The 72,089-nt window shown below is 49.1% G+C and overlaps 1 long non-coding RNA gene across 1 annotated transcript; it reads left to right on the top strand.

Moving 5' to 3' along the window:
• The first annotated feature begins 49,861 nt into the window (after positions 1 to 49,861).
• On the top strand, positions 49,862 to 53,707 carry LOC127664875 (uncharacterized). The gene is made up of 4 exons (XR_007973266.1): positions 49,862 to 49,978; positions 50,273 to 50,369; positions 52,259 to 52,390; positions 53,272 to 53,707. It is a non-coding gene; the product is annotated as an uncharacterized LOC127664875 (long non-coding RNA).
• The last annotated feature ends 18,382 nt before the right edge of the window (positions 53,708 to 72,089 follow it).

The following is a 72,089-nucleotide window of genomic DNA, read 5'->3' as shown; positions in this document are numbered from 1 at the left end:
GAGATACTCTCCTCATGTTGGTCCAGGTAGCAGACAACAGGGACATCTCTGCCCAAGAGCCTGCTCACCCTGTCTGACTGGTTCTTCCCAAGGAGGCCACAATCAGGAATCTCGATGCTCGATGTTTTCCTCACTCCTGCCTCCTGACCTTTCCCTGGGGCCTCCAGTGGGGTTCTGCATGGCGTGGCCTCCTGCCACGGAGGACCTGTGAGGAGTCACTTTTCCCTTCACAAGCATCCTGTCCTCCACTTCAGGCTTCTCTGTATAGGAGTGACTGCATTCTGGATACTTTAGAAACATGCACTAGAATAATATCCATCCACAAAAAGAAAGAGAGCTTTGGCACACAGCCGACAGGGAAGAACCTTGAGAATGCAGGTGAGGCACAATGGACAGAGAGAACAGGGCGGATGTCGTACAAGGACAACGGGTGCTACCGAGCAATGGTATGAAGATCCAGCTACCGACATACCAGTGACTCGGAGGAGCAGCCAGTCTCAAAGACTACACAATTCAGAGTGCAGCTAGCTGTCCTCACGCCACTGAATGCATCAGGAATGGAGAACACACAGAGTTTGTAACTTTCCAGAAGCTGTAGCTTTTAACCTCACCCCCTGGAGATGCTGAGAACACTTCCATCAGCCGTGCCCAGCCAAGCTTCGGGAAACAAGGCCTGTTTACAATGAAGTGCCACCTATCTCACATAACTTGGTGAATGTGGGGTGCTGTGGGGTACCTTACCTGTTCCCGGGCAGCGATGGAACGGTTTGGGAGATACCGTCTATACCACAGCCTGGCATATCACCCCCAAATCGCAGGGCATGTGGCTAATGAGAGAAAAGACCCAAATTCAAAATACCCAAGTGCTGTTTCCACCGAATTACGTTGTGGTCATAGAGCAGGAAAATCTCAGCAGTGAGCCGTGGTAGGTCAGCGGCTACATTCTCAGAAGAGTGAGTCGGAGGATGGCAGAGTTGCATTGAGTATGTGGGTGTGAAGGTGTAGCTCTGGGGAGTTATCTGGAGGACTGGGCATGAAATGTCTCTACGACATGTGGCAAGACTTCATTCTATTTTACAATAGACTTTACAACGCAAAGAGCTGGAGTTATTGCTTTTACTGTATATTAGTGGAGAAAAATAAAGAAAACCAAGTAAAATAACTGCACTTATTTGATGGGACTGTCTAAAAAAAAAAAAAAAAAAAAAAAAAAAAGAACCTTTCTCCCGAGAAAAGAGCAGAAGGGAATTAATTCCACCTGGCTCCATTCCACGAAGTTTTAAAAGTAGCTAAATTCATAGACAGAAAGGGGCGTGGTTTGTAGGGTGTGTGGGGGAGGGGAGCCAGTGTTTAATAGGGCCTTGGCTTCAGTTTGGGAAACAGCGTTCTAGGGATGGCTGTCACAGCAATGACCGCGGATATGCTTAGAGTCATTGGTCTGTGTATTTAGAAATGGTTAGGAGTTGGGAGTGGGGTGCAGACAGGGCTCAGTTGGTACGCTGCTTGCTTCATGAGCTTAAAGATCTGAGTTCAGATCCTAGCGTGCTCCTAAAACAGAGGGCACAGTGGTAAACATCTACACTCGGAGCACTGGGGAGACGGGCAGAGGGGGATCCTGGAGTGTACAGATCAGCTCCTTCTGTTGAACTGGTAAACCCCGAGTGGGGAGTGGGAGATTGTGTCTCCAAAAATAGTGAGGTCTCTACCCACATGTGCCACATGTACACACCCACATGAACGTGCACATACATAAACCATAACATAGTATATAAAATAGTATCTATGCATACATAAACCATAGCATAGTATATGCCATGTATATTTTACCTCAGTATAAAGAATCAGCGAGGCTGCTGGCCAAGGTGACCCTCAGCTCACTGTGTGGGAGGTCCTCTCTTATGTGGCCCACACCCAGCAGGTGCCTGAGCTAAGTTGTTCTGAACGGGGACACAGCGTTCTTGGTCAGGTGTGAACCTGGGTCACCCGGGTCTTCATGGTTCCCAGCAGTCACAGGCTGCAGGGAGCTGGCCTAGCCGTGCTGCCAACGGGAGGCCACCTTCTGACCCATCACCCAAATGCAGCTTTGGCAAGCAGCTCTGAATAGGTGCGGTCCTTTGAGCACTGTCGGGTCCCTGAGGAAGTTTCCCAGCTGTTTCAGGCCTAGGGGGCCCGGGCACCCCTCCTCTGGGTTGGTAGGTTATTCTGTTCTTTCTGCAACTACGTGTGTGCCCATTGGAGGTGAGTCAGTCTGTGTGTTGGTCTACACTGCAGCTGCTTGAGTTTCTTCTGTGTCTTCTGTTTGCACCCATCTGGTGGCATTGCTACCTTACCTGCCTAGCCCAGGGGCACCACTCATGAGGAGAGTTCTCAGGCAGACAGGACTCTCAGTTGGAGAAGGCTCGGTAGCCTGCAACCAGCCTGAGCTTTGATGCAGAACAGGAGAAGCCGTACTTTGGTTTTTATACTAGGCTCCTGACTGGATCCCAATGAAACCACAGCCCAATCCCCAAACAGTGCACTACGAAGCTAGCTGCCAACCCAGCCCAGGCCTGAGGAGGCCGTGGACACACGCCGCTCTCTGTCAGGGATTATGGTGGTCTTCTACCCTCCCCAGTCTTGCAGATTTTATTTGAAAGGCCTGAGTCTCCACTTTCAACTCCTTCCTCAGCTCTGTGATAAAAAGCAAACAGAATCAGCTCTTACAGTTTCGCCAGGATCTGAGGCCTGCACCGCCCACAAAGGCAGGCAGGCAGGCAGGCAGGCCAGCCATCAAAGAGCCTGAGCTCAGGTGTGTGGCCTGAGCCCAAGGTGCAGGTGGGAAGGAGATTGTGTGTCCCAGCTCTGGCTCTGGCATCTCTCAGGGCCCATGTCACCAGGCCTGTGGCCACTGCCTGGCTGTGCCTGGCCTTCTGGCAGACCTGTCTTGAGTCCCAGCAAACCCTGCAGACAGCCTGATACCTGCAGACAACATCTTAATTGCCCTGTAAGACAGTTTGGCTGCTGAGCCCCTTCTGTGGGCAAGCAGAGTTTGAACTTCAAAGAGTTTTGTAATGTTTACAGCAGCCCTAGGAGCGACAGGATAATTTTGGTGTCGTTGGAGAGGAGGCTTGGCAGGGCTCCTAACTCTGCTCTGGTCTACAAGCCCCAGGGGCACCCTGGTCTGTGGGACTCACCCAATGAAGCCCTCTTCCCAACCTGGGAAGGCCGCCAACTCTGCTCCATGGCGCCTGACTCCAGTTCTACCACAAGGCTGGGCCAGGGCGTGGGCTGGAGACCCAGCTGAGTTCCCCGCTCCCCAGAGACCTTGGAGGAGGCAAGCCACACACAGGTATGTCTGGAGAGGCGTAGGCTGATTTTGGGGCTCACCCCAGGAAGAAAAACTGCTTGTGTGTTTTATGTTTTCACCTTCCAAAGCAGTCCTTTGAGATGTCATAAGATAACTCACTCACAAGCCAGGAGACAGTAATCCTGGAGTCAGACCCTGCTGGGCTTTGGGTAAGGGCAGCGCGCCGCATAAGCATCTTCAGATCCAGTTTCTCTACCTCAGCAGCGAGGCTGGCTTTTGGTGGCTTACTACCTCTCTCTGGGAGGAGGCATGCCCGTGACATGCCTGTCCCTGATCCCTGTGGGACCAGGGAGCACTGAGCGCCCTCTGCCTGGTGGGCTTGCAGCTCCTGCAAACAGAAGCTCCTGACTGGAGTTTGTGGAATGCAGAGAGGCCTGGGCGGAGCTACTGCAGTCCAGGGGAGCCGTGGGGAGCAGCTGCCACAAAGCAGACCAGGGCTGGACCTTCCTCAGCTATGGCAGGAATGTCAGCGCGTACTCTTTGGGGCAGGAAGGCTGAGGCAGTCATTTTTAGCAGCTGTGTGGCCCAGCCCTTCCTTTGCCAATACGAGGATGGGCTGGGTGGCTCCAGGCCACAGCTCTGGAATGTGACAGGTCACACTGTGCTTTGTGGTGGTGGCAGGGGACAAAGTATGAAGAAGCCAGGAGGCAGAGGGAGAGCATGCACCCAGAGGACCCGCCCTGCCCTGGTAATGCTCTTATCAGCACCCTCCAGCTGTGCAGAAGCTTGCCCCTCTGCCCCCTCCCCCGTCGTGGACACAGCCCCTCATGCCTGCCCTGCAGGCCTCTTGCCTTCAAGAACTCTCAGAATGCGTTGAAAAGCACTCAGTGTGGGGTTGTTGTACAAGGCAAGGCCTTAAAGTATCCTGAGGAATACTTGCTGTCCCCATGGTCACTCTGCTGGCAAGCTGCCAGCCTCCTTAAGGGTCCTTTAGACTAAAACAGGCTTTAGAGACAAGCAGGCTGAGTTCACCTCCAACAGGAATAGGATTTTACTGGTTTGCTGGTGGTTGTTTGAGGAGGGTATGGAGACAATGACCTTGGGGAGGGTGGGTCTCTGTAACGTGCAGGCCTTCAGCACTGAGAGTCCAAGTTTCCAGCAAAGGAGTAAAAGACGGGGGTGGGGGGGGGTGGGGGGGGGTCCAGGTGGCAGGGTTAAATATTGGAGCCACAGGCTGCCTTAGGCTTCAGCAGAAAGCTGACACACAGGAGGTAACAGCAGGGCCTGCTCCTGCTGCTGGAGGGGACAGAGGGCCGCCTGACAATTTGCTCAGAGCCTGCAGGAGCCTCCTTCTCCTTCCTCACCTTTCCTACCTGGGTCAGAGTGGCTTTTCTAGGTCACTTTCACGACTGCCTTCCTTGCAGCTGGCCCCACAATGAGGAGGAAGTCTCCAAGCTGGAGCAGCTGCTGCCAGGGCACTGCTGCACACCCTGGTGGTAGGACAAATCCGCATCGAGATCAGCATACAAAGGAAGCTCTTCCCCCACCTGGTGTCAGGCAACAAATGGAGCACACTCTGACAGTTTGCAGAAAAAGAATGGAAGTCCTTTCTCATCCGGGCATCGCCCACAAAGAAAGAGGCTGGGTAATGTCCTAGAAAGGGTCTGGTGCCTGTGGCCCAGGCTTCACCTTTGGTTCACTGACTCACTCTTACCCTACTCTTAGGGGTGCCTTCCCTTTCTTAGCAAGCTATCTCTCTACTTCTTATTTTATGTTTAAAATGATGCCTGTCTGTGGTTATGAACATGAGTGTAGGTACCATGGAGGCCAGAAGAGGGCGACAGATTCCCTGAAGCTGGAGTCATCTGACGGGGGTGCTAGAAGTCAGACTCTGGTTCTCTGTAAAGACCACAAGTACTCTTAACCGCTGAGCCGTCCCTAGTCACTCTTAACTACAAAGTCATCTCTCTGTCCTTGGTCCAATTTATTGTCTGCAGTCACAGGCACAGGAACCTAATATGTCGATAGGTGCACTGGAACCTCCCTTCCCCCAGTGGGTGCTCTGGGACTCTGAGCCTCATCTACAATACCCACACATCCACTGTGGGCCTTGTCCATCTGGTATGTGTGTGTGTGGTCTGTGTGTGGTGTGGTGTCTGTATGTGTGTGGTGTGGTGTGTGTGTGTATGTGCATGTGTGTGTGTGTGTGTGTTGTATGTGGTGTATGTGTGTGGTGTGTGTGTGGTGTGGTATGTGTATGTGTGTGGTATATGTGTTTGGTGTGTGTGTGGTGTGGTGTGTGTGTGTGTGTGTGTACAGACAAACAGATAACCAAACGAGGAGGGTAGGGAATTATGGGAAGTAGAGACTTAGAGAGTCAATATCTGGTGTAGTGATGGTGAGTACTGTATCTTACTGAAGGCCCGAGAACCAGGACACTGAAGTCCAAAGACAGAAATGGGGGCTCAGGTCAAGCACAGCACCTCTCCCCTAGTCCTTCTCCTCCACCAGGGTGGTCAGCACCTGCAGTGTTGAGGACAGATCTTTCCTGGTTTATTGATTCCAGCGCCCATCTCTCCAGCAATGTCTTTCCACATGTCCCTTACATCAGGGCATCTGTCAGCTCAAACAAGCTGACGCAGCATCAACCTTTCCCTCACTCGTTCCTCTGAGCCCTCAGTGGTCTGAAGCGCCAGGGGTTACCAGCTGGCCTACTTCCTGTCTGGTTTCTCCTTTATCAGTGGTTCTCAAGCAGCCTAATGCCATGATGCTCTAATACAGCTCCTCGTGGTGTGGTGACCCCTAGCCATAAAACTATTTTCATCGGCTACTTTATAACTGTAATTTTGCTACTGTTATAAATCGTAATATAAATGCTGCTATGCAGGATATCTGGTATGTGACCCACAGAGGGGTTGTGACCCACGGGTTGAGGACTGCTTATCTCTGTAGATGAGAACAAGTAGCTTCTCCAGGCCCCTTGTGCCATGATGGTCCTGTCACCAAGACTTCCCCACCACAAGGGGCTGTATCCCTTTAAATCATGAGCCAAACAGAATCATTTTTCTGCTAAGTTGACTTTCACAGACATTTGATCATGGCCACGAGAAAACCAGTTAAAATGTGAGTCCACAGAAAGGGAAGCTCATGAGTCAGGATTAATCAGGAATTTTATAGCAAGAGGTCACTGAAGCAAGGGTCAAGCTCATGACCATTTGAGTTCATCCTCAAATTGCATTGCAGGAGTCATGGACTGTCATGGGATCATTAGAATGCCCACAGACACCCTCTGCTTCATCACAGAGTGCTTGAGGACTGGTGTCCTACCACGGCTCCCGTACCTCTGCAGGAGTGTCTCTGGTATTCTGTGCACACGTTGCAGGCCTCTGCCCCGCCTCTTCTTTTATGTACTGTTCTGCACCATGCTGGGTCCTCCGGGGCCAGGGCTGTGACCTGCAGGCACCACCCCTTAAAGCACCCCATTGTAAAAACATTTCGAGGTCAATCACTATATGCTGAACTGTCCTGGAATCAGCAGGGCGTGGTGTCCCTGGACCATTTCCAGGGTGGCTTCCTGGGAATTCCTTCTTGCTCTCCTAGTGTGTTCTAGGAGATGACGCAGTTACCTTGTTCCTGAGGCTAACTTAGCATTCAGAGTCTGTGCTAGGACAGAAGTCCAAAGGCCTTCAGGAAAGGTCTGGGAGGTTAATGCTGGGTGGCTGGTGGAAGAAGGGAGGAGGATGGGGGAGGCTTTATCAGCTTTGTTTGGGACACAAGGCTTCGGGTGTTCATGTGGAAATGTAAAAGACAGACAGTGAGACTATGAGCCATTGAAGAATGGGTGGAACCTTCTCCAAGGTGTGTGTGTGTATGTGTGTGTATTTGCATGTGTATGTGTATGTGTGTATGTATTTGCATGTGTGTGTGCTCAGTAGAGCCCACAGAGTGTTTGTGTCTGTGTCCATGGACTCTGTCCCAGGAAGAGGCATGTGAACATGCACATATACATACTTCTTGTGTGTATTCACCCACATCCTGTAAATAGCACATACAACACACACACACACACACACACACAGCCCTATGGGCACATACACATGCCCTGTTGGCATGCATGCATGTACACACACCCACCCCCACCCCCCCACACACACACATTCACAAACATACACACACATACACACATACACACATACACATACATACACAGCCCTATGGGCACATGCACATACCCTGTTGGCATGCATGCATGTACACACACACACACCCTGTGGGCATGTACTTCTTGTTTTTCATTTAGCCTTGATGGAAGTCTGTCCAAGCCATTCCTTGACTCTTAACAACAGTATGACTGAGCAGCATCCTGTATACAAGTAGACAGAATCTCACACCGTTGCCTTGTTGGAGGACACATGGGATTCAAGGCTGGTGGTCAGGTTTTAAGCCTGTAACCTTCCATCACCTAGCCCATGTCCCTGGTGCCCCATTGGCTTGCATGCTAAAGATAAGGCTGGGGCTGGGGAAGTAGATGGGACAAAACAGCACTATCTATCTGAGTGACTTCAGAGCCCACGGAATGCTGAGCCACACACAGGCCAGCTCTACTCTGGCTGTCTGAGGGAGGAGCCTGCATGGCACCTGCCATTTGGCCATGTGGTGAAGGTGGCTGAAGCCCAGTTGTCAAGCAGCTGCTGTTGAGGGAGGTCTCTTGTAAGAGGGTGGGCACCAGATGTGGCTTATGGAGTCAGGAGAGACTGGTCCTCCACAGCAACTCCATTATTTCCTTTGGTTGACTGCAGCTGCTTCCCCCACAGCTGGGCTGCTGACACCGAGGGGGGGCTGCGGGACCCCTGGTGTAATGTACTTTGTATTGAAAAATTGTCTGGAGCTGTTTGAACTCATTGAAAGGCTGGCTAGGAAAGCCAGGTCACCTCCCACCCTCATTTTTGTCTCGGTGCCCTCCAAGACCTCCTATCTGGGAGTGAGATGCCCCCCTGTGCTCCCTCTGGGAGTGAGATGCTCTGTGACAGGGAAGAGAGAGAAGCGAAGCCACCCAAGGGTAGAATCATAGGTCTTTAAACCCAGTTGAAAGGTGAACCATTTCCAACAGAGGCTACTACTGTAACTGCGTGATACAAAAGTGTCTTCAGTCTGAAGGAAACTGGAGGTTAGCTGTGGGAAGCTCAGCCACAGAGAGACAGAAAGATCAATCAGGGATGCTAGCTGACTGCCTCAACTTCCCCATGCTTTGAATACCTGGTTAAATGATGTCATCTCTATTTGTTGCTATTTGTTCTTTTATTTGGAAGATTCATCTTGGGGGACACTCCACTCTGGCTGGCACTCTTTCTACTGGGAACTCCAGCAAACTGCCTAAGCTGGCCTTCCCTGCTTGATTTCTGCTGGATGCTTTGAGCATGTGATTTGATGATGTTCAATTTGCATCATCTGTCTGTCTGTCTGTCTATCCATCCACCCATCCATGCATCCATGCATCCATCCATCCATCCATCTATCCATCCATCTTATCTTATCCTATATTATCCTATCTTATCTATCTAATCCATCTATGTGTCTATGTATCTATGTATCTATGTATCTATGTATCTATCTATCTATCTATCTATCTATCAATCATCTGCTGCCTATTCTTTTGCTTTGGTTTGCTAAATATTTAATAAATTAGCATTTAAAACCCAATCTCCAGACCCTACAGAAAATATACAAGTCTTTTTTTTGTTTTTCCTTTTATTTTTTTTATTTTTTTATTCGATATATTCTTTATTTACATTTCAAAAGATTTTCCCTTTTCAGAATCCCCCCTCCCCGAAAGTCCCATAAGCCCTCTTCCCTCCCCCTGTTCCCCAAACAACCCCTTCCCACTTCCCTGTCCTGGTATTCCCCTACACTGCTACACTGAGCCTTTCTAGGACCAGAGGCTTCTCCTTCTTTCTTCTTGGGCATCATTTGATATATGAATTGTTTCTTGGGTATTCTAAGCTTCTGGGCTAATATTTGCTTATCAGTGAGTGCATACCATGTGTTCTTAGGCAAGTGGGTGGAACTGGAGAATGTCATCCTGAATGAGGTGACCCAATCACAAAAGAACACACATGGTATATACATGCCTTTGAAATCGAAAGCAGCAGATCTTTAAGAGACCCTGGGCAGGCTCTGAGCTGGAGGGGCCCTCTGTGCTAGAAAGCCAGACAGGATCCAACCAATTTGTCTTAGTCAGGGTTTCTATTCCTGCACAACCTCATGACCAAGAAGCAAGTTGGGGAGGAAAGGGTTTATTCAGCTTACACTTTCCACACTGCTGTTCAGCACTAAAGGAATTCAGGACTGGAACTCAAGCAGGTCAGGAAGCAGGAGCTGATGCAGAGGCCATGGAGGGATGTTTCTTACTGGCTTGCTTCCCCTGGCTTGCTCAACTTGCTTTCTTATAGAACCCAAGAGCACCAGCCCAGGGATGGTACCACCCACAAGGGGCCCTTCCCACTTGATCACTAATTGAGAAAATGCCCCACAGCTGGATTTCATGGAGGCATTTCCCCAACTGAAGCTCCTTTCTCTGTGATAACTCCAGCCTGTGTCAAGTTGACACACACAACCAGCCAGTACAATTGATCCCTTGTCAACTTGACACACAAACACATCACTATTAAGCCTCAACCCTTACTTTCTTATTCCTCCCCAAGATCTAAATTACTTTAAAAGTCCCACAGTCTTTACATATTAAAAGTTCAATCCCTTTAAAATATCCAGTATGTTTTAAAATTCAAAGTCTTTTAAAAATTCAAAGTCTCTTAACTGTGGGCTCCACTAAAATGCCTTCTTACTTCAAGAGGGAAAAATATCAGGGCACAGTCACAATCAAAAGCAAAATCAAACTCCAGCCATCCAATGTCTGGGATCCTCTCACGATCTTCTGGGCTCCTCCCAGGGCTTGGGTCACTTCTCCAGCCCTGCCGTTTGTAGCACATGGCTTGTCTTCTAGGCTCCAGCTGCCTGTACTCCACTGCTGCTGCTGTTCTTGGTGGTCATCTCATGGCACTGGCAACTCCAAAACACTGCTGTCTTCTGCTGTAACTAGGCTTCACCAATAGCCTCTCATAGGCTTTCTTCATGGTACAAAGCCTCAGCTCCTTTGCATGCTCTAGGGAGCTGGGGACAGTACTCTGACTAGCAGTCCACTGGGCTTCCTATTTTCTGTTTACCTGAATGGTGGATACTTAGCTTCTTGGGTATAACACATTTGGTTTGTATTGCTAATGCCTGGTTTAAGCCTGAATTTCCTCACAAATATTCACAAGATTGTTGCAACACCAAAGTAGGGAGGACTGACACCCAAGGCCTATTGTTACCTGAAAAACCTCTCACCGAGCCTGAGGATGCTGTGCCCCTGCTGAGGACGTGAACTACTGGTAATTTAAGGTGTCAGTGAGCTTCCTGGACACCTAGGAAGACACAAATAAGGACCCAGGTTCTTCAGACCAGACACTTTGATACTACACAGCAGAGCAGCTCCTCTTTGGTCTTTGTGTCTGGGGCCTGGGCTGGGGTGTCTGAGTTCTCAGTCACTAGTCATTCTGATAGGTCAGTGGGCTGTGGCTGGGAGTTTAGTCCTTTCCCATGCCTGTGACTTGGGTTTCCTCACAACTTGGCAGCTGGGTTTCCTGGGGCTCCTCAAATAAGTTACTAGGTGGTGACCCCATGGCCACCCCTTCTGTCGTACTGTCCTTGCACATACTGTCTAGATTCAAGGTTGGGGGGGCACATGGTCTCTTAGTGGGTCAACTGTCAGTTACACTGTAAGGCCATGTGTGGGCAGGATGTACATCCATGTAGAGAAAAGACTTGAAAAGTAAGTGGGCCCCAGTGTGAGGTGAAGAGCCTCACAAGGAGACCAGAGCAGGGAGAGGAAGCCCAATCAGAGGAGGCAGTATGACAGACATCACATGTGTCATTCTTGGAGGCTGCAGACTTGGCTACCCCTACTGAGATCTGTGTTCCAAGGGGATCCTGCCAGGCCCTGGGTTCTCTGTACATGTGGGATCAAAAGATAGAAAGGTTAAGAAACTTCTTAGCCATGGCTAAGGCTGATTTGAGGCTATCAGTTGAAAAAAAATATTGTGTTGCATGTAGAATTTAAAAGTGTGATTATTTCATTGTTAAAATTTCAACAGAAATAAAAATATCCCCCGGCCCCTGTGTGTGTGTGTGTGTGTGTGTGTGTGTGTTTTGCTAAAGGCGTGGCTGTGGCAGGACATCCTTCACAGACAATAAGAAAGGTGTGGATGGAAGTAGCCCCAGAAATTATGATGGTTTATCCACCGTAGTCCAGGGCATTTGTAAAGACAGTTCCTGTTGGTTTCATGGCTCTCTGGCATTTCCTTATCCAGAGAGATTCAATAACCAGAGCAGCTACTGTGCCTTCCTCCTGTTCCGCTGGATCAGCGAGTGTGTGCGTGCGTGCATGCATGCGTGCGTACATTCATGCACGTGTGTGACTTCAGACAGATCTATAATATAAAAGTCAGGAGGGCTGGGCCGGGGTGAGGAGAGGACGGTGAGTGTTGCTGGTTGGTGGAAGTTTGCCAATGACAACAAGCTTAGTTCCTTCCACACCTTCCCAGAGCTGGGTTCCATGGGGACAGAGGCTTGGGACAGGCCCAGGTAGAGAGACAGGTGATCCCGAGACCTGTCTGTGGTCTGCATCCGCCTCGTCTCACAGGGTGAAGTGAGTGCAGATCTGGACCAGTCTTTTCAGATTCCTAAGCACTGCTGGATGCTAAGGCTGTCCTTTCTCTTGTCTAGATCGATGGAGATGAGTTTTCCTGCACTGAACCTGGTTCTTTGGTCACTGGATAAGCTACAAGGATTGGCCATGTCATTTGAAGGTCTCCAATGATGTCCACACCTGGAACTATTCCATTTCCAGTCCGCTCCCCCTCAGGAAATCTTCATTTGTTTTTTTTTTTTTTTCCCTCTTTCCCTGGTGCCTTGACTAATCAACTCAGAGTTTGAGGGAGCATCAAAGGTGTAAATCAGAGTCACTGGAGTCCTGTGGCACCAGCCCTGGAACTCTGCGGTCTGCTCTATACAAGGCTGACTGTGTTGGAGTGGGGCTGCTGTTGTTCCCCAGGGTCACGAAAGACGCCTACACTCCACTTCTCTGAGCATTCACATGGCCCCATCTGACTGTTAAGGACGCTGGGAGGTATTCTCTTGTGCTACGTCAAGGGTTTGAAGGACAGATGCCATTGTGTGGAGCATACACAGGAGGCGTTTTAGTCGAGTAGTTTTGGAGTAGAATGCACCTGGTATAGTTGAGGACAATGTGCTAGACACACCCCAGGAGCAGCACCTCAGCCAAGCTCCCCAGGGCGCTCGCTCTTCATGCAATGACTCCAAGTTCCCTATGTTCTTTCTATTTTTTTAAAATAGGTTCTGGGGTGGAACTCAGGTCCCCATGTTTGTAAGGCGGGGTACTTTACCAACTGAGCCGTCTTGCCAACTTGACCCTGATTGAAGCACAGAAATTGGTTGCTGCTCATGGAAACCTGGTAGTTTACCCAAAAAGGTAAATAAGGAAAAATAAAAATAAAAATAAAAATAAAATGCGGAAAGGATGAAGACTGTGCTGGATAGACTTTATGTCAATTTGACACAGGCTAGAGTCTTTTCATAAACGAGAACATCAATGGAGAAAATGCCTTACCAGTTCGGCCTTGATTAGTGTTTTTCTTGATTAGCAATTGCTGTGGCTGAGCCAACACCACTGTGGGTGGTGCCATTCCTGGGCTGGCGGTCCTGGGTGTATCAGAAAGCAGGCTGATCAAGGCATGAAGAGCAAGCCAGCAAGCAGCACCCCTCCATGACTTCTGCTCCAGTTCCCGCATCCAGGTTCCTACGCTGTCTTCCCTCAGTGCTCAGCTGTCAGCTGAACAGCCCTTTCCTTCCTGTGTTGCTTTTGGTCATGGTGTTTTATCGCAGCGATAGAAACCCTAGGTAAGACAGAGCAGAGGCAACAGTTCTCAGAGCAAAAGGCTGATGATTGCAAGTCAAGTGTCAGTGGGAGCAGACTTGTAGGAGGGTCCCAGACACAGCCCTGTTCGTCCGTCCTCCAGCTCCGGTCTGAAGGAGCTCCATTCACTTGAATGACACTCCTGCCAGCTACAGGAGAGTCCAGAGGCTCCTTTAGGGTGTTTTGGGCCTTACGGTTCTTTCTGGAACATATTTGCCTTGCAGATATCCTGAGCTCAGGTGTGCTCTTAAAAGATTCTGGACAACTCCCATTTGGGGCTAATGTCTGTTCTCAGTCAAAATCCAAATCTTTGGACCAAGGATGGTGGAGAAGAGACTTGTCTTGCCAGCAGGAGGATCTCCCTTGGGTGCTGAGGGTCCATGTGAAAACAAGAAACCTCAGTATGGTAGTGGGTACCTGTAATCCCTGAGCTGGGGAGAGAGACAGGCCAGCCAGGAGAGAGAGCTACAGGCCAAAGAGGAAACCTGTCTCAAAGGAGATGGACGACTTTCCTCAGGCTAGCTGTAAGACTCACCTCTGGCTTCTCCATGCGTGTGTGTGTGTGTGTGTGTGTGTGTGTGTGTGTGTGTCCCCATACCTGGCCTTCACCGCCTCTCTGGGGGACATGTCCCCTAGCGAAGCATCATACCTTGGTCATGCTAACAGTCATCACTTGTCCTGCCTGTCTTTCCTTACTTCACTCAGTGTCCCAGTAGCCAAAGATGTCTCAGTAATGAGAGCAAATACGGGCCAGATTAGACAAAACGCCGCCACCCTGTTTAGGCAGCAGCAACTCAATTATTGCTTACCCTTTCTGCAGTGAAGGCTATCATGATACTCAAAGAGGGACCGAGAACTGCCTGCCCTTTCCCTACTTCAGCAGGAGCCAGCCCCTGACCAGACAGCACCGGACAATTACCGTAAATACTCTGTCTCCCTGGAACTCCTCAGTGAGCAAGATCATATCATTTCCTCAGAGTGGGAGGTATTATATGACCACAATCCTCCTGAAAACACATGGGCAGGCCTGACACACTCTCTGGTAATGATTTCTGTCTTCAGAGTTTCTATTGTTCTGATAAAACACTACGACCAAAAGCAATATAGGGAGGAAAGGGTTTACTTAGCTTATACTCCTAGGTAACAGCCCATCCATTATTAAGGCTTATCAAGGCAGGAACTCAAGCATGCCAGGAATTTGGAGGCAGGAACTGAGGCAGAGACCATGGAGGAATGATGCTTACTGATTTGTTTCCCATGACTTGCTCAGCCAATAGCACCCAGAACCACCAGCCGAGGATTGGCTTACCTACATTGAGCTGGGCCCTTTCATATCAACCATAAGAAAATGTACCATAGGCTAGCCCATAGATCATTCTGGTAGGGGCATATTTTCAATTGAGGTACCCTCTTCTAAATCACTTACTTGAGCTATATCGAGTTGATAAAAGAACTAACCAGTGCAATACACTGAATCAAAAGTGCTAGCCTGGAGAAATGGGCTGTTGGTTTGAGATGGTATTTTGGGCCACTATGTCTGAGGTGTGGGGAGCTATCTGGGGGTTGCTCATGGGTTCAAAAGCAAGAGGACATAGCTGAGTGGCTGGAGGGCTGTGTGAAGGAGTGGGTGCTGGGAACAGACTGTCGACAGCTACTCTCTCACAGCTATCAGAAAGACAGTAACCACCAGGCCCTGAGGCTGATGGCTGATAGAGAGTTGGGTAATCTTGTGGTATGTATTGATTTTTTGGATCATGCCAGACCCAGATTAATGAGTGTTTAGTTTCTTTCTAACCCAGTTTTCTGAACGCTTCCAAAACAAAAATAATCATCGGCAGGGACAAGTATGGGAGAGGTCACAATGCCACCAGTTCCAGAACTGTAAGGGTCACACTGTGCCTCATTTTGTTCTCCAATGAAGATCTCTGAAGTGTCCTTTGCTAGTGGCTTTGGTGTCTGTGTGTGGGCTTGTTTTTGGATTTTTTTCCCCACGAATCCCAGATCTCTATTCATCAGTAACTCCATCTGAGGCTCCCCATAGGTCCTGGCCCCTGCCTTTGCCCAGCGTCTTAAGCGGTAAACATTCAGGGGCTGGGGTCCCCTCTGCTGGTGCAGGTCTGGTTGGCACAGATGTGTGTGTGTGTGTGTGTGTGTGTGTGTATGTGTGTGTATATGTGTGTGTGTATCATGACATGCATTTCAGGTTTCTCTTATTCCATGGGTTCTGGAGACTGAACTCAGGTCATTAGCTTTTAACCTACTGAGTCAGCCACCTTGCTGTCTCTATACATGTGTTCTGAGACAGGGTCTCTCAGTGCACCTGCCACCCATGGATTCTGCTATACCAGCTGACTGATGAGCTTCAGAAGTCCCCGACTCCGTTCCCCCAAGCACTGGGGTCCCAGGCATCTGTGCTGCTGCACCTGCTCATGTGTGGGTTCTAGGGACATCAATTCCAGTCTTCACACTTGCCTAGCAAGTGTTTTACTGACTGAGCTACTTCCCTAGACCCTCAGTGCCCCCCCCTCTTTCTCTCTAAAAAAAATCAGATGTGTCTCCTTGGTGACACTGGCTGCAGGGCTCACAGAAATGTTTAGACAGATTGTCCCATCCGAGTCCTCACTTAACCTCTCTCTATGGAGCTGGGGAGCCGTCACCCTCATCTGATGCTCTTCCCTCCCAGCTCTCTGCCAACAGGCAACAGACCAAACAAGATGTGTGAGGCATTTGTCCCCGGGTCCTCTGCCTGCTGAGCTGAAACTCCTAGCTTGGGGAAGCTGTTATGAATGTCTGCCCAGGTCTTCCTGCAACATGCCTTACACACCCGACTGGTTTCATCACCACAGAACTGTACAAGCGAGTTTTTGTTCTTGTTCTAAGTGCCCCAACCCTCTGTGGCTGAGAATACAGAGGTGCGGAGGAACCCCAGCCTCAGACCATGTGGCTTGGTCTTGGCAAACAGCTGGTCCGCATGCGTTCCCAGACCCTTTGTTTCTTTTAAGTTTTACAGAATGTCTTCAAGTGGCTCTGTGAATGGAAGTCTTATGTAAGAAAAACATTTGTTTTGTGGGACAGACAGCTTCTAGAAGGGTGTGCTTTACCCCCCCCCTTTTTTTAGACGAGGGCTTTGATGTGTGGGCACTTACCATCCCCAGTGACTAAGGTGTGTGCTTGGGTTTGGGGTCAGCCTTTTGGAACATCATCTAAGGCCTGTGAGATCTGTGGATTTTGACAATGCAGGAAGCAGGTGCTGTGTTTCCTGCCCCTGTCCCCTCCCCCTACCTTGACATTCTAGATGTGTACTGTGGTAACTATTTCTACGAACACTTGAACAAATGTTTATTCACCCCAGATAAGGCAGGCCAAAGGAACGACATGCACACCCAGGTTGTTGAACTGCTGGACTTATTTAGGTCAGTTATAGGTGCACGGGTGAGGGGTTATTTACAGGAATACGGAGACCTCCAAACATTTCTTCATCCAGAAGTTCCACCCTGGCATGGATGATGGCTGCCTCATAGCTTCTGAGCTGGAGCCCTCCTTCAGTTAAGCCTACACCCCCACCCCCACCCCCACCCCCCAACCCAGGCTCTTGTAACTTCCCAACCCATGTGCAGCTGGGTCAGAATTACAGACAGCTAGAAGGAGGCTGCAGGGATGAACAGCTGGAATCTCAGCTTCCAATGTAATCACCTTCTCCATTGCCCTGATGTTAGGGACTCTCAACGGGTCTGATATCATGAGGGTCTCCTGTGGGTACTGAGAGGGTCTCCTGTGTGTTCTGATGATAACAGCCACACCATGCCCAGAGGACATCATTCTATAACACTGTGGAACTGAGGCCATTAGAGAACTTACCTGTGAGGGCCATTTTCCTCCTCAGCTTGCTCCCAGGAGCTGATGTTCCAAACTTCTGTTTCTTAGTCTTAGACAACTCTACTCAGTAGTAAGGGTCAGCCACCAGACTATTATTACCCCCATGTATGAAAAACCCGTTTGTAATCAGAAGGCCTATTTTTCTGCTTTTAAATTATCAACAACATCCATCCATAAGATCTCAGGCCTCATTTACCCAGTGGATTCTGAGGAGCTCCTGAATGCTCAGACACGGATACTGGGAGTATGGTGGTCACTTTGTAAACAGGCAGCTATGATGTGGGCCTGAGAGTTCCTAGATAGAATATGTGTAGAAATTATAAGACCAGGAAAGAAGCGAGACATAAGAATTGAGATACAAGGGTACAAGGGTCAGATCATTCCAAGGACAAAAAAGGTGGGGCTGAGCTGAGGGTGATGGATCTGCAGGGCTGGTCTGAGAAGAAGCTGCAGAGATGGCACACCATGGACCAAACTCTAAGCACAAAGAGTATTCTGGAACGGCGTCTGTGAGGACCTGTTATGTACCTAATTTCTATCCTGGGAGGAAGAGGGAGGCTCCTAAGGATTCAGGAACTAAAGGAAACTTAGAAGGCGCAGGAAGCTACTGAAAGTTCTAAGATTCACGAAGCCTCTGCCATGATCTCGTAAGCAGTAAAGAGATTCTCCAGTCAGACAAGCTGCCTGAGAGTGCACAGGATGTCTCTCCTGAGTCGTTGCTCAGGCCGGGGTGGACTGCTCAGGGTGCAGCTGCTTCTGAGTCGCTCAAGCTCCTATAAGCAACCCTGAACAACTCCCTGGATCATCAGCTTAGACTCTGGTGGAACTGGCTCTTTGGGATATTGTTGTTGTCCTATCTCCATCAAGTTGACATTTGTTTATCTATCTCTAGGAAAAGTCACACAGTAAGACCAAGGGATGGGGCACTAGGGTAGGCAGAGGGGGTGAGAAGCCCATCTAACATGGGTACTCACAAGGCATGACAAGAAACATGTGTTGTGTTTAAGACAAAGAGGCTGGAGCTGGAAAGACACTCAGTGTAAAGTGCTTGGTGTACAAGTACACAAACCCGAGTCTGAGCCTCGGCTCCCATATAAAAAGCTGGACTCAGTGGCACATAACCATAACCCCAGCATTGGGGGAGGAGCCTGAGAGATCTCCATGAGTTGTTGAATTGGTGAGTTCAGGGTTCAGTGAGAGATCTTGTCTCCAAACAAACAAACAGACATAAAAGAAGGCATTTGACATAGGCCTTTGGCCACACAGGCATATGCACATACATGCTTTCACACCAGTACACATATGCATGCATACACATGCACACGCGCATACACACACACACACTTGTGCACATGCAGATTCACAGAACATTCATTTATCTTTCCTCTGATCCATGTTTTGGTGGAGCAATGCCAGGGAGAAGGAACGGTGGAGAGGACAGGAACAAATGAAGGGCTGACAAGGCTGTGACAGGTACAGTGTCTTTGAGGGACTGCAGGTGGACAGGCATGTTGAGGCTGAGCACCAGAGAGACCAGGCAGAAGCCGGGCCTTTTGGGGGTCTGTCTGTAGGCAGCACTGAGGGGTCTCGGAGAAGACTAGAGCTGCCAGCAGCACCACAGGGACCAGTGGGAAGGAGCAAGTCCAGGAAGCCTGACTTAAAACCTGGCAAGGATCAAGGGTGGGCCTCTGGAGGGAGTCGGTGAGACTACTCAGACTGCGTGCAAGGCAGAAGGAAAGGGAGCCAAGGAGGGGTGGGGGGAAGAGGGAGAGTAGAAGAGAAGGATGATGAGGGGGAAGGGAGAAACAGGAGGGGGAGATGGAGGGAGAAGGGACCTAATGAGGCTACAACACAGATATTTTGAGGAAGAAACTTATACAAGAAGTTTATCCACACCAGAGGGGTGTGCGTAAAGACAGGGATGCCAGGCTGTGTGGCAAACGAGGGCAGTCTGGGCCACATTAGATTCTGTACACACTCACATGCACACACACACACACACACACTCACATGCACACATACACTCACATGCACACTCACATGCACACACACATGCACACATACACTCACATGCACACATACACACATGCACACATACACACACAAATGCATACACACACAAATGCATACACACACAGGCTTTCTCTTCTCCTCTCTCTCTCTCTCTCTCTCTCTCTCTCTCTCTCTCTCATCAGCACCTCAATGGACAGCTTAGAAGCTGAGTTGTCTTTCTTCCGCCTGAGATAGACTCTCACTGTGTGGTCACCACTGGCTTTGAGACTGTGATTCCCCTGCCTTCCCCTCCTGTGTGCTGGGACTATAGGTAGGTGCAGTCATGCTAGGCTTCCTTTATGCTTTTTAAAAGGATCCTTCCAATGTAGTGACTTCCATTCCCTTCATGAGCTCTGTCATACAGAAGGGCTTCTCCTTTTAGGGCGTGTGGGGAGTGTGTGGAGGCAGATGGTTTTCAGGAGACACCTCCTATCAGCACCCCACCCAACCCCTGTTACACTGTTCACATCACTGATGTCCAGCAGTGGTCTGTAGCCATCAGTCATTGAGGCACAGCGGTGGCTTTCTGCAAACCAAGGCTAACTTCATGACACTGTTAGAGAACACAGCTGGTCGGCCAGTTTTTCTTCACTATGACAAATAACCAAGATGATTGATAACCTTATAAAGAAAAAAGGTTGATTGTGGCTCATGGCTTCCAGGTCAGTCTGTGATTGACTGCCACTGTTGCTTTGGGCCAGCGGCAAGATACAACATTATGGTGGAAGTGTGGGGTTGGGCAGAATGACTCATTTCCTGGCCAGGAAGCAAAAACAGGAAGAGCTCACAGTCTCATCATCTTCTTCAAAAGCAGTCCCTAAGGATCCCACAGCTTCTCACCAAGTCCCATCTCTTAATGATGGCACTGCTTGTCAGCACATCTGGTCAAGCTGTTCACATGCCGGCCTGCCTTCCCAGGCAGCAGGAATCCCCGGTGGCCTTTGGCTTGGTGTGATTCACAGCATCTGGGGTCTTCTGCTTGCTCAGAAAGCAGGTGGAAGCAGACAGGGCACCAGTGCAGAGCTGCTGTGTTCTAATCCAGAGATAGCAAAGCATCTGCCCCTGTCCATGAATATTTCATCATGTCCCTGCCTCCCTGGTCCAACCAGTCATGGGTCAAAACTATCAGGAAACCATTGCTCCTGCCCCTATGCACTAAACAACAGAATTGACAGCTGTTTCTGCAGCAGCCACACTGTTGTGGGCATTACACATGATGCAGTGGGTGTTTAACGTCTATGTTTTGTGTGTGTGTGTGTGTGTGTGTGTGGTGAGTGGTTTTGTGTGGTTTATGTAGGTGGTGTATGTGGCAGGTGCATGGTGTATATGGTGTGTGTGTATGTGTGTGTGTCTGTGGTGTGGTGTATGAATTGTGTATATGGTATGCTGTGTTGTGTGTATGGGGGTGAATGTTGTATGTGGTTTGGTGGGTGTGGTGTATCTCTGTGTTTGTATGTAGTGTGTATCATGTGGTGTGTATGTGATGTTGTATGTAGTGTGTGCAGTACGGTGTACTGTATTATGGTCTGTTGTGTGCACTGGATGTGGTACAGTATGGTGTGTGCAGTGTGTGTGTTTGACCAGCACTGAGGGTGTGTGGTACCTGCAGAAGAACAACAGAAGGAGTCACTCCCAAGCATCAGTGTGAACAAATATTCTCTGAAGCCCCCAGGACAGAAGCAGAAGCAGAAGCAGAAGCAGGCAGGCCCAGCTGAGTGGTACAAAGCCCAAGGGGCTTCCATGAGCCTGCTGAGAGTCCCGAAGTTCCAGGAAGGGTAAAGGTGGCTGGTAGTGGCTGCAAGCTGCAGGCTGTCACTTGCTGGGTCCTGATTGACTGGCAGCATCTCAGGTAGCTCTGGAGATACTGAGGGGATGATGGACAGACACTCCAGACCTGACCTGGCGCCGGCCTCTCCCTTCCATTGTCTCGCGTGGGCACTACTGAGCTAAAGTGAAGCCCAGAGTTCCGCGCAAGCTCTGCTCTCTCGTGGGGCTGCCTGCAAGTGAGTGCTGTGGGGCATGGGCTAGCTCAGGCGAAGCACTTGCTTTCTGAGCAGGAGGGCCCGGGCTTGCTCCCTAGAACCTGTACAAAAAGCAGGGCACGCTGGCAAGCTTGTGACCCCAATGCCAAGGAGGCTGAGACAGAAGGATCTTGGGGCTCCAGCCTAGCCCGGTTGTTGAGCTGCAGGTTCACTGAGACCCTGTCTTGAAAGATAAGGTGTAGCGTGATTGAGGAATGACTGGAGTTGCATCTCTGGCACACAAGCATACAAGCACACACACACACACAGAGCACACAGATGAGCAAGGGACACGGGGATGCTACAGGAGAACACACTGGTCCAGTGCAGGGTGGGAACCTGGCAAGTTCATGACTTGGTGGAGGAAGGCAAGCCTCTCTCCTGCTCAGCAAACTCCTGGGTTTCTCTAGTAAGTGGGGTGTGTGCCCGTTACCTCCTTGCATCTTTCTTCCCTGTAGAGCCATCAGGTGGTTTTCCAGATGTCCACCCTGAGACCAAGCTAAGGGTGAAGAGTGAGGCTGGAGGAAGGAAATGTAATTGGCTTCAGCAACAGAAGTGGGAGTCATGCAGGGGGCGGGGCGGGGCAGTCAGGGAAGTCGTTTCTTTGATTCATGGGATTTGGGGCGAAGGGTTAGTGGAGAAAGACCTTAGAGGGAAACTTACAGACAGCATCTATCTTTTTAAAAGAACAAAAACCTACATAAACATGGGAGAATAAGGACCCTCGCTGAGGCGCCACTTGTGGAATCCAAGCATCCTGATGGACAAGGTAGAGAAGTGAGACTCGGACCATTGTAAAGGAAGATAGACTGCTCTGCAGGTGGACAAGTGCCAGAGGGAAGGGCAATGGGATGACCTGGAGGGAGGGGCGATGGAATGACCCGGTGGGAGGGGCGATGCGATGACCTGGAGGAAGGGGCGATGAGAGGAACTGGAGGGAGGGGCGATGCGATAAACGGAGGGAGGGGCAATGGGATGGCCCGGTGGGAGGGGCAATGGGATGGCCCGGTGGGAGGGGCAATGGGATGGCCCGGTGGGAGGGGCAATGGGATGACCCGGAGGGAGGACCGATGAGATGACTCCAGGAAGAGCCAGGCTGCTCTTGTGTATCTGCTGTAGTCAGTGATTGCTAGATTCTCTCTTAAGTGAATAAATCCCATCAAGAAGGTAGAAGCCAAGTGGCTTTGCATGCAGCCATTTTGCCTGGTCCACTGCGACTCACGCATGGCGCGAGCTGCTGGGTACACCTGTCATGCCACCTTCTGTCTTTACCCTCCTCCGCCTACCACTTTGTTCCCTTAACCAAGCTCTGCCTCAGTTTCTGCCCGTGATGGTGCATCAGCCATATATTTGTTGACCATTTCCTCTCAGTCCAGGGTCTTCAGATCCGGCTTCACCTCATTTGTGCCTGTCAGAGATGGCTTGCGGTGTCGTGCGAAGCAGTCTCCTCGCCAGACTTGGCCCTGGTGTCTGCTTGCTTTGTACTCTGGCTCCACTAGGCAGCCATGTTGGCGCTTGCCGCCTGGCTCTCCCCCAGAGTCTCCTGACCTGGTGACCTTAGCATAGACCTTCCTGAGACGATATCTTGACCCAGAAAGACTTGGAAGCCCTCCTTGGTGGAACCTTGGCACCTGGCCTTCTTATTCACAGGCTTAGGGGTCGCACTCCCAGGATTCTGAGGCAGGTGGAGTGGAGCATGCTGGGTTTGCACTCTGGGATGCCTAGTCTCCAGGGCTGTCCCTATTTCTCAGAGTACAGGGAAAATGCCGCTGTATCTGCCAGTGGTCACAGGGAAGGGTCTTCTTCCTGGGGGAGTTTCTGGGAATGCCAACCAAGAGGATCCAGGAGGCTTTGTGAGACTGGCGGACCCGAGATCACCTCAAACACCAAGAGGAAGGCTCTGGACAGCCTGCTTGAGTGTACTTAGCTTCTGGCGATTAGCATGTGAGTGAAACTCCAGTGATTCCTAGTCTGTCTGGCTTTTCGATTGGAATGTATCTGTGGCCCTTCTCTAGTAGTTTGCCAGGCCTTTGGGTGAGGTCAGGGTTGCTGTCAAGCCCCTGGAATGAAGGCATGAGTTCTCCACAGAGCTTACTGACCACGTGCCTCTGGATCACTGTGAGTTTACATGTTTACCCTATGCGCTTCTAAGAGAATAATGGGGTGGCCTATACTCGAGAGTCACCTAGGAAATCTGAGTCTTACCAGGGCTCCTGGGTGTCCTAGGGAGGGGCATCAGGATCATTTTATCCTTCAGTTCTCATGCATACATAGGCATGTTTGAGTGCCTGTGAGTGTACATGTATGTGTACATGTGTGTGTTTGTGTCCGTGTGAATACAGCATCTATGCACACACCCACACTTCATTCTCCGGCAGCTTGGACCCCAGTCACTGCCAGAAATCCCCCATAAAGGAACTCTGACCAGAACAAGTTAATTCTGTATGAAACCTAGGAAGACACTAAAGGAACAGGGTGTTTGCTTGGGGATGTAGGGAATGGCTCCGGTGAAGGAACAAACAACATATCTCCACCATCCTGGACATGCCAGGAGCACGCTGCTGCCTCAGGCATGGTCCTTGAAAAGTCACAGGGACATCCAGGACTGGTTCCAAACAGTCCTGCCCTGGCTGCCAGCTTTCTGCTTCCCTTCTTTGGAGCCAAGCAGAACAGCACAACCCCCAAGGAGCAGCAGAAAAGGTCACTCTGACCTTCTAGGGTTTTCTCTCTATGTGGCTGTCAATAAAGACTGGGCTGAAGGACTTCTGGAGAAAGAGAGAAGGAACCAGGGGCCTCACAGGGGACACATGAGCCACAGGAAACAAGGGCCCATATGGTGGTGGACTGGTGGGATCCCTCCTACTTCCCCAAGGGTCAAGACTTAGAATTTGTTCTCTACTTAGGAGACATAAATGAGGCATGCTTTTGTTTTGTATGAAGAAACGCTTGATGAAAAACAATGAATTGGACTTCAATTGTTTGAAAAAAATGCATATCACAGTTTTATGAACTCAGTTGTGTTTGAACTTAAGACCTTCAAATGTTTTAAAGTGAACAACGTTAGCTTTAAGCGGCACGTGGGCCAACCTGGCTCCCCAGCGCACATGGCCGACTTCCACCTCTCGGATCAGAAGGCAAACCTGCCAGCACCACCGCTGACTGTTCTACTGGGGAAAGGTCTGTCAGATTAATGACAAATCTGTGGATGTCCTCAAGGCACCAATTAGTGAGTACTGTGTCTCCCGGGGACTCTATTAAGCTGTGTGTGACTCAGAGTGTTGTTGTTTCCTGGGACTTGTGAAATGTCAAAATGTGGAACACAAACACGTATCCAAGAGACGTGACCATTGCAGGCATATGAGGGGCTCTGAATTTGCACAGTCTTTGACTCTTTTTGGCTGGAGGTATAGTCTGTGTGAGTGAGTGTGTGCATGTGTGCACGAGTGTGTGTGTGTGTGTGTAGGTCAGAGGTCAACCTCAGGCATAGTTCCTCAGGACACTGTCCACCTTGGTTTCTGAAACAGGGTTTCCCACAGACCTGGAACTTGCTGAATGGTCTGGGCTGGGTGGCCCCAGGAACTCTGGGGAGGCTCCACTCTCCCCCTCTGCAGCACTGGGTTATATGTGGACAGTGCCACACTTGGATTTTAGCATGGGTTCTGGGGATTTAACTTGGCTCCTCATGTTTTGGAGGAAAGTGTTTTATAGACCCCGTAAACACCTTTTAGTCTCAGTTATCTGGAATAGATGGATGACTAGGAGGACTCCACATAACCACATCGTTAGATGCAGATCCTACAGGGAGCCTGACACGGAGCAGGGAGGAGGTGATGCTGGGCGTGGAAACACCTCGGTACACAGACATTTCGGACGTAACTCGAATGAAGGGAGGGCTCAGCTGCTAGTCTTACCCCTGAGACACAGCACTGACTCTATAATGTCTGCATCATGAATGTCCCACAGATGACCAAACTTAGAGGGCTTGTTCCTCTGCTGATGGCGTCTTTGGAAGGTCAGAGGAGGGTTCAGGAAGCAGGGCCTGGCAGAGGGACCTGAGGTCACTGGGGCTGGGACTCTGATGTCTTCTTGATCTTCCCTCGATTATTGGATGCCACAAGGTGAGCCGATTTCGTGAGTTGCTGGGCATGATGTGCCGCTCCACCACAGGTCTTGGCACAGCAGGGCCAGCCGACTCCGAACCGAAGACTGTAAAACCAGATGTCAAAACAAACTTTCCCTACTCTGTTGAATTTCTCAAATACTTTTTCATAGCCAGGAAACACTAACAGTCTATTATTTTTCCTTTAACTCTGTGCAGAGGTTTTCTAGACTATTCCAGGCGTCCTGTTACAAGCTGGCTATGAGGAATCAGAGAAACAGAGCAAGGCGTTTGGCTTGGAGTAGGTCCACGTGTGCTTTTTTATCTCCAAGTGTTTGAACTGCCATCTATGGAAGCCACTTTCCCTACCCATCAAAGAACCTTAGGAGCTAGCCTTCCATCCCCCTGGGATCTCTCTAGTCCACATCTGTGACTCATAAATACAAGGAACAGGCTTGGTTAGTTTGACACGTTCTTGTAGTGAGTCAGGGAGGGAAGGAGCAACTGGTTATTTGAAGAGATCACTTACATAGCACGTTTTTTTTTTTTTGGGGGGGGGGAATCTAAGGGTGATTTTATTGTGCCCAAAAGGAATGAGTTGTAGACTGCCAGCATGTATATTTAGAAGTGCTGAGGATGGAGGAGGGTGCGGCCATGACAAGCCCACTGCTCTGAAGACTGGGATGAGAAGGAAGGACAGTGAAGGGTCTGTAAACACACCCTGGGCTCATCCGTCAGTGAGCCACAAGCACCTCACTATGCTGTTGTGCTTGATGCAAGGAGGGGGTCCTCGGGATCCAGGAACGGACCTGGGAGTTTTGGGGCGTTCCAGGAGGCCTGCCAACTCTGATTGCAGGCTTGCTGGTGGGGACTGGGAGGGGCTGTGCTGCTTTGAAGGGAAACCAACTGTGGCTTGGTACCTCATTTTCTCAGTCAGTGTGAGCATCAAACATTGCAAGAAGCTAAGAGGGAACCGCAAGATACAACTGAAAGCAGCTACCCCCACCCCAACCCTGGCAAGCCTGTGGGAGCTTGGAGCCAGATCTGACATGCTTTAGAGAAAGATAAAGTATTTCCTTCTTTCATGTCAATGACTTAGTGACTTGTTTGGATTTTTCTTTGTGTGTGCACACACTTGCATGCTGGTGCGCGTTAAAATTTTGAGTATTTATGTGCATGCACTTGCATTTATTTGTGTGCGAATGTGTATGTATGTGTGTGCATGTGTGTGTGTGTATGTGTGTGTGTGTGTGTGTGTGTGTGTGTGTGTGAGAGAGAGAGAGAGAGAGAGAGAGAGAGAGAGAGAGAGAGAGAGAGAGAGCCATAGACTGAATTGCATGTGGATATCAGAGGCCAACACTTTGTGAGAGACGCTTCTTAACTTGTATTGAGTAGGTCCCAGGGATTGAACTCTGGTCATCAGACTTTGCAGCAAACACTTTTATGTGCTGAGTCATCTTTGAGTCATCTTTCCAGTCTACATTTTGATTCCTTCCTTCCTTCTTTCCTTCCTTCCTTCCTTCCTTCCTTCCTTCCTTCCTTCCTTCCTTCCTTCCTTTCCTTTTTAAAAAAATTTTTTGAGACAGGGTTTCTCTGTGTAGCCCTGACTGTCCTGGAACTCACTCTGGAGACCAGGCTGGCCTCTTGAACTCAGAAATCCGCCTGCCTCTGCCTCCCAAGTGCTGGGATTACAGGCATGTGCCACCACAGCCGACTCTTTTCTTTCTTTCCTTTACTTTCATTTCTTTCTTTCTTCCTTCTCTTCCTTCCTTCCTTCCTTCCTTCCTTCCTTCCTTCCTTCCTTCCTTCCTTCCTTCCTTCCTTCCTTCCTTCCCTGCTTCCTTCCTTCCTTCCTTTCTTTCATTCTTTTGTTCTTTCGTTCTTTCTTGCTTGCTTACTTTCTAATGAAACTTCTCATGGAATTGGAGCTCTCCATATAGGCTAGCTTGGCTGGTCAGAAAGCCCAGGGATCTCCCTGTCTCTGCCTCTCCAGAGCTGGGGTTGTAAGTAGACACCACCACACACAGAATTTTCTTTTTTTGTAAATGTGAGGATCAGGTCTTTATGATTTCAGGACAAGGATATTACTAACTGAGCCATCTCCCCTGCACTGTAACTGTACAGAATGAGTGGCTCCAATTCACCAGCTCTATAGTTGGCTGGGAAATTCCCTCAATCCTGTATATGGAGGAGGGGGGAAGGGGAGGGAGCTTGTTTCAGACATGCTCAGTGTCAGCTGCGGCTCCTTTAGGGAGGGCATTTCCCAGCCAATTCTGCTGCTACCTGGGGTGTGCATGAAGGATGGCTCTAGGGAAGGCATACTGCTTCCTTTCCCATTGCTAGATGGGATTTCTGCAGCCTGGTGCTATAAGTAGCCCTGCTAGACCGCAAGATGAGAGTGGGTAGATACCCAAGTGTTGAGCAAACTGCACCAGAATGTGTAAGGTGAGGCAACTATTATCTTTCAAGCATCTATTATCTGAGCCTCTGATGGGGGTGGGGGTGGGGGTGGGGGGTGGGGGAGGGGTGGGGGGAGGAGGCTCCTTTGAAACTCTGAAAACCAAGCATAGCTGTGAAGGAGTGGGAGACCCATGGAGCCAAATCACACCCACGATCCAGCCATGATTCAAATATGTCTGGATCACCATGAGATCAATGCTCCCAGTCTGACTCAAGAGGCAAGGGATTGTATGGATTGGATTTCCACACACCCACATACCAAAGTTGTCCACAGGAGGGAATTCTGGCCCCTGAGGAAGGCTGGGTGGCACGGGAATAGGTGGGCAATATTTGAAAGCAGTTTGCTCTCATGAACCCAGTGTTCCACGAGAGGGAGACCCACGTCCCCTGTCCCTCTCCACTGCTATTTGAAAATATGCATACACACAGTGCAAGGAGCTGTGGTTATTTGGTGACATGGTGTCAGCAGCTTTTCAGAAGTGGGTGAGCCTTCTCTGCACAAGACCTGGCTCAACCTGTACACACACGCTATCCATCCAGTGCTGCTGTCTGTTTCTGAGGATGTGGCTGTCTGTCTTCTGCCTCTGTCTTGCCTTTCTTCCCTTCTGTCTTGGCGTCTTTTTCTTTTGACTCTTCCACAGCCACATAAGGTTGTGGTAACATTGTACTACCTCAGTCCCTGGTCCTCCTCTTGGGTTCCTCATGGCTGCTTCCTAGTTGCGCACTGAGTGGGCAGGGAGGGGGCAGGGGCAGCCCCCCCCCCCTTTAACTTCCTGGCCACGTGGAACATTCATCCAAAAGCAAAGCTCCCTGTGGTTAACATCGCACTGGCCTGAACCTCCCAGGAAAGGCCCCCCTCTCCTTTGATGAACAGGTGAATCTCCTTGATCTTCGAGTCTTGTTACCTTCTAGAATACCTTTGATCCTCAAAGCTGCTTTCAAACCAGCCAGCTGGGGGCTAACGGGCAGATACCAGAAGCCTTGATATCTTTCCAAAATGGCTTCAAGGTTGGGCTTCTAAGGGAAAAGCGGCCATTCCCATGCCACTGGAGCTTGTGCCCACCTGCACCTGAGGAGGCAGGGGAGGACAGAGGTGGCTGCCAGCATATGGCGGGGTCAGCCCTGTGCTCCTTGGTGACTCCAGGCCCACTGAGGAACTCCATAGGTGAACATAGTCTGTAAAGCACTGGGGAGAGATATGGCTAGCAGGAATTGGCTTCTTTTCTCCTCCTTTCCTCTCTCTGATGTCCTGGAAGGTTCCAGGACAGGTGAAGTGTTCACACATTGTGGTGTGATTGTGAATTACCTTTCACGGCTCATGTGTTTGAATACTTGGTTCCTAGTGGGTGGTTCTATTTGGGAGTATGGACTTTGTGCATCTACATGTGTATGTGCGTGTACACACACACACACACACACACACACACACACACACACGTCTGCGTATGTATGTGGGTATGTACGCATATGTATACATACTTGTGTGTGTATTTGCATCTTAAAGCTGGTTTAAGTGTGTATGTATGTGTGTCTGCAGGCTCGTTTGTGTGTGTGTGTGTGTGAGCACATGCTTGTGCACATGCGTGTCTGCATGCTTCTATGTGTGTGAGCACATGTGTGTCTGCATGCTCTTGAGTATTTGTGTCTTCAGGTGGCTGGTTTGTGTGTGTGTGTGTATGCACATACATGTCTGCATGCTTGTGGGGGTGCATAATCTGCACTCTAGTTCCTCAGTCACAATCCACTCTTATTAACTTTGAGAAAGGGTCTCTCATTGGCCTAAATGCTCTGATTTGGCTAGGTTGACTAGCCAGTCAACCCCAGACATCTCTTTGCTTCCACCTCTCCAAGGGTGTACTACCATACCTGGCTATTTTTCTTTTCCTTTTTAATGTTCATTTTGGAACTAAACACAGGTTTTCTTACTGAAAAAAAAAAAAAAAGAAAGGAAAAGAAGGAAGGAAAGAAAACCCATCTCATCTGTGAGAGACAGCCCAGATAGAGGCAAGGCCAGTGAGAGTCAAGGGCTTGGGAACCCCTCCCCTTTTTTTGAGGACTCCTGAGGCCCCAGGCAGGGTCGGGGCTGTCTTAGCATATGTAGTATCAGTTTTCAGAGACTGTGGTGACTTCTGTCATCCCACATCTCAAGTGGCTCTCTGTCATCTGTCCCCTAGAGCACCCACACAGACTGATAGCTGTCTGCGGACTGGTGAGGAAAGTGGGTACCCTGACACTGCCCTGCCTGGCCCATGAACAGCTTACTTGGGAGGCTGTCTGTTGGTAGAAGCAGAGGAATGGCCCAGTGATAATTTCAGCTGGATCAGCGGTTCTGGAAGTGGCCACTCTGGGCCAGAAGCATCACCTCTCCCGTGAAGCTACTTACCCTTAAAAAATCTCCCCTGTGCTCCATTTTGTGACAGCTGAAATTTTAGCCTTAGCAGGATTTGACTTCAAGAGTTAGGAGCAGCTGCCCAGTGAGCTGACTGGATAGAGGCCCCAGCCCTCCAGCCAGTGGGCGTCGGCTCAGCCTTCCTCTCTCACCAGGCAATATCTCCTCAGTTAGGCTCTGGCTGGGCCTCTGGTGGCTTTATCAGACACCCCATTTTCAAGGCCCATGTCCACCTGCCTCTGGACACCCCCGCCCCCAGCTGCTCTCCTCCAAATCTCACCAGAGCACTTAGGAGAGATACTTAGGAGAAGGTGGGTGGTGCACACCCTGACAGTCACCTTCAGAAACCTTCCCCTTTTATCATTGTGAACTTTGCTCGTTTTCAAAATGTGAGCGCATGCCCCACAATCTACAGCATCACCTGGGGCTCTCAGTTCTTTTGAAACTTGCCTGGAGGCGTAGCTGCTGCCCATTTGTCCCTGACACTGTAACTGGAGGCGTGACTGCTGCCCACTTGTCCCTGACACTGTAACTGAATGCCTGACATTTGACACTGTAACTGAATGCCTAATGGAAGCGATGGAAGGAGCTTGCCATTTATTTTGGCTCCTGGTTTAAGGCATAGGAAGGTAACAGAGTGTGCAACCTGTCACATTGCAACTGCAGCCGGGAAGCAGGGGCATGGATGCTGGTCCCCTGCTAGCTTTCTCCATTTTACCTGTTTTATTCAATCTAGGACTCCAGTCTCTTGAATGCTGTTGCATTCAATGTTGTGCCTGCGCGCGCGCACACACACACACACACAACACATACACAAAACACACACACACACACACACAAAACACACACACAAAACACACACACAAAAAACACACACAAAACACACACACCACACACCACACACACACATACCACACCACACACACACACATACATACCATACCACATACACACACACATACTCACACAATACCACACCACACACACTCACAGACACATACACACACACAAACCACACACACCACACACCACACACACACACACACACACACACACACACAAACCACACACACCACACACACACACACACACACATACCACACCACACACACACACTCACATACATACCATACCACATACACACACACACTCACACACACATACACACACACAAACCACACACACCACACACCACACACACACACACACACACCACACCACACACACACACACACTCACATACATACCATACCACATACACACACACACACTCACACAATACCACACCACACACACACATACTCACACACACATACACACACACAAACCACACACACATACCACACCACACACACACACACACACACACACACACAGGTAACTCCAAGTGCAGTCAGGCTGACCACAAAGGGTAGCCGTCTCAGGTGTCACAGGTCAGTGGTTGCTCTTGGCCAAGCTGTCAGGACTTCCCTAAGGGTCACTGTAGTGGCTATTCCTGGTTGTCAACTTGATGATTTCTGGAATGAACTACAATCCAGAATTGGAAGGCTCACTTGTGATCCTAATCTGGAGGCTGGGAGATACAAATATTGCACCATGCCACCGACTAAGGTCCCTACCGAATACTCTTTCTTAATTAGATTCTCTCAGCTGCCTTGTCTTGCTTCCCAGGTCAATGATGGGCACAGATGCAGAGTCCTGGCAGGGATGCTCATCTGCTGTGACCACGTACCATGGTGACAAGCTAGTGGACCAGAGTCCAGGCCAGCAGTTAGCCTCTTAGCTGAGGTTGTCAGTTGACTTGGCCAGAGGTCCCCAAGGCCAATCATGGAAGGAACTGTGGTACCCCTTGACACTGGGTCCAGAATCAGAATCCTCAGGTGTCCTGATCCCCAAATACATTGGAAACTCCAGGTGTCTGGCAACTATGTCAGACCAAATCCTTCTGATGATCTAGGTGTCCATTCAAATTCAAGAACCACACTGCCTTATAAATAATTCCAATACTGGTACCAAAATGCCGACCCCTGGGGAGGTGCCCAATCAATGGCCCAAGTCCCCGCCTACTTTCTCCCCACCGGATGCTCTGTAGAGGACTACAGATCAGTCTTTCAATGTATTTATCATTAGAGGACCTTCCTCAGCTAAAGGCTGGAAGCTGGAGCTGCTTTCCTGCCCTGTTGTATCTCACACTCAGATTCACATCTCTAATAGTTTTTGTGCAATCCAGACTAAGACTTAGTGACAAAGGAGCAGTAGACATGAATTCCAAGCTGTGCTCAAGGTGTCATGACTCAGTTACTGTGGTGGTTTGAATATGCTGGACCCATGCGAAGCTGGACACTATTAGGAGGTGTGACCTTGCTGGAGGAAGTGTGTCACTGTGTAGATGGGTGTTGAGGCTCTTAGTAGTCAAGCTCCACCCCCCCACAGAAGAGACAGTCTCCCTCTGGCTGCCTTCTGATCAAGACACATTACAAAATGAAACACACCCTCAAATGAACAGCAGACAGATTTTTAAACCTTAAGACTGGGTGAATGAAAAATGACAGTACCAACTGAAGGCACCAGAGGAGTCGTGGTGGCCCAGGTGTCAGGCGGACCTTGTGCTCCAAGATTCTCATGAGCTGCCGGGGCTGGACTGTGATGGTTCCTGTCCTGTGTCACAATGAACCTAGAGAGTTCACTCACACACTGGCCAAGAGCACTGTCTGGCACAGGCATTGACAGGCCACTGATCTGTCATCTCTGCTGTTTTCACGATGACTGTGACTCACACCCTTGGGTTCATCAAACACACATGCAGGGAGAGAGCCCAGGGCTGCCAACTCCTTGCTGAGGAGGGTGTTGGGCGATGATGTCATCAGCACCGCTGCAGCCGGTCTCCTTAGGCCTCTGATGTGGACTGGAGACTACTCTTCAGGAATGCTCCAGCCCTCAACTCTCATATGGAGAGAGCAGAGGCATCCAGCCCTGAAGACTAAAGCAGCCGACATGTTCTCTGCCTTTCCAGCATGGACGACCCGGTCCCCAACCTGGAGACCAATAAATTTCTCTGTAATATACATTCATTCTATTCTTTAGGGAACCTGATATGGGGCTGCTTCCTTAACTTAAAAAATATGCTAAAATATGTGTAATGCAAAATAGACCATTTTCAGTGTTTATAGGGGTGAGATGGGTGATACTAAGTGTGTCTGCATTGCAGAGCAGATCCTTTGAACCTTCTTGAAGTTCCACCCCCTTTAAACCCTGAGCATGCATTTCCACTCCCTCCACCCCCCCCCCACTCCCTCCATCCTGCGTTGTCTTTCTGGACTTGACTAGCCTAGGGACTTTTAGTGTGTGGAATTACACAGCATCTAATTAGGTGTGTGATTTAGTCAGGGTTTCTATTCCTGCACAAAACATCATGATCAAGAAGCAAGTTGGGGAGGAAAGGGTTTATTCAGCTTACATTTCCACAATGCTGTTCATCACCAAAAGAAGTCAGGACTGGAACTCAAGCAGGTCAGGAAGTAGGAGCTGATGCAGAAGCCATGGAGGGATGTTACTTACTGCTGACTTGCTTCCCCTGACTTGCTCAGCTTGCTTTCTTATAAAACCCAAAAATACCAGCCCAGGGATGGAACCACCCACAAGGGGCCCTCCCCCCTTGATTACTAATTGAGAAAGCATCCCACAGCTGGATCTCATGGAGGCACTTCCCCAACTGAAGCTCTTTTCTCTGTGATAACTCCAGCTTGTGTCAAGTTGACATAAAACCAGCTAGTACAATGACTGGCTGACTTCACCCAGCATGGCTGCTCTCATGGTTTACCTGTGCTATTATAGAATTTCCCTTCTCAGAGAGGCTGGACAGTATCCCCCTGTAGGCCTCAGCCACTGGTTTGGTGCTGCACACTTGGGTTATTTGCATATCTTGATGACTTTGAGCCATTCTTCTGTGAGTTCGGGTGTGTAGATATCGCCCAGAGTCTCTGTAGCCAGTGGTTTTGGGTGTACACCCATGAGTGGCATTCAGAGCCCACAGGTAACAGAACAGGTTTCTAAATCATTTATAAGATTGTTCACAGGAAAACAAAGACCTGCCAGAATGTACCTGCTTGTGTAGTCTTGTGAGCACCTTTGTAGACCAAGGACTCATGGCCGGTGGTCCTTTGCATCCTAATCGGGTTCCTGTAGAAGCAGACCAAGGTTAGTGACTTGGACACAAGGAAGACATTTGGGCTATGTCTCTAGAAGAGGTGTGAGGGGTAGAGGGTTGAGCTCTTCAGGAAATCCTCTGTGCTACTCAAAGCTCAGCTCTACCCCTAACCTCAGTCCTCACCCTGCCCCACTCCAGGGACCCTTGGAAAGGCTCCAAGGTGGAGAGAGTCACCTCGTCCTGTACACAATAGGCAGGTTCACTGTCTTTGGAGAATCCCCAGCCAAAAATTACCCCCCAATAGCCTACTGTTTACCATCACCACACATCAGTGACTCTAATTGATGGTGGGACAAAACACAGTCTACAATCATACGTGTCCCAAACAGGGTCTGGGGGCAGTTCTGCAGGAGTTTAATAATGTACACAAAAGCTTCAAACAAGTACACTTTAAGAAACATGGTACAGTCAGAACCAGCCATGGTGGACATCATCCAAGGCCCACTAGTGCAAGTCTGGAAGCCATGCATAGTAAAGAATCCTGTGTATATTCTTTTTTTCTAATATGTAAACATATAACAAAAACTAACTTATAGATTAGGCACAGAAAGAGACAGACAATGGCAATGAAATAGAAAGATAGCAATAATACTTAATAAAAGTTATGCAAGCGTGGTTTTCCTCTGGAGAAAGACTTATGCATCATCATCATCATCATCATCACTATCACCACCATAACCACCATGATCACCATCACCATGATCACCATCACCATGGTCACCATCACCATGGTCACCATCACCATGATCACCATCACCATGGTCACCATCACCACTTCAACTATCGCTATCACTGTTATCACTGCTACCACCATCAATGTCATCAACACCATCAGTACCATTTATCATCGAGATAGGGCCTCTTGGAGCTCGGGCTAGCTTCACATTTTCTTTGTGGTTAAGGATGGTGTCAAACTCCTGATCCTCTTCCATCCATGCCCCAGTGCTTGGATTGCAGGAATGTATCACCATAACTGGTTCAATACCTTGCTGGAGATGAATCCCAGGCCTCATGCATGCTAGGAAAGTACCCTTCCACCTGAGCCATACCCCCAGCTCACGAGGAGTATGTTAGAACTGAGGTTGGTAGTAGGTAACAGAGCTATAGAAAGGGGGCTATGGGTGTGGAAGCTGGTGTATTCACAAGGACATTAATTAGAAGAGCTCTCAGCTGTGTGGTGGGGTAGACACACACCCTCCTCATTCACAGGGGAGATCATAATGGCTCAAGACTTAGTTTGCTCCAGGTGTGACACACGATCCACTCTTGGGATCACATGTCCCTATGTTTAAACAGTGGTTTTTTTGGAATAACAACCAGGAGTTAGGAAGATGGGCAAACCAGAGATCCTGCAGCTCTGACGTCTAGAAACACTGACAGTGACCCAGCCTGCAGACCCAGGCTGAATAGTTTTACTCAGTCAAGTTCCAGTTCTAGTTAGCGTAGGAAACGGGTTTGTTTCACATCCCAAGTCCTTCTGGCATTTCTCATCGAGGACAGAGTGGTGACATGTTCAGCTCAGGTCTCGCTTCAAGTCCTCCCTGTGAAATAGCCAGTGTGTTTTCTCTGGGCTCAAGCAGTTGTGCTGTCTGACTGTGTGGAAACTGAGCACAGGGCTGTGACAGAGAGAGGGCCTCAGACAAGATGACTGCCATTCCTGTCAGGCCTAGTTGCTGTGTCTGTGGTAGGACCTGGGTCTGAATGGGTGAGGAAGGCAAGAAAGCTGCTAAGATCTCCCCCACCTCTCTCTGTTTCTGTCTCTGTGTGTGTGTGTGTGTGTGTGTGTGAGTGTGTCTAAATGTGTGTGAGTGCGTGTGTGTGAGTGTGAGACTATGAGTGTGTGAATGTGTATGAATGTGTGTGAGTTGTGTGTATGTGTGTGAGTGTGTGTGAATGTGTGTGAGTTGTGTGACTATGTGTGAGTGTGTGAATGTGTGTGAGTTGTGTGTATATGTGTGAGTATGTGTATGTGAGTGTGTGTGAGTTGTGTGTATATGTGTGAGTGTGTGAATGTGTGTGAATTGTGTATGAGTTCTGTGAATGTGTGTGAATGTGTATGAGTGTGTATGTGAATGTGTGTGAGTGTGTGTATGAGTGTGTGTATGTGTGTATGTGTGTGAGTGTGTGTATGTGTGTGTGTGTGTGTGTGCATGTGTAAGTAGGTGCACAGGTATGGGCATACTTGTGGAGGCCCGAAGACACACCCTCAGGCACTGTTCAACTAAGTCTTCTGGCCAAACTCAGGTCCTCATGTTTGCAAGGCAAATGTCTTGTTGACTTAGCAGCCTTTGTAGTGAGGGACTGGTGGTTTTCAGGTGTGCCATGGTGCTACCAATTGGACAGAGCTTGGGCGTGTCCCCCAGTATCTCATGTGCTGAAGTTTACCCCATGGCAAGGAGTTAAGAGGATAACAGCCGGCCAGAATGATTATAGGGTGACACTGGAGTTATGGAAGGTCACTAAGGGGGAACCGCTTGGCTGAATGCTGGTGGCTTTGTAAGGAAAGGAGGGAAAGTCAGAGGATGTCACACGTTGCGTTGAGTTGATGCTCTGTGCTACCTCAGAATGCTGTCAGCACTAGCCTATCAAGAGATGTGGACTCTTCAGAATGGCGAGCCATGTCCCCTTTTACAAATAAAGTAGTCTGGTTAAGATATTTTATTACAGTAATTTAAAAAACCCAGAGTAACACATACCCCCAGAAAATTGTTCCTAGAAGAATAAACTTGTTTGTGAAACACGCATTTACTTACTGAACTTTAGCCTGAGCAAATCTTTGTCTTAGTCATAGCACACACAATAAAGGTGACTTCTGTTCTGAGGAAGTTGCCATGGAGACAAAAACAAGGCTTCTCCCCACTGTCAACTAAAGCCTTCTCCAGGAGGTGTGGATGCCCACAGGTGGCCAATTCCTGGATCTTTCTTCACTCTTGACGATTTTAAACCTCAAGTACTTCTGGCCACAGGCGCTGCTCACAGGGCTTCAGCAGCTGTTCATGTTCCCGTCCTGTCTGTCTGGGGCTGATTTGGGAGGATGTCTCCATTTTGTTCATTCCCTATGACTCCTTCTCTAGTCTCCAGGGTCCCAGCTGCTGACTTTGGGGTTGCAGACTGTTCTGTCTCTTGCCCTATAAAATTCTGCTGTGAGAATGACATCGTCTGACACAGGCTATTGTGTACCTACACTGTCAGGACCCCTTGTCACCTTCTGTGTGGAGCCTTGGGAGCCCCCATTCCTCTGCCGTTTGGCTGTACTACTCTGCCCTGCGGGGTGGGGTTCAAACAACCAGAGAAGACAGCTGGATGGTTGGTTGCTATGAATGTTCCATTCCGTGACAGGTAGCCTCCTGGCCAGGGTGTTTCTCACCTGTAATACCTATTTACTTTTATTTTCAACATTTACGTGTATGTGTGTGTGTGTGTGTGTGTGTGTGTGTACAAATGCGCACCCTTGTGTGCCACAGCGTATATGGAAAACAGGACTTTCAGGAGCCAGAAGTTCTTTCCTTCTACCAAGTCTCTCCCAAGAATCAAACTCAGGCCATCAGGGTTGACAGCAAATACCTTCACAGACTAAGCCGCTTCACCAGCTCTCACCGGTGATATCACGAAGATGGATGGGATGCCAATGGACGACACCCACAGAGTTTGGGCACCCTTTCCCACCTGGGTGTGGTCACACAGTTTGGAGATGGACCCTCAGCTACATACAAAGTCACTATAGTGACAGGATCAGTGAGAGCGTGTGGGGAGCCTGGGTCTGCTCTTGCGGCTGTGAGCTTCCGCTTGGCTTTTTGGTGATGGAAAACTGTGTTTTCCACAAAATGGTCCCATACTGTGCGAAGGCTGGTGGGGGAAGCTGTCACCCTCTGCACCAGTCCTGGAATAACCGTCTACAGGTCATCAGACCTTTCTGTCCTTTCTAACCTTCTAGAATACTCTGTTCCTTGGAGTAAAGATTTTACATAAACAGACAGACCCTGCTTTTATTATTACACTGTAAACTGGGAAAAGGCCATTAACAAGAGGGCACCCTGCTGGTGCCCCGGCCCTGACTCCATTTACATAATGGAACCCTTTGGAAAGCAACAGCAATGTCGTTCTTTGCTCTCCTGCTCACAACCCCCTCGCAATCCCCGCTGGCTTTTTTATTCTGCCATTTAATTATTATTTTTCAAGGCAATGGCTTTGCCACGTCTTGCAGACTGGAGGTGGGAGGAGGCTGCCTTCCCCAGGGGGAGCTGCAGTTCCCTGGGAGCAGGGATGGGTCTGAGCCCTGGTAACAATAGGAACTAGTGTAGCAAGGGCCTCGCCTTTGATGTACGGAGATTAAACAGCATGTCAGGCTGGTGCTGCAAGCTTGGGTGACACAAGATAATATAGAAGCCTGATACCTTCGGGCGCCAAAGCCCTATAAAGATAAAAATCAGATTATAAATGACAGTTTCCAGGTCTAAAAAAAAAAAAAAGAAAAAGAAAAAGAAGTCTTAAGATGTGTTTGCACAGCAGCTGCCGCTAGCGAGCAGACACTCGGCTGGCAGCCATGTGTGCCCCACATGCTGCTGGGAGGAGAGGGGGCAGGAGGCAGGAAGGCAGTGTGAGCCTGGGGCTCCTCCGGCCCTCCTGTGCGGGGTCTTTCCTTGGCTGTGAGTAGGAACCCAGATGCTGAACCCAGATGCTGAGCCCCGGCTGTGCTCAGCCTTTTCCTGGAGGCTACGGAGAGGGTTTTGTGGTGGAAAGGGGGGTGGGGGCACAGAACCCTCAGAAACCTTGTGCTCAGAGGTTGGGAAAGATGCTACTGGCCTCCTGATTGAGATTTGATGAGGGAGGACTGAGACACAAATCGGGGGCCTTCGGTGTGTGACGGGACCCAGCTGAGTGCTATAAGTCAAGAGGGAATTGTCACCGCTGGGTACCACCAGGCAAAGCTTCTAGACTGGTCCACATGACTCTACCTGGACATGTGCATCTGGATAAGTCTGTGTGTGTGTGTATGTGTGTGTGTGCGCGCGCGCGCGCACACACACACATGCACACGCACACACACACACGCACACACACACGCGCACACACACACGCGCACACACACACGCGCATGTATACATGTCCCCTGTAACGGACAGTCCCAGAACTAGTGGCAGTCATTAACTTCTTAGTGTTATGTAGGTTAAGAAACTTTCAAGTTACTTTCTGAGGGTGGACATAGTACAGGCCTTAGAGATTAAAGAATGGATGGAATTAGACCTCACGTGAAGTATGTGTGTGTGTGTGTGTGTGTGTGTGTGTGTGTGTGTGTGTGTTAAAGACAAGCCTTCAGCTTACTGTGAAGTCACAGGCTGGTCTTGAATTCACTGTCTGGTCTCTGGATGCCAGCAATCCTCCTTCCTCAGTGCTGGGTGACATGCCCACTCCACCATTGATCAGCTTAAAGAAGAGATGGTGTGTCTGGGTTTCCTGATTGGGCAGCAGGAGGAACTGAGGACACGGTGTGGTGGATAGGAGAGGGTTAGGAGGGAGGGCAGATGAGTGCAGGGTGGCTTCCCTAAAGCCTCCAGGACACACTGACCTGGAGAGGAGACCTTGAAGGGCTTCAGGAGAGCTGGGACTTAGATGGGACCCTTCAGGCCAATGGCAGAGTCTTCACACCGGGCCCAATCCTGTGCCACTTGGAGTTGAGTTAAGTGGTAAATCCACCCCATTTAGATCCTTCCTAGGTGGCCTGGGCCAAGGGGTCCCAATGGGCTCCTGTGTTAGAACACCAGGTCCTCAGTTAGTGGTGCGGTTTGTGAAGGTCATGGAACCTTTAAGAGACAAAGCCATACTGGAGGAAGTACGACACTGGGGACAGGCCTTTAAGTAAAAAATTTTAAAGAATTACGTATGTGCGTGCATGCGTGCGTGCATGTGTGTGTGTGTGTACATGATGTGTGTGAGTGCGTGTGTCTGAGTGTATGAGTGAGTGTGCATGTGTGTGTGTGACTGTGCGTCTATGAGTGTGAGTGTGTACATGTGTGAGTGTGTGTGTGTTAGCATGAGTGTGAAGGTCTGAGGACCGTTGTGGGAGTTGGTTTTTTTTCCCACTCTGTCAATCCCAAGGACTGAACTTAGGTCATCAGGGTTGATAGCAAGCCCTTCCCTCACTGAGCCAGCTTACCTCGTGGCTCTGCCTTTCGATCTTCCAGCCCAGCATCATTTCCTGCCTGAGCTCTGCTTCCTGAGGGAGCAGCTGGCCTTCCTCACCTCCTGCGGCGCCTGTCCCACCGTGATGGAGTAACCCTGTGAACCCTAAGCTCTGGAATTAAGCCTTCCTTCCTTAAGTTGCTTTCATGTATTGATCACAGCCAGAGGAAAGGATGCGTGCAGGACTCCTTTGGAGAGGTGGAGGCCCCTTGGCTTTGTGCCACAGGGCTCTGAGGGACAGCAGGAGGCAGCTGGGGGCAGGAGAGGAGGCCAGTAGAGGTCTCAGCAGCCCAGACTATCATCCACGCCCAGTACTCAAGGCTTCGCTCCTGTGTGCTCTGCTCGCCTATATAAGATGCTGTGGTAACTAGCTTTCACCATCAACCAGACTGGATTTGGAACTGAGTGGGAGACACACTTCTGAGCATGTCTGTTAGGGTACAGCCAGAGAAGTTTAACTAAATGTGGGCGGCACCATCCCATTGGCTAAATAAAAAGAAGACCAGGAGCTGAGCTCCAGCCTTCTTTACTGCAAAGGCAATGGCATCAACTGCCCAACCCCACCCTTCCACCCTCTCCATCACGATGGGCTGTACCCTCAGGCTGTGAGCCAGAATAAACCCCTCCTTCCTTCCTGAGGTTACGTTTGTCTTGCACTCTGTCACAACGATAGGAAGAAAGTCACTGATGCAGAGTGTCACGGTCTCTCCCTGTCCTAGGAGCTGCTGAGGGGGGAGAGTTAGTGCGGACAGTCAGAGAATGTACTCAGATGCAGGGCCGTCACTCAGCATCTCTCACTGCGATAGGGTCAATGTGTGAGCTCTTGGGGAAAGCAGATGGAGCTGCGTCTGCTGTAGTCTGTGCCTCCTGGACGTTAGCCAAACGAGCAGAGACACAGAAGGTTTTCTGTGCAGCGCAGTTCTCGGTTGCTCCTGCAACCCAAGTCTACATGGGGGGTCCTTCAGAAACAGATACACGGCATGTCCCATGTGTCACAGGAGGACAGAGCCCTGACCCCGTGCGCCTGTCTCCTGGAGACATGGGAAGGTGAATAGGGAGGCACCAGCTGCGGTGGCTCATCTGAGGAGCAGTGCCTGGGAGATGAGGAACCGACCGGAAGTGGTGTTCTCGCTCCTCTTCGCTTTGACCCGATGACACTACAGCTTGCTCATCTGCTGCTGGGCTGCACCGTGTAACCAGAGGGGCAAGTCTAAGTGTCTGGGCCCATCGGGTCCCGTCAGCGCATCTGAACCTATGCATACAGAAGATCGAGGATTCTCCATGGGATTCTGCTGTAAACCCAGCCCGGGAAACTTAGCTCTAGGCCCTGATATTCTAAGTCATAATAAATGTATATCAACGTCTGCCAGTTGCCTGCTACCCATCATCCCAGCTCACGCCCCAGATCTGATAGTCACAGCTCCACTCTGCTTCATCCAGAAAGAAGAGTTACAGTCAGGCTGGGAACTCAGGTCCTGGGGAAGTCTAATTGTTATCCAAGGTCTCCAAAGCCCCTTGCAAGGATCCATTCCCCCACCCCACTCCCAAAGGCTTTGACCATTTTGGGACTGTGGTAACATACTTGAAGGTCAAGTCTAAATGTGACCTTAAGAATCTGTTGTTGTGTTTTCTTCATGGTGTTGTCTTGTAGGGAGAGGAAACTTCACTTATTAATGGTCCAAAGGTATGTTAGGATTGCTCCAAAGGTCTATTGAATGTCTACTTATCTAGAAAGAAACCATGGCAGCATAACACACACACACACACACACACACACACACACACACACACAGAGAGAGAGAGAGAGAGAGAGAGAGAGAGAGAGAGAGAGAGAGAGAGAGAGAGAGAGAACAACCCTTCAGAGGCATAGAAATCCTCGATTAGATGTTAATCACGAGAGACTGGCACTGTTTCACCAACCAAAACTGTCACAAGGACACAACCCAGCAGTTTGTGCCTTTCAGCCTAGAAGGGACATTGTGCTGACTGTGGATTTCTGTTAGAACTTGTCATAAGCTAATATGACAAGCCAGGTCATCATAGTGTCTATTCTGTGGGACTTCTAAGGGTGTAGCCATGCCCTGGTGGACGGTGAGTAGGACCATGATCCAGAAGCCACCTCAATCGCTTGGGTACTTGTGTCTACCCTCAGGACATTCACACTACCGACATGCATGCGACCTCTACTTTGCCCTGCATTCCATGATTGTCCCACCTCTCTCTTGGCTGCTGCCCACCAGGTCACACTGTTGCATTGAGAAAACTGGGCTTGCTCTCATCTAAATGCAGGATGAATCAGGATATTGTGGATTCAGATAGAATCTGAAAGGGCACCCGAGGCTTTATAAAAAATTGTGTTTCTCCATTTTAAACCGCTAACTCTGGGTTCAGCCCAGTGTCCCCTGGGTCACTTTCAGGGGACCAGGTCCATTTACCCATACATGTTGTGCAGAAGACCTTGCGATTCTCTGAGCTCCTTTTCACTGTGCAATGAGAATCTGGTGAGTAATCCGTTGGCTAAGAGAACTTACACATGCCTGATTCAGTCTTAAATGGGAAGAACACATCTGCCTCCAATGGCAACAGATGAAGAACTGCATTCCTAAATCACCAGTACTCCAATTTTGGTTTAATATTTCTACACGGGCATTCAGGAGCATTTGATATCAGCCAGGGAACATAAGACCAATGACAGACATACCAAAATAACACCCTATTTATTTCAAAATAGTAGCATGTGTTCTGTCAACCACACGTCTGGCCAAATATGGAAAGAGAGATCCTCTTTGCCAACTTTGTGATAGGCCTCCCAACAAGGCAATGCTCTGTGACAGTCTTCGTTAGGCACACGCTCTTCCGTGGACTGTATGCTGTGCTTGATCTTTGAGTGGGCCTTTCATCTCTGATGCCGCTAAAGTGCTTGGCACTCCCTGTGGTTTGAGGTGACCGCTCAGCTAGGTGGGTTTCCCAAGGGAATGAGAGCGGACAATGTGGCTGCCAATGGGAGGCAGAGACAGTAGGATCAGGAGTTCAAGACCATCCTTGGGCAAGGGCAGCCTAGGTCATAAAAGACATAGTATCAACAAAACGAGGACAATAATAGCAGGGGGGCTTCAAGAGATGTAGCCATTACTTTTCTTGTGAGATAGAAGGCCTGAATTCAACCCCTACGATGCATGTTAATCTGTGTCAGGACCTGCTATGTCTCACTCCCTGGGAGGGAGAGACGGGAAGATCCCTGGAGCTTGCTCGTCTGCCCTCACAGCCTGTTCTAATTTAGGCTCCGTTGCTGTGATAACACAATGATCAAAAGCTATTTGGTGGAGGATGGGGTTTTTAATCTGGTTTACAGAGCACAGTCCATCATCCAGGGAAGCCAAGTGAGGACTCAAGGCAAGCCCTCGAGGCAGCGACTGCAAGGGAATGCTGCTTACTGGCTTGATTTTCCTGTCTTGTTCAGTTTGTTTTCTTTTTATATATAACCTAGAACCAGCTACCAAGTGCTGGCACTGCCCACACTCTGTCACATTAACCATCCAATTGAAAAGAATGCTCTCCATGGGCCAGTCCAATTCAGGCAACTTCTCAGGTGAGGCTCTCCGTTCCCAGACAACTCTAGTTCATGTCAGGTTGACAAACAAACAAAAAACATCATGAAGACTTTGTCTCAAATATCAAGGTAGACGATGCCTGAAGAACACTTTGGGCCTCCACATGCATACCTATGTAAGTGCACACATGCTTGCCTCCACAAACTCACACACACACACACACACACACACACACACACACACACACACACACACACACACCTATGGCCAGAGATACTGAGCTGAAAGGCGGCGGTTGAGTGGAATTGGAGCAGAGGCGCACCCAGTTCCTAGAGCATTCCTGCCCTCTGTGGATTCTTGCTGGGATGGTAGGTGGATGGATACCCTTCTCCTGCCACAAACCAGCAACCCAGGGAACATGTCTCTGAGTGCAGAGCCTGTCTGCAGAGCCTGGGTGGCCGCTGCATGCTTCTTTCTGTGGGGTGAGGCCGTGCATCTTTCAAAAGCTCGTTACAGACACCCTCTCCCTTTGGAGGGACTGTTTCATGTGCCGCTTTCAATCTGTCACGAAGCCGCCTTGCTCCAAAAGAGCGGGGATTGCAGGAGGGCACACTTGTGAGGCTGGAAGAGTGTCCTGGATGCCCTCCTGGGGACAGAGTCCCTAGGAGCACAGGATGAAGGAGCAGGCAGGAGCGGACAGCAAGATGCTGTTTTCAATCGCTTCTGGCTGTGCGCCTGAACGTGTGTGGTGCTCACGCTATCCGGGGAGGAATAGCAAGGTCAGCGTTGGCTCTTTGATGTTGCTGTAGGGAAGTGGTGGAAATCAAACACAGACCTCGGCAGCAGTAGCAGCCCTGGGGTTTGCACTGCATTGTTTCTAAGTTTTGGAAAAGATGATCCGAGAAGAGCAGGGATGTGACTACCTTGTTTCTTAGCAGATTAACGCCTGCTTTCTCCCTTTCCCATTCTTCCACCCGAGCCCTGCCTGACATCTCCCTTGCCCTGAGGCTGTGCTGTCCTGAAATGCCTCTGCAGCTGAGGTGTCAAGTTGGACCTAGGCTAAGGGAATGATGGAAATTTCGTTCCTCTTCTCTCTCCCCTGGGCCGGGCTAAAGTGTTGGGGGCGTGCAGGAGCAGGTTGCTTGTGTGACTGTTTGGCTTGGCACCCCAAGCCTTGCAGCCTCATCTCTGCTGTGTGAAAACACTGACAAGCTTCTGCCTGTTTCCATCCCCAGTGTTTGCCCCTGCTGCCTGGCTGGCCTCTTCTTGGAAAACCAGATCCTGTGGCTTCAGTGACCTACTGCTGGCAGCAGGGACCTTTGTGTGACTGGCAAAGTGCTCGGTTTCCCATGATTGCATCATGGTTTGGGGGGCATGAGGTGAGCATGGGAAGCTCCAGAGGGGTCAGGTCCCTGGGGAAAGGTGCCTGTCAGTGGCTCCTGAGGCAATGCTCCCTTAACAGTGCCCAGTTTGCATCAGGAAAAAAAAAAAGGTTGTGTCCAGAGGAGACTGAGCAACGAACCTGCAGAATGTCACTGACCCATCCTGAAGGTCGTAGCCTCCGTGCCACCAACTTCCCAGTGGCACAAGCATGTTCTTCCTAAGTACGTTTGATGGATAAGAAAAGCGAGGGACAGAGACATTTGGCTGGTCTGCGTTTCTGTTTCAATATGAGTTATTGGAAGGATTAGAGTTCTCGTCTAACGGAGCTATACCTTCAGCTCAGTTCCCATTAGGCCTCTGTGAGAGTGTGTGTGTGTGTGTGTGTGTGTGTGTGATCAGAACTGAGCAGCCGTGGGTTCCCTATTCATTACTTAGTGTTCTGGTACTGTAAGACAATGTTCCAGGCTAGGTAATTTGTAAGTGAAAAGGTCGATATTGGCTTATGGTTCCGGAGGCTTGCAAACATGGCGGCAGGGTCAGCTTCTGATGAGGAGAAAAGGGCCAGACATGCCAGAATGACCAACATTCATTGGTGGTTGAAAGTTAGAGCACTGGAGTTCTCAGTCTGCCCTTGGGGATTACGCAAGAGGATAGAAGGGGTGGGGTGGGGTGGGTGGAGATTGTGTTCAGCATGGCCATTGATCCAGTCAACCACAGGTTCATATGAGATTCCAGGGGAAATTAGACACACGACACTCAGGTTAACATCCTGGGTTGGTCATACATGAATGAGCCAGGAAGGTGACAAATCCCAGGAACACAGAAGCTTCTTATTTGAGACTTTCTGAGACTCTGAGTCTTCATTTGGGTTGTACCCCTCATGACAGACTATGACGGTTGCATGGTGTTCCCTGTATTTTGTGTCATGACCAGGCTGGGGACAGTGTGAGAACTTGACCTTGCAGGCAGCTTGTCACAAGTGCAGGTGGCCTGAGGAGCCCTGAGTTCTGATTTGGCATCTGAAACAAAGGCAGCTTGTAAAGTGTAAGCCTTTTGCTGAATGCCCAGGAAGACAATGCCTCTGGCGTCTGTGCAGCTGTGTCTAATCATGGAGTATGGGCTCCTCTCCATATTTTTTTTTAAAATTTTACTACTTTGTGTGTTTGTTGTGGGTTCACAGATGTATACAGGTGTGTGTGTGTGCATTTACACGCATACGTGCAGAGGCTAGAGGTCAATCTTGGGTGTCATTCCCCCACTTTTGAGATAGAACTTCTGGTTGACCTGGAACTTCTCTGTTAGGCTAATCTGGCTGGCCAGCAAACCCCAGGGACCCTCCTGTCCCAGCATTCTTGGTGGCGGGATTATAGGCAAGTGCCACCATGTCCTGCTTTTTACACAACTTCTGAGCGTCAAGCCCAGATCCTTATGCTTGCGAGGTAGGACCTTTACTCCCCAGGCCCTTGGCACATTCTTCATTGACCCAGATGTTGTGGGATCCTGAATAAGAAGATGCACCTTGTATGAGGGGTTGTAGTCACATAGCGTCCTTTAAAATAGCTTTTGTAGAGTTACTTGGAGTCAGTCAAGGTTTCAAAAGTTCGTATTGACAATAAATACACAAAGACATTGTCAGAGAGTCTTCTGTGAGTTGCTGGTGTTTAGGGCTAGGAGCTTGTATTACTTGTCTCCCAGTTCATCACAGACCTGACCATCCTATTAGAGTCTCTGTTCTTCCTGCAGAGTTGCCTTCCTGCGTGGGCCGCCCTTCTCAGCCCCAGAACTTCCCTTATCTCTTTATGGACTGCTCTTTCGGACAGCGGAAAGCAGAGTCGGCTTCTGTTTGCCTCTGCCCTTGCATTTAGTGAATGACGTTAAGGAAGACACGGCTTTGTGAAGGCCACACCCACAAGGCATAGTGCCAGCTGGCCTAAAGCCACAGGGAGCTCAGCAGACCACTGGGATCTGCACAGGCTTCAATTCAATGACTTGTTCCCGCTGAGGCCTCTCCAAGGAGCTGAGTCAGGTGAACCTTGGGATTCCACAAACTCCCTCCTTGCTCTCCAGCCTCCGATGGCCCCTTTCTGTAGCCTGCCTCAGAGTGGAGTGTCACTTCCTGAGAGAGCAGCCTGCCACAGCTCAAAGCCCTCTGAGCATCAGAGTGCTTTCTTTACCATATAGTCCGGGCCTGGATTCCTGTCCTCAGATCTCTGCTTTCTGACCATCTAAGAAGCTGGTGATGCAGGCAGAAAAACGGCTAGATGCCAGTCCTTCCGTTTCCGTCTCGCAGGGAGCACTCCTACCCACAGCCGATGACCTCCCCCTGACGGCTGTTTATTACTTCCTACTATCAAGTTCCCCCCAGCTGTGGCAGCTGAAGTTCAAAGCTCTCTCCTTGTAGTAGAGTGTGTCCTTGGAGGGCAATCTGCAGAGCTGATTAATGCTTGCTGGGTGGTTGGTTCCTGTAGCCAGCAGTCCCACGTGGGGGTCTCCGAGGCAAGTAGGAATCTGCCAGGAAGGCGTCGTCCGTCCATCGTTTCTTAGACTGGGCTGTCAGCCTTGGGGCTTGCAGACTTCTGAAGACCCAGGAGAGGAAAACCTTGTGGGTATTTGCTGACCCGGAGGAGTCTTGTCCCCATGCTCCACCCACTCACCTCCTGGGCTGTCTACACCATACATGACAAAGGCCCACAGAGCAGCAGCAGGCTCTGACCTCACCACTTACAGAGGACCGTGAAGAGCCTTGATCTATGTGTCTGCGTTACCCGATCTCAAACACTGACAGACAGTGAGGAATGACTCCCCTGCTTGGGGACACGATGCAGTCTGTTAGAATGGAATTTTGGAGTTGCGGCCAGACAGAGCTCAGTGAAAACGGCAATTAGTGGGTAGACAGAAAAGCCTCGTCACCTGGGCCTGGTGCTGGGGAACTGCTGAGCCACACTCGTCATGCATGGAACCTTACATAGGGTGGCTCAGGCTGAGATCATGACGAGCCACGCACCTGATACACAGCCCGCCGCGACAGTGACCGTTGGAGTGTCTGGCCAGACTGAGTGTGGTCTGGGGAGTGGCTTTGGCCACATGGTATGACTGTACAGGCAGTTACCCAGGGCGGGCTGCCAATGGCAGGGACTTGTAAAGCAGGCAGCTGGACAGTTGATGGGCATCACCACAGGATAGATTTTGTGCATGGTGAAGCAATATGCTAGCAATTGCCTTCTGCATTCCCTGAGAAAGAATCCCAACTTACTGCCAGCAGCTGTTAGCAGAGAGGGTATTCAGCAATAATTCAGAGGCCACCTTGAAGGCATGGGTGAATTCTCTCCCTTTTAAAATTCTGGATGTGAATCTTACAGAAAACATGAAAGCAACCTCAGGAGATTTCAGAGGGGAGATGTTCTTCCCTTGGCAGAGTCATCTCAAGAATGTGACCTTCACTAAAGAGTGGACCCAGGAGAGAAAGGAGACAGACAACTACTGCAGCTAAGTTATGTTGGTGGGCGGGGCACTGGATCTTGCTTGTCCATCACTGTGGGAGATTTCTTAAAGACAGTCACCATGTGGATGCATCCCTATCTCCCCTGAAAGTAGGGAAGGCTGCCCCATCACCACAGCTACACAGTATCTTTGAGGCTGTTGGGATATGCTGTGGCAGAGAGGGCAATGTGTGTCTTTTATGGAAACCCCATAAGCCATCTTGTGAGGAATCAGAAGCCACTTCTGCCTGACTGAATTTCTGACCTGTGAGAATAAAGGGGGTTGATAGAAGGGGATAAATTCAGAGCCACGGAATAAGTAATTTTCCAACCTCTGCAGAGGCATTTGGGGTATGGCAACCACGATGACTGGGAGTAGGCTACTAGTGGCAGGAAGTGAGCTCTAAACAGCAGGAGGTAGGCTCCAAGGTGGCAGGAAGTGGGCTCCAAATGGCAGGAAGTGAGCTCCAAATGGCAGGAAGTGGGCTCTAAGATGGCAGGAAGTGGGCTCCAAATGGCAGGAAGTGAGTTCCAAATGGCAGGAAGTGGGCTCCAAGGTGGCAGGAAGTGGGCTCCAAATGGCAGGAAGTGAGCTCCAAATGGCAGGAAGTGGGCTTCAAGGTGGCAGGAAGTAAGCTAACAAGGTGGTAGGAAGTGGGCTCCAAATGGCAGGAAGTGGGTTCCAAGGTGGAAGGAAGTGGGTGCATGGGTACCATGTTCTTTTTATTTATTTTATTTTTCTTCATGTGTACGCGTGTGTCTATATATCTGCAGGTCAGAGATCAATCTAGAATATTGTTTTTGAAGTGTTGTATATTTTGTGTTTTTTGTTTTTTGAGACAGGAGTTCTCATTTTCCATTGAGCTAACTGACTGGGGCAGGCTGGCAGTCCAGTGACCCCCAAGGATCTTCTTGTACCCACCTCCCCTGAGTTGGGATTACCAGCACATGCCACCACTGCCCAGGTTTGTACACAGGATCACAGTCAAATGCAGAGCCTTGTATCCAAGCACTTGACTGAGCCATCTTCTCAGCCCTTTGGCACAGCTTTCTGCTTTTTGTTTTATTTAGCTTGGTGATTATTTGTTACAACTCTTTGGGAAAACAGTGAGGGCTTACTTACCTTTGTGGAAACCAACAACAATAACAACAGTAATGCCAATGGCAGAGCTGGCAGCCTCTGGAGAGAAAACAGATGCAGGATTTCCACAGCTGCTCAAATGATGCCTTTTCTTAACATCTCTTTTCTGTGTCCTCAGGATCAAAACTAGAAGCACATCTGCTTTCCATGACCAAGCAGTGCCCCAGGCATCTGCCACATTAGCCTGTGGCTTCCGGACAGATTCTCCTAGAGCTGTGAGTAAGCCCCTCACCCCATGTCCATGAACACCCCCCACCCCACCCCCGAGACTTTTCTGTCCTGCTCAGCTGTACCTTTACACAGTTGCAGGGCCTGGGTGCCTCGCAGCTTCAAAGAGACTGCGTTTCTTCTCCCAGGCAGCTGCTGGGGAATGAGGCCAGGCATGTGGAGGATGGATAGAATTTCAACTCAGAGATATGCTGAGGAATCTGACTCAAAGTTAATAAATTGTTCAGATCAGCTGCCGGGCATTAGTGGGGGACTACAGGAGTCTGAAGATAAATCCTACAAACATGTGGGATATGTTTGGGTAACCTCTTCCTGGAAAGGGGGGGTCCCTGTTTGGAGAGCTGGGGATGTGGGTTCGAGCCCCATGGGAAGATGCCACTCTGCTGGCTGTGTTGGAGATAGGGGGGAAGCTCTGCCTACTGCATCCTCTGTGTGTGTGAGCCCCACTGCTTGTTTTCGGGCTCCAAGTCTCCTTCTGGGTGGTGGTTGAAGCTCTTTTAGGTCGATACCACCTCAAGCAGTTTAAACTGTTCTCATCTTGGTGGTCCCTCTTAAGGGAAGCATCTTTGGGGGTGTGAGGGTCAAAGTAAAGGTGGGTGGTAGTATATAGGTCTGGTGGTCACTGTCGAGGTCAGGGAGGTACCGGCCTGGGAGGGACTCTGAAGTTGGCGGTGGGTCTAAGGATCTGAAGGATAAGCACAAGGAGGGATATTTCTAAGCCATGATAGGGTGGCAGCCTGGGCAGGAAGTGGCTTTCACCTGGGAGGGAATCCTTGGTGGTCACCACAGAAGCTGGGTGGCCTCTTACCATGGCCCTGACCACAGACAGCAGGCGGCCTAGGTGGCTCGGTGGAAAGAGAGCTCCATGATTTATTTCAGAGCAAGGGTGGCCTGGGTCTGGCCAGAGGTCCCGAGGTATGAAGCATGGGCGGTGTGTACCAATTAGTGTGATGGAGGTGGAGATGGAGAGGGAGAGTCGGAGAGGGCATGGGAAAGAGGATGGGAGGGGGATAAGGAGAAAGAGGGCAAGGATCCCGAGAAGAAATAAGGGGAGGAAGGACTGAGGAGGGAGACATGATAGGTTGGGAAGGGGATATGGAGAGACAGAAGGACAGAGAGAGAGGGGGGGGGTTGGCACTATACTAAGGAATGGAGGGGAAGGATAGGGCTCAGGAGAAGGTGGAGGTTGGATGCGAGGGGGCTTGCAGAGGAGTGGAGAGAGAAAAATGGAGAGGGTAGGGGAGGAGGTGTGGGTAGGTGGGCTGGGAATGCCAGGTGTGGAGGGACGCTAATGGGGAGATGAGGCAGCTGGATGGGGGAGGGGGACTGGGCACAGTGGGAAGGTAGAGGGAGGTGGTGTGGGAGGGTATTCAGGTGAGCCCAAGGCCGCTGTGACAGTCCTCCCTTGTTCTTCTGACTGGGAACTTAGCTGACAACCCACAGGAAGCACAAACGGAAGCCAAAACCATCGGTGACTTGCCTGTAAGGGAGCAGCAGCTTCCAGGGCCAGCCTTGGTCTCCTCAGAGGCGCACAGGCGCTTACTGATGGATTTTAAGGACCTGAGAGTCTGCAGTCCTCTGGGGTCTGCCCAGGAATCCAGCACAGGGATCCCTGCTCTCACTACTAACCAGCTTAGCCTGGCATCTAGCTGTGCGGGTCCAGAGGACTTGCTCTACACATTCACAGCCCTTTCTTCCTCACCCACAGCCGGCCACCCTTAGAGATGAGACTGCCAGAGCCTAGGGAAGCCACGGGCGCCCCCCCCCCCCACCCCCAGTGATCACTGTGGTCCTGCTATGGGTCAGATTCCACTCTGAGCTGGCTTGCTGTTGCAGCATTGAAAAGCCCTGCTATTGACTTCTGCTGTTCCCACAGAAGCAAATGCCTAGGACAGATACAGAGAAACTTCAGAGGCTTAATTAACTTTGTAATGCTGGATACATGCATGCAGATGGGTGGAGCATCATCACTCCCAGCCAGACCACAAATGCAGTGCGTTTTGGAAAGGTGGGCACATTCTTGGGGTTTCCTCCTCTAGTCTGTGGATAGCACATGACACCCCCAACTGCCCCCTGTGCATATGTGCGCGCGCGCGCGCGTGTGTGTGTGTGTGTGTGTGTGTGTGTGTGTGTGTCTGTCTGTCTGTCTGTCTCATTGACCTCTGACCTCCAGGGGAGAGGTAGGCTCCATGCTCTTGGCTATAAGTATACCTGACTTGTCCCTGGTGGAAGGATGGGAAATTAGCCTCAGCACAACCACGCTGGGCTAATTGCTCTTGAGTTTCTATCCCCAGCTGCACTGGCACTGCATGAGGTCTTACTGCAGTTAGCACTGGAGGCTGCTTATTAGAGTCTGCAGACACTCAATGCTCTGCCGGCCTTCGGATGGAGCTACCTGCAGAGCCCTGCTCATCGGGTAGCATTGAGGGCATCTGGTGACCAGTCATGCTCTCAATAAGAAGAGGAATTGTAGGTGTCAACTTGCCTGGGTCAGTGGGCATCCAGATATTTGGTCATGTATTGTGTGTATGTCTGGGGGTTTGCAGACAGTTCTCATACTTGACCTCCGACCTTTCCAACATGGCAGACCTCAGGCGATTAGTTGTTGGTCTGAGCAAAACCCAGGGGAAGAGGGAACTAACTCCTCCTGTCTACCCACAAGTGACCTTCACCATCCTTGGATCTGTGCAGGAATAGCATCTTCTTGGCATCTCTGGCTTGCACATTGCTGAGGGTGGGATTTCACAGACTGGGTCATAGCACGAGCCAGTTCTCTATCTAGATTCTTACTCTTGTTTCTCTGGAGACCCCGACTACAGCTGGGCTCGAAGCCTGGCCCTGCCACTCATTAGCCCTGGGAACCATTTGCCTCTGTTCTTCCTTTGGCAGAATGGACATCAGGCTGCGCCCCTGTGGTTCCCAGCTGCTGTGAGGACTTCAGAGAGCATGCAGACCTAGGCACAGGCTGTATGCTCCATGAAGCTGTCGCCCACTTGTGATGTATGTCACAGAAGTGTAAAGGGAAGCACTGGTTCCCACCGAGGGAGGCCACAATGGGGGCGGGACTGTGGTGACCCGGAGGGATCCAGCATGTGTGACTGTTACACTCCACCTTCAGAGGCAGCCGGAGAACCAGCTAACCTGAACCCATAAACACACTCCCAGCATGGAGGCTTAGTCTCTGAGGATGTGCCCACATCCTCTTGCTAAAAAGTCCCTTGCATCTTATGCAGTTCAAGCATTAGGTGTCAAGGTGTCCTTCCCCAGGAGGGGCTTCCAGATTCGAGTTGTGACTTCATTTGGTAATAAAGATTTTTTGGAATAACCAGAGGTAACAGAGATCTTTAGGGCAGGCTGTAATCAATCTGCTTGGTGTCATTAAGAGAGGGGCACATTTTTAGGAAGGCTGAGGACCAGGCGACCTGGAGGAATCACCTGAAGTAGATATCGTCTGCAAGGCAGAAGAGTACCTTTGCTCCGTGTCAGCTCATCAGTCCAGACCCAGATATCCAACCTAACAGGCCAAGGTAAACAAACCAAACCAAACCAAACCAAACCAAACCAAACCAAACCAAACCAAACCAAACCAAACAGCTTTATTATTGTCTTCATTGTGACCCTATTATCTTCTTCTCTGAACATTGCTTTGTAACAGACCATACCCAAATTTAGCTTACTGACCAGCTTTAGAATAGCGGTTTCCTCCAAGACCCAAACATTCCCTCCTTCAGGGAAGCTCCTTTAGTTATAAAGTAAACAACTTAAAACAGCTCCAGGAAGTCCCTGAAAGTGACAAAGTTCACTAGGCGCCTCCTTCTCAAGAATAAGAGTTAAAAAAACAGCTGAGATTCACTCTCAGATGAGTCAAACTGCAAAGAAGTCTGAGACCAGACCAACTCTCTGCAAGAAGCAGAAATCAGCTGAGCTCCCTGGAAGAGGTTTAGACCAGAGTCAGTTGAAAGGGGCACACTCCAACCCTTGAGCTGCCTGCAGACTGTGCAGTGGGTTTTAGGTTCCCAGGTTTATGAACAATACAGGGGTGGGCTTTAGTGACACATCTGTCTTTGAGTCATTTCTCTTCTGTAAGTAACCCCTCACCCATATTCCTGTACTTAATCCTAATAAAACTCATTGGTTCACCAAGTTGGACTTTGATAGTATCTGTGCTTTGGTGTGTCGAGGGGATGGATCCTCCTTTGGCCTGAGTGGTTGTGCATGTGCATGTTCCTGTGCATGTGTGTTGCATTTCCCCAGGAAAAGTCTGTTACAGGATACAAACAATTGCCCATTATTTTCCCTAACAGCCTGTAGCTTGTGTACCCCTAGGACCATGTAAGTCTCTATCTACCAGGTGCTCAAGGGGCCCTGTTCTAGAACACCTTGCTTATCCACAAAGCTGACACATCTGTTGATCTCTCCCTGACTCTGGCTGGGGTGCATACAGAGTCTTCTGGTGTGGGTCTGGGCACCAAGATCACCTCTCCTAAGACAGGATGTAGATGACATAATTTCCTGAGGTATTAGGTGCCCAGAGGTTGACATTTGGCCCTTTATGCCTTTCTGTCATTTTGTCATGAATTGAAGGTTGGGGAAGACACTGTCTCTCCTGCTGATGTTATCAGCGAGACCTTCTAATCCTGTTCATCTGTTGTGTGAGGTGAACAAATGTCTACTCACCATGGATGGCACATCAGCGACAGGTCAGAGAAATGACTCCAGCTGAGTCGAGCTTAGTGAATCCCTTAAGCTCACTGGGGTCACTTACAGAAAGAGGAGGGGTGACTTACAGGAGCATTAGATAACTCCAAAGCAGTTCCATCTCAGAGAGCCTGCCTCAGCATGGGTGACAGCTCAGAAAATCTCCATTCCTAGCATTCTCTGTGGGTTGGAGAGACTCATTTCTTAGGCGTCCTTGCTGCCTAGACAAGCTGGGCAGGGCCTTTGTGAGTCTTGTGGGTTTTAGGAACTTCCTGCTATTCTAAGTTGTGTTTCCTTCTTGGGGCTTAATGCGCTTCCTCAAAGGATGTAATGCTTTCCTGGCACCACTTTACCTGAATATTGGCCATACATACTGAGTTCATGGTGCCTTCTTTGTGCTCTGAATAAATATCCTTTGCACTTTGTGATTAGAATAGGGACCACAATTCCTTCTTCTGTCATCCTGCAACAGGGCCTTTGGCCACGGTTTCTAAGTTTGAAGTTGTTGGAGTACATCTTGAAGTTAGTAGACACAGCAGATAAATATGGTTACAGTGTGGGACAGAGTGCTGTTCCCCGAAGCTCTCTGTTCTCTCTCTGAAACTTCAAGCAGAAATCCTGGTTTATTGCGAGCTCAGAGAGGAAGGCTTGGATCCTTCATCTGCTACTTCCTAGTTTCCCCTTGGGTGAGTCAGTGAACCACCCTGACCCCCCAGTTTCCTCTTCTGTAAAACGAGGTAATAAAAATGTTTCCTTCCCTGGGCCCTTGTGAAACCCAAGCTCAGTCATCTGTGGAGAGCTCAGCAGTGAGCTGGCACCGAAGGCCCCCTGCTGCCTAGATCTGTGCTATACCATACAGTGACCCCCCCCACTGGAACCCAGGTCCAGGCCTTGCTGTCATGGAAGGTTCCAAGGAGACTCTCCATGAGGGAGAAAGGATAGCAGGATAGTTGCAGAGGTCTCATGATTTGAACTGGGTGCTTTGGGGGCCGCAAGTGCCACCTGCAGCCAAGACATCATAGAGACAGGTTGAGTCTCAGATGTCTGGGTTCAAGGCAGGGAGGTAGGGGTTTTGGGGAGGCAAAGCTCAGAGTGGGCCTGGCCTGTGCTCTGTGGAGTCACTGAAGGGATCTGGTCAGTGTGCCAGGGCTAGAAACTGTGTGGCATGTGGGAAAGCTGTTTGGCTCCCCAAGAAGCTGTGACCAGGGAGGAGCAGCTGGCAAATGCTGGAGAGGACAAGCCGGGAGGCCTTAAAAATAAAGGAAGGACACAGGAGGTGTGAGGAGTCCCTGTGTTTAGAGAGGATGGGCATGTCACAGGGAATGTCCCAGGGGAGTGGCAAGAGCCTGGGTGGAGTGGAGGGGTGGGGCGTGGGGGAGCAGGTACCAGAGACGGCCATGTGATGGGGAGAAAGAGTGCCGACAGCCATCGATGAAAAATGTCCAAGTGAGCTTTCACAGATGCCAAGCGCTTTCTCTCTCTACACACACACCTCTTCATCTCCCTCCCCTTTCTCCCTTCCATCCCCATATTATTTTCTCCCCCTCCCTTTTTTCTGCCTTCTTTATGAGTTGGTTTCCTTCTGTAGCTCACGCTAGCCCAAAACTCTCAGTCCATCCGCCTCTGCTGGATGTGTGTCATTACACTTGCCTGAGATTTGGATTTCTGCAACAGTCTGGCTTCCTCAGAGCTTCATTCCGATCATATGTCTTCTAGCAAGCATCTGCAGGGACCTCACAGCCCTTCTGGAAGAGCCCAGGAATGCCTGGGCACCTGCCTGTCTTCACAGGCCACCCGGACCTAAGGAGCTTGGGCTTTCAGAAGACTGGACCAGCCTTTGTGAACTGAATCACAGTTGCAAACTCCAGTCACAAAGCTGTGGTGCTGAAAACAGTGTCTCCACACTGAGTGGAACTCTTCCTTCCCATGTCTGCCTGCCTGCCTGTCTGTCTGTCTGTCTGTCTTTCTCCCTCTCTGTGTGTCTGTCTGTCTCTCACTCTCTGTGTCTGTCTCTGTCTGTCTCTGTGTCTCTGTCTCTGTCTTTCTCTCTCTCTCTCTGTGTATGTATTGTGGGATGAGTTAAAAGTCCTACATATTTTCAGGAGGTGAGACTGTCAGGTCGTGGCTGGCTCCTGAAGGGCATATGGATCTGTGGGAAGAAGCCAGACCCCAGGGGAGGAAATCACTCTCTGCCTTGACCTTGGTCTGCTGGTTGCTGGTTTCCCCACGGAATGTCATTCTCCTTACCTCCTCCTTTTGCTCTTCACTTTAAGGAGTCTTGCCTCACTGTGGTGGAGGTGATGTTAACGTCCCTTTTTGCCTACTGAGCTGTGGAAGGTTTTTATATGTGTCAAATAAAAATCTTTCACCAAGGGTTGGGACAATAGCTCAGTAAGTAAAGTGTTCACCACACAGCCCAAGGACCCAACTTCAAATCCCCAGCACCCATATACAAAGCCAGGTGTGCAATGAGCTCTTGTCTTCCCAGCCCTGGGGAGGCGGTGGCAGGTAAGCCCTGGGGTTCATTGGTCAGCCATCTTAGCCTACTCTGTGAGTTCTGTGTAGGGCGAGACTGCCTCACATAGCAAGGTGGAGAGAGGGTTGTGGAGGGGCAGGGAATCTGCCTCTGACTCCACATGTATACACACACACACACACACACACACACACACACATATCCACTACACACATTCACTACACACACACACACATATCCACTACACACATCCACTACACACACACACACACACACACACACACACACCATACATGCATCCACTACACACACACACACACATACATACACACACATCCACTACACACATACACACACGACTCATATCCACTACACACATTCACTACACACACACACACATCCACTACACACACAGACATATCCACTACACACATTCACCACACACACACACACACACATCCACTATACACATCCACTACACATATGCACATCCACTACACACATTCACTACACACATCCACTACATATATACACCCCTACCACATATGCATCCAGTAAACACAGACACACACCACACACATCTACTACACACATCCACTACACACACACACCCTACCACATATGCATCTAGTACACACAGACACACACCACACATATCTACTACACACATATACACACCCCTACCACATATCCATCCAGTACATCCACTCACACACATACACACACACACCTACCACATATGCATCCACTACACACACACATATTGACTACACACATCCACTACACACACACACACACATACACACACACACCTACCACATATGCATCCACTACACACACACACACACACACACATATACACTACACAATCCACTATACACACACATCCACTACACACACACACACACACACATCTACTACACACATATACATCCACTACACACATCCACTACACGCACACACACACACACACAACTACTATACACATATACATCCACTACACACATTCATACCCACCCACTACACACACACATATTCACTATACACACACACACACACATCTATCACACACACAGTAGGGCGGAGCCAGGCAGATTCTAGGAGTTTACTGGCCAGCCAATCTAGCCCAAAAATTGTGAGTTTCCGATTTAGTCAGAAGGTGAGGTTATGATAGAGGAAGACACCCAAAGTCCTCTTTCAGCTTTTACACATGAGTGTGCAGAGGTGTGAGTACACTACATATATACACCTATGCTTACATGCATAAACACATGCACAACATGCACGCACACATGTATCCACTGAATACCCAGACACATACACACATGCATACAACCTACCATACACATACCTGCACACACCTACACTAGTATATGCACACACATATCCGCTATACACATAATGCATGCATACAGATACACACTCACACTCATATACATTATACATATATACCACACTTGCCACTCATACACACATACACAGACACACACACAGATCCACTACATACACATATATGCACACAGATCCACATTCACGCACATGTTCATTATATACATATACCACACATATGTAGCCACATGCACACCACACATATATATCCAACACACACACACCATATCACATACACACTGCATGCACACACAGCACACACACATACACATAGCACACATACATATCAACACACACATCACACCACACACACAGACACTGCACATGCACAGCACACATACATACTATTAACTCACTCCACAATGCACACATACACACAGCACACACAGCACATACTTGCACACACCACACACATAGCACAAATATATCATGCATACATATCTAACAGACACAAACATAGCACACACACACATTCACACACGTGCACAGCCATGCACAGACACACACAACGATGCATACCACACCTTGTTTGAATGAAGAGAATCTACTGGAAAGCTGACTAACGTGAGGAGACAGGCTACTCAGAGATTTAACCTTGACTGTTATGGAAGTCTCATCTCCTGGGCGTGTCTGTTCTATCTCCTCTCCTCAGAACACACTGGTCCCTTCATTTGACTCCCAGTCCTTTTCTAGGGCATGCCTGTAACCAGCCTCAACCTGACTGAAACTGACTGTCCCCATGCATGGCTTTTGCAGCATGTGCTGATCGAGTACTTTCATACACCCTGAAACGCAGGAAGTTTAGTGACACTTTTGCTGTCTGTCTGCACTGGCTTTAGGGCACGCCCGCCCCTCTGCCAAGGCCCATGGGTGTCAAGTTCCTTCTATGAAGGTCTACACAAGCCCTAGCATCTACGTTCTTTTTCTCTTCCTACTTGGGGTGCCAGGGAAGGGACCCAAGACCATGTGTGTGTGTGTGTGTGTGTGTGTGTGTGTGTGTGTGTAGAGGGCAAGTCCTCTTCCACTGAGCTTCATACCAGCCTGAGTACTTTAGATCTCTGATCCTTTATAGTGCTCTATACAATAAAGTTCCAGATAAATAGTTCTCACACTGTGTGTGTTGTGGAATGATAGTAACATTGGCCCTGTGACAGTTCTGGGCTCAGGACCATGTCACATACATATTCTTTAACTGTTGGGTTTATGGTCATACATGTTAACTGGTTTTCTCCTCTCCCTTTTAAAATCTAGGGTGTGCTGTTGGTGGATACCATTGTGATTTAGCTTTGATTTCTTAGCAGATACTGGTCCTGGGTGTGTTTCTCTTTGTACCAGCAGAGTTTCATTCAGGTTGGCCCAGAATGGTGTCAGAGTTGTTTATGAGTGTGGTTGCCATGCAACAGCACAGTAGGGCATACTGAAGTGAGGGGTTAGCTGGAGTCTGCAGGGCATGTCAGTACTACATGGCCACATAAAGACCCTGAATCCCAGAGACGGAGTGTGTGCACATGTCTTCTTCCAGGAGACTTGATTCTGATTGACGTTAGAGCAATCAGACCATTGGCGTGATGCTTGGAAGGCAGAAGCTGTGGAAGCTGCGGAGGCTGCAAAGGCTTCACTTCACTACACCTGTTTCCCCTAACCAAGGTGAAGGAGCTTCTGATTTTTCTTTAAGGGAAGAAACCGCACAGCGTGGTCTCTAAACAGCAAACAGTAACAATACTCAGGGCTGCCACTGCACTGGTCACAGAAGTCTAATAATTAATCCTAACACTCGAGTATTGTCTGTTCAGGAGGAATACCCCTGACAGCAGAGGCCTCTTGGGGGAGACAGCCTACAGGCTGCATGTACCGTAGTGTGAGAGCTGCAGCCTCCCATAGCCCAGTTCAGAGAAGCCATTTTGGAGCTCCCCTCCCCCCATAGCTCATTCTGGTGCCAAACTTTGAGCAGAATGAAACCCTTCCTTCTTTTCATTGGTCACGATGGCATTTTGTTATGAGAATGAGATAAAGTAACCAACAGAAGCATCAAATGTGCGATTGTCCTCTTGTGTTACAATTGTCTGATAAAGTTGAACTGATAAATTTGGCGTAGTGAGAGACGTAACAGCGTGCACAATAACATAGGATGATTATCGATATCTACTGTACAATAACATGTGTGACTGTGCTCTGTCTCCAGCGCTGTGCACACTCTGGGAGCCACTTAACACCGTCAGGACTCCCTCCCTGCTCTCCGCTGTGACAAGGACTCTATTGTTTATCACTGAACCCTGACCGATACAATGAGTGACACACACGATTTCTTAACACGAAACCATCATTGCATTTCTGGACAGAATTCAGCTTGGTCATAGTGTATCCTCTGCACCCACACTGAGGAAGGCTGTGGGCTAACTAATTAAGATCTTGGAGCTGCTTTCTTATGTTGTGAGGACATGGGAACTCTTCTTATTACAAGTTTATCACTGCAATCTACTGCCTTAAAAGAGAGACTCTGGAAACATTTCCTCTTTGTTGTATAAAAGCTCATGTGAAATTAATTTTTTTCCTACGAGAAATTGCCATGATGATTTTCCACATATATATAAAGCATGTTTTGGGGTCAGGGTATCTTTTGTAACTCATTTCATCTGTCTTTTCCCCACATGGTTTTCTGTTTCTTTTGAGGTCAGTGTTTTAAGCTACACTTACCTAAATACAACTGCGTTCTAGACTAGTCCATTTCAGTCCAATGACTGATTGTGCTTAGGGACGTGGAGGTGGACATTGTGGTCTCCTCCACTGTGTTCATGTTTCCTCTCATAGCAGGTACCTGGGTCCTGTTGTTAATCTAATCTGATCTTGTTTTTATTTTAAGTGAATAAATTACTTCACCTTTACTGCATATCAGATCAATTTGGGCATGATTTTATCTTATATTTATTGTTTGTTCAGAAGTATTTTGGAGCGTGGGAGTGGGAATATGGCTCAGTGAATAAAGTGTTCGCAGCACAAGCATGAAGACCTTCATTCAGATTCCACAGTCCCATGTAAAATAAGCCAGGCACGGAAGCACACACCTAGAACCTTAACCCTGGGCAGGTGGTGGGGACAGGGGCATTCCTGGTTCAGTGAAAGAAACTGTTCAAAAAGTTAAAATGAAGAGGTTACAGAGGAAGACACCTAAAGCCAACCTCTGGCCTCCACACACACATGCAAACACATCTGCCCCCACCACCACACACAGGTACACGCACAGGTACACACATGCACACATGTACTCATACACACATATGCACATGCACACAGGTACACATACACACAGGTACACGTACACACATATACACATGCACACAGGTACACATACACACAGGTACATGTACACACATATACACATGCACACAGGTACACATACACACATATACACATGCACACAGGTACACATACACACAGGTACACACACACACTGACACACACACACACACACACACACACAAACACACTCCTCTTTTGAAAGTGCTTTCAGTCACTTGTTGCATAGTCTTAATTTTATTTTATGTTCTTTTGGTCACTGACTTGGTTGATTGTAACAGTCAAAGTTGACATGACCTAGAGTCACCTGGGTAGATCTAGAAAAGGAATTGTTGTGGTTTGTCTGAGAGGGAATGCCTTGCTTATTAATTGATATAAGATTTTGGCTTTCATTTATATATAAGCTTTTTATATAATACAGTTTATAGAATTTACAAAGGAAGTCTTAGCCTGTCATGAGTGGCAAGGAGGCCTGAACTGTGTAAGAAAGCAAAAGCTAGCTGAGAGCAATTGGGCAGGCAGCCAGGCAGTGCAGGCAGGCAGTGCAGGCAGTGTAGTGTAGGCAGTGAAGGCAGTGCAGGCAGTGTAGGCAGTGCAGGCAGTGTAGTGTAGGCAGTGCAGGCAGTGAAGGCAGTATAGTGTAGGCAGTGCAGGCAGTGTAGTGTAGGCAGTGCAGGCAGTGCAGGCAGTGCAGGCAGTATAGTGTAGGCAGTGCAGGCAGTGTAGTGTAGGCAGTGCAGGCAGTGAAGGCAGTATAGTGTAGGCAGTGCAGGCAGTGCAGGCAGTGTAGTGTAGGCAGTGCAGGCAGTGTAGTGCAGGCAGTGCAGGCAGTGAAGACAGTATAGTGTAGGCAGTGCAGGCAGTGCAGGCAGTGTAGGCAGAGCAGGCAGTGTAGTGTAGGCAGTGCAGGTAGGCAGTGCAGGTAGGCAGTGCAGGCAGTGCAGGCAGTGTAGGCAGTGCAGGCAGTGTAGTGTAGGCCGTGCAGGCAGTGTAGGCAGTGCAGGTAGGCAATGAAGGCAGTGTAGGCAGTGTAGGCAGTGCAGGTAGGCAGTGCAGGCAGGCAGTGCAGGCAGTACAGGTAGGCAGTGTAGGTAAGCAGTGCAGGCAGGCAGTGCAGGTAGGGAGTGCAAGCAGGCAGTGCAGGCAATGCAGGCCTACATGCACTGTGCTCTCTGCTCTTGACTGTGGATGTGATGTGATCAGCTTCTGAGACACCCCCTCTTCCCACCTTGATTTCCCAGAATGCCAGACTATTACCTGAAGCTGTAACCTGAAGAAGTCCTCCTCCTGTGTTGATTTATGCCAGGATATGTTGTCACACCAATTGAGATGAAACTAGAATAATGACTTAGAGGGAATTTTAAAAAATGTGAATCATCTTAATATATGTAGCTTTTCTTAAGATGGATACTTACTGTTAGCAACAAGAAGAACAGAGCTGACTGATCCCCCACCAAAACCACGAGTTGTGTGGAATATGGAGACATTTTGAAACCATGGATATTAATCCTGTTATGCAGTGAGCCTTATGTGTTAAAAACTAAACATTTTTCTTTAAATTGTGTGTGTGTGTGTGTGCATGTATTTGATATAAGTGTGCATGTGTGCAGCTGAGTAGAGGCCAGAGGTCAACCCCATGTGTCTCCCTTTATTGTGGCAACAGGTCTCTCACTGGGACCTAGGACTTACTACATAGGCTGGCTGGCCCACCATGTTTCTACTTTGCATGCTAGAGTTACAAATGTGTTTCATGGCACCAGTTCTGTCTTTATGTGGGTTCTGGATCAAACCCAGAGCTTCACATTTGGGTAGAAGCGCTTCACAGCCCCTGTGGAGAGTACAGTTCCATGCAGCCACTGGTAAAGGAAAAAATGAGGCTTTGAGGTAGAGAAGCAATAACTTGAGGAAGAGGAAAGAAGATGAGGTGATGGTCTGTCAGGTATGTGTCTCCTGGATCCATTTGTTCTAGATAAAAAAGAAACCAGGGGTGTAGGGGCTTCTAGAAGATCGGGCTAAGATTCCCCGAGGGTCCCTGAGGGTGCAAGGCCTGGCGTGAGGGTAGGAAAAGGTAAGAAAAGGGTTGCTTTAGCATTCCATGTTCTCTCTCTCTCTCTCTCTCTCTCTCTCTCTCTCTCTCTCTCTCGCTGTGTGTGTGTGTGAGAGAGAGAGAGAGAAAGAGAGAGAGAGAGAGAGAGAGAGAGAGAGAGAGAGAGAGAGAGAGAGAGAGAGAGATACAACAGGCCTGCAGTATGTGTCTGACAAAGGGACATATGTATATAGTGTCCATAGACAGGAGTCTTCCCTTACCCAAATCTCCACTTTCAGCTCCCATGATCATCCCAGTTTCAAAATGCAATCAATGTAGCACATATTTTGAAAGACCCAGAAAGGCCATATTCACATCAGATATATTACAGAATAACATTATAATTGTTCTGTTCTATTGCTACCTACCATCCGTCTCTAGTGTGTATCTTAGTTACTCTTCTATTGCTATGACAAGTACTCAGTGACCAAGGCCACTTGTAAAAGAAAGCATTTAACCGGGCTTATGGTTCCAGAGGGTTAGAGTCTACAATGGGAGAACAAAGGCAGGGTGGCTGAGAGCTCAACGGATCTACAAGGAGGTCACAGAGAACACACTGGGAGTGGCTCCAGTCTTCTGAAACCTCACAGCCACCGTAGTGACACATTTCCTCCAAGAAGGCCATGCCTCCTAATCCTTCCCAAACAGTTCCACTAACTTGTAGTCAAATTTCAATCTTAACTGAGAGTTTCTATCCTACCTATCTAAGGTATTTATCTTTGTATTTATAATAATCCTTAGCGCTAGAGCTGGACAGATATCTACCTCTAAGCTATTAGTATCTACTTTCCTATCAATAACCCCAAGATAGGATCCTCCTGGGCTGCTGTTACTCCGAATGGCCAGCCCTCACGGCCAGTCCTCAGATCCCTTACCCCATGGTGTCTTCTCCTCTCCCCATTTCTCTCTCCTCCCACTCTGATCCCAAGCTGTGGAATTGAAACCCCACCAACTCTCTTCTATTCAGCTATAGGCTGTAGGCATCTTTATTCAACCAATAGTTTTAAATTAAGGAGCAAGATTACGTAGCATCACTTGGTGTGGATTTCCTCTACAACCAGACCTTGAGGGCCAGTGTTTAGGATTACAATACATAACAACAGACCAAACCTCAACAGTAACTGAGTACCATGTATTCAAATATATAAGCCTTTGGGGGCCATTCTCATTTAAAACAGCAGTGTGCCAGATTAATAAATGAAACCTTGTTACAAGCATGTATATACATAAAGAAAAGAAAGCACCTAAACTATTGGTGTTTGTATTAGCTATTTGTCTTGTAGCTGTGACAAAATACCAGAGAAAAAGCATTGTAAGGAAGGAAAGGTTTATTTTGTCTCACAGTTGGAAGGTGCAGCTCATCAAGGTAGGGGATTCACAGTAGCAGGATTGTGAAGCCACTGTTACATTGTATCCCGTGAGGCTGCTGTTACATTGTATCCACAATCAGGACTCAAGAGAAGTGAATTCTGGTGCCCTGCTGGCTTTCTTTTTTTATTCTGTCCATGATGCCAGCCAGTAGAATGGCCCACATCTGGAGTGGTCCTCCTTTCTTAGACATCTTTGAAAGCTCTCTAGGAGATGTGTCCAGTTTCCTAGGTGATTCTAACCCTTGATTAGGTTGATGGCCACGATGAAACTTCATGGTGCTGTCTGCAGTTTTCAGTGTCTGCTGGGGGCTTTGAAACAAGTTGCTTGCAGATAAGATGTGGGTGTGGGTGTCACTGGGGGGGTATTTGTGGCTTTTTAGTCTTTTGAATTTTTTCCTTGAGACTGGGTCTTCAAGTATAGCCTGGGCTGGCCTCAAATTTGTGGTGAGCTTAGCTTTTTTAGTGCTAGAATTATAGATGTGTGTGGGTTACCATGCCCAGCTATAGCTATTTATATTTTGAGTTTAAAATCATCATCGTCGTCGTCGTGACAGCATCATTGTCAGCAGTAGTATCGCCATCCTGTGTGTATGAGTAAGTATAGGCCCGCATGTGCTATGGCACACACATGTGCTATAGAGCACACATGTGGAGGACAGAGGATAATGTTTGAAGGTCAGTTCTGAGGATAGAACTAAAGTTGCCAGGTTTGGTAGCAAGTGCTTTTGCCTGCTAAGCCATGTCACTAGTCCAAGATTGTGGTGGTTTTATTGTTATTGATTTCCAATTTTGCAATTTCTGTCTTATAAACAGAGATTATGGTATTGAATGTGAAATATGATAGAGGATTTCTTTTGTGTCTGAGTGGGTAATGTACTGTATCTAATGACCCTCTGTCAATCATCTATCTTCTGTTATCTATGTATGCATCTATCTATCTATCAATCTATCTATCTATCTATCTATCTATCTATCTATCTATCTATCTATCTTTATATAATCCACATCATCTCATCCAAGTTGCAATGATCTATTGCATGTTAGTCTCTTCCCCTGACCTCAGCATCAGGGTTACACATGTTTGTAGTCAAGTTGGCTGTTTTCATGGGTGTTGAGGATTTGAACTCGGGTCCTCATGCGTGTATACCAAGCACTCTTACCCACTGAGCTCTCTCTCCCGCCTCAACCCTAAAAGTTTACGTAGCTTCCTTGCTTTCAGGTGTCAGTCTGTTTCTGCTCCTGCCTCATGCTTTCGCTGTGCAGCCCCTCAGCTGTCCTTTCTTCCACAGCCATTCCCTCCAGTGGGAGCCAGAGCGACAGCAGATATCTGTGTGCTCGGCAGCCAGTGGTGCAACAGGAAATGGATGTGGCGTGTGGGAACCCCAGCTGGAGCCATCCTGGAGGCCAGCCCACATGTGTCCCGGGTTGCGAAAACGTTCCCACAGAGTGACTTTGTTTGCCTTGAGCTGGGGGGCCCTGGGTTTCACCCATCCAAGGCAAGTTTTTACATTTATTTCTTGGCTCCAGATTCCCTGAACCACATTAGCAGTGCGAAATTGGAACTCCTGCACGCATGCGGCGCAGCTCCAAGCTTTGATTTCTCATGGGAAACCTCCTTCCTCCCATTCAGAACCCCCAGGCGGATGGCAATATTGCTTGACACATCCCTGGATAGGATGCTGTCGTCTCTCAGGGCCTTCCAAAGACAGATGGCTGCAGGGAGGTCCCTAAGCCTCCCTGCTGGCTGCTGGGTTTCAGTTCCCACCAGTGACTCCATCCTAGCTATCATCCTTTACCCATCCCCCCACCCCAGTGGCCTGGCACAGAAGACAATGGACTTAGTCCCTCTTTGAATCTGATTCATCCATCTCACCTTGCTCTTCCTCTTTCTCTTTTGATCCGAACACAGGTAACTAACCGTTCCTGAGTTTTACTCTGCCCATCCCCACCCCTTACCAAGCAGCTAGCTATCTACCTGCCTGTTGTGGGCTCTTCCCTGTCTACAGCAGGCTTGCCTGCTGTTCACAATACCTGGGAGCATGGACCACATCATTTCGCCCAACTGCTTCCTCCTCAGGCTGAAGTACTTCTCTTTATATGATATCTGAACACAGAAACCAGGGAGAACCTCTCTTGCCTGCGAGTTAAGTGGAGGTCCTGGGTCCTGTGCCAGGGCTCTGTCTCCAAGTGGCATGCCTGCTTTGTGCGCTGCCCTGAATCCTGGTCACTCACCCCCTCCCTGGGCACCCCTTTTCTCTTTGGCCTTCCCCTTCTGCGCCAGGTCCCTGTCTGTCAGTGATCTGTCCCTCTCTTATCTGGGTCTGTTTTCTGGGGAGGAGAAAGGCAAGTACTGTTCTCAGAGACATTGGTACCAGTCAGAGCCAGGGGCTCTAGGATAAGCAGAGGTGTCCTGTCAGCAGGCACAGGTGGACACGGATCGCTAGGCAATGATCCCACCTCACACTTCTTCCCAAGACTTTGAACATGGAAGCCGTGTCTTCCCTTCCCACATGTGTGTGCTTTCTTTTGATGTCTCATTGCTAACGAGAGGAAATGGTTAGGCTCAGTTCCCACTTTAGAGCCACGTTTTGCCATGTCACATCTTCCTATTTTATGTCCCTCCAAATCTTAGAAAGTAGAAGGGTCCCTCACCATCATGGGCCGGGATCCTTCTATCCCTCTGCCAGAGGTTTAGATGTCATCAGCTACTATTATATCGGATCTTAGAGGTGTCTCATCCCCTCTTCTCCTTCCCCTCCCCCCACCATGAGGTCAGGCCTTCCTAGGTGCCCCTGCCCTTCACACCTGGGCCCTTTGGAATTCCTGCTGCAGCTGAGCAGTGGCCTCTCCCTGTTGCCCTGACTGCTTCTCATGGTCCACATGGTTTGATTTCAGCTGTGAGGAATAGTGTGGCCTGAGCCATGGGGGGACTGAAATCTTGTGGGGCCAGGGATTCTGGGTTTCCAGTTCTGGAACGGTTTTGAGCTCCCCTATCTGGGCCTTTCTATCATATCAGTCTTCTTTTAAAAAAAAAAGTCATTTAATTTTAATATTTTTTAAAAAGTCAATAATCAAATTTACCTCCTACATCCTCTCTAATCCCTCCTCCTCTCCTATCTCCCACAATTCTCTTACAGCTTCATGTGCTCTTTAAAAATAAATAAATACATAATTTTTAGTTTGTGTGTATGAGTGTTTTGTCTGCTTGTATATATGAGAACCACATGCACATTGTGTCTTTGGAGGCCAGAATTACAAGTTGAGATTTTGTGTGTGTGTGTGTGTGAGTGTGTGTGTATGAATTAAGGTGTTGAGTTATATGGAACTGGAGCTACAGACAGTTGTGAGCCACTGTGTGGGTGCTGGGAACTGAACCTGGATCCTCTGGAAGAGTAGCATGTACTTTTAACTATTGAGTCACCTCCCCAGTTCTTGCTGTGATCTTTTGTAAACCCATTGAGTCTACTCAGTGCCAAGACCACATAATGAGTCATAGGCTATGGGAAAATCAAGCTGGTAATAACTTGGAAGTTTTCCCCCTAACTACCATCTTTTGTAGCGCCTGAAGGTGATATGCACACTACTGACTGAAAAAAGAAATCATCTGTGAACCCTGGGAACCACAGTAATAACTGACCTAGTTAGTCATTCCACTATTGCTAGTGCAATTGGAGGTGGTTGTTCTGGTGCTGCTTATATTTAAATACTAAATACTGACTCCCAAGATCTGGTTGACCTGGGACAAGCAGATCCTCATGTGATCTAGTGATCACATCTAGTGATCAAGTGATACAATGTAACCTTGCTCCTGGAATTAATTGGTCAACAAAAGAATAAAGCCTGTGTGATTGGGCAATAGAGGTGGGTGGGATTTCAGTGACCTGGTTGGCCGCAGGTAGAGATGGGAGAGAAGAAGAAAGGACGGGAGGGGGGAAAGGGGGAGGCTAGAGGAGGCTGCTGTGAGAAGAGATGAACCATGAGCACATGACCAGGAAAACCAGCAAGTAACAAGGGACATTATGGCTGGGAAATGAGTTAGAATAGCTCCAAACCTGCCCAATCCAGGGTTATGGCTCGTAAATAAAATACCTGGATTATGTGTCTTTAATATGAGCTAGCAAGAGTTTTATAATTCATTTTACATGCAACAGTGGCATGAATATTATGAGTCAACCAATCATTTTTAGTGATTGGATTTTAAGAACAACTTCTCAAGAAAAAAAAATGCCTGGACATGATTAATGGGGCCAAGAACCCATGGCTGTCTGGACATGGTCAATGGGTGTCTGGGTCACAGGCCTTGAGGGAAAATCTTAGTATTAATCTTCTGAGTGGACATGGTGTTTACTGACCCTAAGGTATGTATCTGGATGACCATAGATCATGCACCTCTCACCCCTCCCTTAGAGAAGTTTCTTTTTGCAGCAAATGACTGTGTGCTAACACAGAGACCTACAATTGGTCAGCGTGCAGCCAACAAGAGACTGAGCCATTCTTAGCCCTAAACGGTGCATCAGCCTCATCTCCACTTAGGGAGTGGCTTTGGAGCGCCATGTCCCCTCTTCCATTCTAATAATAATGCACAGGGTTTTTCCTAAGTCCGGGTCACCAAATAGTCAAAGCTATTCACCTTTCAGAGGCTGCAGATACTATTCAGACACATGTCACCTGAGGTCACCTGTGTCTGTTTCTATGGAGATGGCTGGGGCTGGTAGCAAGCTGGTTATGTTTGTGGGTACACTAAAGATTTGCGAGGTGAGTAATTTTCTGACCTAGTAACCATTAGTGACTAGTCACTAATCCTGGAGTTCTGGAAAGGGTGACTGTGCCTTGGAACAATGACTAGATCCTGAAATCATAGGTGGAGGCAAATATGTCAGTCCCACTGTTGACCTGTGATGTGGAAGGGTGGTATTGAGATCCCATAGTCCTTTCTGCTCAGTGAGCTGCATGGACAAACTCTGATTCCCCAAGAGGGAGAGGGTCCCAGGGAGGGAGAAAGATGGATGCAGATATCAGATACCTCAGGTTTCAAAGCCATGTCCAGAAACGTCCCTGACTAGGATGTATCCCCTTGTAGCCAGGCAGCAGGACACCCACTGCAGTGAATCAGGAGCCCCTCCAATACACACCTCTATTTCCCTCCTGCCCGGATTCCTGGGCAGCATTTGATAAGTTCTCGTTAGAAAATGAGCTTCTGGGGTTTTGACAGATGGTTCAGTGGGGGAGCACTTGGCATGGGAGCATGAGAGCTGGGCATGGTGGCACTTGTCTATAATCCCAGTGCCTGGCGGGCAGAGACAGACAGACAGACAGATCTCCGTGTGACTGAATTGGTGAGCCCCAGGCCAGTGAGAAAACTTGTCTCAGAAGAACAAGCTGATTGGCAGTCTCACCAATCAAGCTCCTGAGACTTGTTCAGTTGCTAGAGGGAGTGCTCTGCCTCCCTGGGAATCAGGAGAGTTACAGTCTAGCCAATGGGAGGCTCACCTCCGCACCCAGACCTCTCCTCCCTCCTTCCATCTGTTTTCTGAAACTGTAACATAATACCTGAGCCAGTTTTTTTTTATTATAAAGAAGTGGGGCTGGAATTCAAGAGCAGTGCTGATCTGTGCTGACTATGGCGTGGGTACTGCGCGGTGGAGGCTGCCCTGGGGGTTACGGAGAAAGAGTATCCCAGCAAGAGATTCAGGGAAACACACCAGGCAGGGATGCTGGAGAAGTCATTTTTTCAGAGGTGCACAATGTGGAAGGAGCTGAAAGAGAAAGCCACGGAGAGTCTGCTAGCGCCTGAGGGGCACTGTCCTGTGGCATGTGTGGACACCCTGTTGTGTGACTTTGGTACTGGACCATGAGCCTCTCTAGCTTAGAAACTGGGCTGCAGAATGAATGCTGATGAGGAAGGCTTTGGCAGCCCAGGATTCATGTTTTCAGCGCGGCCCCCTGCGGATTCCCAGCAGCTCTGGAGAGGCAGCCTTTCCTCCACAGAGTAGTTAAGGTCGCAGAGGAGTACATCTTATCACCGAATGTTTAAACAGAATTTAAGAGAATTAGAGGCTGTTTTCTTCGTCTCTCATTGTCCAGGATCTGTAGTTCCTGCTCTGCCTGGCCAGTTGTTCTGTGGAAATGTTTTTCCTTCTAGCACTTCCCGGAGTGGAGTTGCAGGGGAGTTGCAGGATGTCTGTTTAAAGCAGTTCTGCTTAATGCCATGTTTTCCTGGGAATCCTCTTCAAGGGAGTGGCATGGTCCAACTTTATTGTTAAAAAATGCAGAAATAGACCAGTATTATAAACTTCTCCATATTATTCACAAGGAGATAACAGCAATTTTAAGCTTCCAAATGCTTGCTTTCTAAAATCTGTGTCAGTGTTTATCACCCCCCACCCCTCCCCCT

Source organism: Apodemus sylvaticus, chromosome 14, assembly GCF_947179515.1.
Source record: "Apodemus sylvaticus chromosome 14, mApoSyl1.1, whole genome shotgun sequence".
Classification (NCBI taxonomy): Eukaryota; Metazoa; Chordata; class Mammalia; order Rodentia; family Muridae; genus Apodemus; species Apodemus sylvaticus.
Note: the sequence above shows the minus strand (reverse complement) of the source record. Positions and strands in the feature narration are given on the sequence as shown.